At 43.3% G+C, this 72089-nt stretch overlaps 1 long non-coding RNA gene across 1 annotated transcript; it reads right to left on the bottom strand.

Annotated features, from left to right (window-relative positions):
* Window positions 1-16680: 16680 nt before the first annotated feature.
* On the bottom strand, window positions 16681-34605 carry LOC125439711. Its single transcript, XR_007245569.1, has 3 exons — window positions 34592-34605; window positions 30923-30926; window positions 16681-16883 (listed from the first exon to the last, which is right to left on the bottom strand). It is a non-coding gene; the product is annotated as an uncharacterized LOC125439711 (long non-coding RNA).
* Between the last annotated feature and the right edge of the window lie 37484 nt (window positions 34606-72089).

The following is a 72089-nucleotide window of genomic DNA, read 5'->3' as shown; positions in this document are numbered from 1 at the left end:
AAAGATCCCAATCGGAGACCCTGAAGATCCACTTCCTGTCAGAGTTGACCGTCCTGACCTCAATGGATCAATAGATTGATTCAATATAAGGCAGTTTCATGTGTATTCGTGTATGAGGTCTATGAGATCTCTTGCGATGGCTTTTCCAAAATTCTAGGCGAAACTATTTGATGTCTGTTAGGAGGTCACATGAAGGAAGCAGGAAAAGCTCTAAAAACAAATTGTAGGTTGGAACCTTGTAAGGTTCTTGCAAGTATCCCCCAATTTCCTGGCTCTCTCCTCTCCCTGTGAGCCATTTGTGACCTTGGGAAAGTTTATTCCTAGGGCCACATGGCCTGCCCAAATAGGGTCCCCAAGGAAACAAAACTGAAACTGAAAAATGTAAGATGTACTTTTTTTCAGATTATCCCCAGTGCAGCAGTGAGAGCAGCAGTGGTGTAGTGGTTAAAAGCTGGTGCACTCTAATCTGGAGAACTGAGTTTGATTCCCCGCTCTGCCACTTGAGCTGTGGAGGCTTATCTGGGGAACTAAGATTAGCCTGTTGCACTCCCTACACACGCCAGCTGGCCAAGTGACCTTGGGCTAGCTGTCCTGGCACAGATTCTTCTGAGACTCTCCTCAGCCCCACCCACCTCACAGGGTGTTTGTTGTGAGCGGGGAAGGGCAAGGAGATTGTAAACCCCTTTGAGTCTCCTATAGGAGATAAAGGGGGTATAAATCCAACTCTTCTTCTTCTTCTTCTTCATGTGATGGTGTCTACTATTTGCTATATCTGTGACCAGTTTGCATGTTCTAAATGTTATGCTTGGACAACTCACCATGGTGCGAAAAACAGGTAAGGTGACAAATGGATGCTGCTCTAAACTGGAGAGCAGTGTTTCACTTGGGCTGTTTCCGCACGGCCCATTTATGACGGCCTGGGGGCGCCAAAAAAGGCGCCCCCAGGCTGCCGTTCGCACAGGCGCCGCTGCTGCAACGCAGAACGCGGCGCTTTAATTCGCAACTCTTCTTCCCTCCCCAGAGGCGGCGTCAAGCACGCCCTAAACAACAACTCTTTAAAAAGGGTTGTTGTTGGGGAGGGAGCGTCTTCCTGCGGGCGATGTGCGAACCAAGCACCGCCGGGAAGACGCTGTCTCCCGTCTCCGCCCACTCACAGTGTCGCTCCTCGTCGCCTGCGGGCGTCGCCAGCCCACTACACTGTCCCTCCGACCTTGCAGGGGTCGGAGGGGCAGCGTGGGGGCTGCGACGCACCCAGCAAACTGGCGATACCATGAGGACACCGCGGAGGGGCAGGAGGACGCAGAGTGACTCCCGTCGCGGAGCTTCGCCTGCGATCGATCGACCTCCGCTTCTCCCGTTCGCATGCTTGCATGCGAACGGGCTTGCGCCCCCACGCCGCCCGCACTCTTGGCGGCGTGGGGGCGCAAGGAGGCCGTGCGGAAACGGCCTTGGAGAATTGGAGAATGACTTCTGGAACAGGATGGGTATCAGATGAACAGCTACATATTGCTGCTGACCTATTATAATATAATCAAACGTTAATTTGATGAGGCTTTGGAACCTTCTGGACTATCAATCATTTAGTCAATCAACCACACTTATTAGATGCTTTTGCATGAAAGCAAGACTAAACAGAAACCTGATTTAATACTACATAATGCCAACATAGCATAAACCACAAAATGACTGCCGAAGCCAATATAGAAGAACAGAAAACAGCCTCAATGTTTAATAAGCAGAAAAATCTCTTACCTACAGAAATACTTGTATCTGTTGAGAAAGGGGAATGAGCGAGGTGGCCTGGCAGAACTCTCCAGGGCATAAAGTCTGTAGGGCCGTGGTGGCAAACCTTTGGCACTCCAGATGTTATGGACTACAATTCTCATCAGCCCCTGCCAGCATGGCCAATTGTAAGGGCTGATGGGAATTGTAGTCCATAACATCTGGAGTGCCAAAGGTTCGCCACCACTGCTGTAGGGTGAGGATACAGCCTACTCTATATCTGACATTGCACTCCTGAGCAGAGTTGCATCCTTTTAAGGACTAGGGAGCACTGTAGAGAGGAAGTTCCCCCATTTAGGCACCCAGAGACAAATGATATCCAGTACAGGGTTGTGATTAGTATTTTGTACCAGGGTCTGAGAGAGCTGGATTCAAATCCTCTTCAGCCATGATGCTCAGGGGGTAACATTGGTCCACTCACTTTCAGTTTAGCTTACCTTGTAGGATCGATGTAAGGACAAAAGGGTGGGTAGAGGAGTATGGATGCTGTCCTGATCTCCTTCAAGATGGGGAGGATAAAAGTGTGAGAGATTTTAGCCTCCGAGGCATAAAATGTGAATAGTGTTGCCCCTTTGGCGGCAAAAAATATAATAATAAACTCAACGATAGCCTTTGGCCTCTCTGAACATCCTGATGATTTTTGGTAAATTTTATTCTTGCTGATAAGAATGAAACAGTCTTGTACACAGTAGCAAAGTTCAGCTACAGCACTTACAAAATGTGGACGGTCCTGATTGGTAAACCTGATGGTTACTGTCATTATGATGTTGTGCAATGTTATTCTGTCTTGATGTCTTTTCTGAACTGGTCTAAGACTGTATTTTAATAAACTGAACTGGACTGAAACTAAATGATTAAATATTTTTTGCTGTCCAGGGTAGTTTGTTCTTCCTTGTCTAATGGCATTAGCCCTGTCCTTACACCCAAAGGTAAACCCAGGCTGCCATTGAAAACATCCCTTCTAAGCCCAACTATCAGTTGTTTATTTACAATACAATACAATAAACCTTTATTGGCATAACATGTTGAAGTGTGAATAAACACCGTTACTGAATTTGAAGAAAATTATTCTTGCCGTCTATGATAAGTGTACATACCAGCGCCACAGTTCATTTATGAAAAGGATAACGTGAATTAGAAATTGGACAGTTAGTTTGATTATAAAACAAAAAGTTTACAAAACAAAAGGTATAATTCAGTTAAGATTAAAATCCAAGTTTAACAAATTTCTAGCAGATCCCTAGTCTCCGCATGTTTTCTAAGGCAGTGGCGTAGGAGGTTAAGAGCTCGTGTATCTAATCTGGAGGAACCGGGTTTGATTCCCAGCTCTGCCGCCTGAGCTGTGGAGGCTTATCTGGGGAATTCAGATTAGCCTGTGCGCCTAATCCCCACATGCACCAGCTGGGTGACCTTTGGGCAAGTCACAGCTTCTCGGAGCTCTCTCAGCCCCACCCACCTCACAGGGTGTTTGTTGTGAGGGGGGAAGGGCAAGGAGATTGTAAGCCCCTTTGAGTCTCCTGCAGGAGAGAAAGGGGGGATATAAATCCAAACTCTCCTCCTCCTCCTCCTCCTCCTCCTCCTCCTCCTCCTCTTCTTCTTCTTCTTCTTCTTCTTCTTCTTCTTCTTCTTCTTAAAAGGTGTAACTTTCCCCATGATCTGTCTCAGGTGGTATATAATAATTAATAATACAGAGTAATTGCATTTTTATATAGAAATTGCGATGGATAACAGTGAACTCCTTAAATCCACATTCTGCAATGTAACAGGGGTTATTTTAGATGGTTGTCAGTTTTGGTGGTCCTTCCCCATAGTTGCACTGAGGTCTGACGCCCAAACATCAGCCTCAAAAGTCCATGAGACTGACAACAACCGAAGACAATGTATATTTCATGAAGTTTCCCAGGAAATGTTCTCCTGCTTACAAATGTGGATAGTCCTGCACTGCGCTGCACACTCATTTAGCAGCTAGTCACAATGTCAACCAAAGTTTCCAACACAGCTCTGAAAATTGGGGGAAGCTTTTGTGTATTAATAACCTTTGGCTCACACAACATCTAGTGTACAGACAGCACAATTATTACCTGATGGATTTTCGAGGAGGCCACTAAAAGCAAAATTGAGCCATGACCCCCCAGGGCACAGATGAAGCAAACAGGTCCAGCATCTGCCATTTTGCTATCATCTCGGTTTTTGCATTAATAGAGACGGACAGGCACCTTTCCCCCACTGAATTATTAAAAGGGGGAAAAATCCCAACACACACATCAGTTCTTCTCTCGTGGAACAAATGTGAAACTAGAGTGTTCAGAGCAAATGAGCAATTGCCCTATTTTTGGTCACCTGGATTGAGTGAAATCAACTGTCAGTTATTGCTTCCTAAGAAGCTTTGTCTCTAAAAAAATAATTTTGGCTATCATTGCCTTTTGAATTTACAAAGATTGCTTTGAAGACAAAAAAGCCATTACACTGGTGTTTGGGCTGGAGACTGTATAAATTAATAAAAATATAAAGTTCACCAATAAAAATATAATTGCATGCTCCCCCCATAATTAAAATATCAACAAGATAAGCAGTTCTTCACTGCCTCAACATGCCGATAATGTCGTGTCCAAAAGGAGACCACAGAGCATTCGTAAGTCTGCATATATTACATCCGCTGTGTGATTTATCAAACTGCTTTTTCTCCCCACGGGAATGACTAGCTCATTTGTCCTCTACAGGGGATCTAATTCCAGCAGCTACCAAGTCAACTGTGACATTAAAGGAAAAGGGAGATTGGCACATTTACATGGTATTTCAATCAACAAAACAGAACCATTTGCAGTCAGACGGGGGACTAATTAGGGGAATTAAAAACCTGGTTACCAAAGCAGAGTGGCAGCCGTGGCATGAAATCTATATTGCTGGCTGGCTGGCTTAGAGAGCCAGCCAATTATCCCAGTTATTTGAAGAGATTATTATTATTCTATCATCATGACCATCATCCTGGTGCACAGAAGCCTGGAAGGAACATCTGGGAGACAGCTACCATAGAGTCACAGAGTTGGAAAGGGCCATACAGTCCACGGCCACCATAACACCTGTTGACACCTTTCCTGGTCCCCACCAAGGGTTTTTAGAAAGTGGGCAAAGCTATGTGGGGCTTTGGCCTGGTAAGGCTTCTGATTGGCTGTTGGAGATTTGATGTCACTTTGGCAGCCGCTGCCAGCTGCCAGATCTTTGATGTGGCTGAAGGTAAGCTGCAACAGCCATTTTGAGGCTGGCTCTGCCTCCAGCAGTAACCAGTTCGTAGTAGCCACTTTGTGGACATACCCACCATACTACATTAGAATTCCAAAGGTGCCTCCCAAAATTGGGGACTCTTGAAACATAAAATGACAAAAGGCCAGATCTCTATCTGATGTATAAGGACACTGATCAGCAAAGCCACAATGATACCAAAGAATAACCTGCTACAAGATGTGCTCCATCCAAACAACAGAACCCTACTAGTGGGCACATACAGCTATCAGCTCAAATCGGTTCAATGCATCATTAACAACCTATAATCTATGCTAGACATTGATACTGCTCTCTTTAAAAAATCGGGAGGCAAACATTTTTTTTTGCTCACAGACAACTTTCTAACCTTAAACACTTGCTCATCCATAGCAATAGCCTTCCAAAGATGGGCACAGACTCTGGGATCAGCGCCTGCAACAAACCAAGATGACAACTCTGTCCCCATTTCCACTCTGACAACACAATCACTGGACCTCACAACACCAGCCATACCAACTCAGGTTCATTCAATTGTCCATTTTCCAATGTTATATGTGTCATCAAATGTCAGCAATGCCCTTCTGCTATACATGGAATCACAGACTTGAACGGAGCCTTACAGTCCAGGTAACCCAACCACCTGCTCAATGCAGGATCAGCAGGTATCCCTGAGAAGTGCTCATCCAGCTGTTGCTTGAAGATTGCCAGTGGCAGGGGGGAGCTCACCACCTTCCTAGGCAGCTGAACTACTCTCACTGTAAAAAAATGTTTCCTAATGCCCAGCTGGTATAAGAAGAGTTTGGATTTATATCCCCTCTTTCTCTCCTGTAGGAGACTCAAAGGGGCCTACAATCTCCTTGCCCTTCCCCTCCTTGCCCTTCCCCCTGTGAGGTAGGTGGGGCTGAGAGAGCTCCGAGAAGCTGTGACTATTATTATTATTATTATTATTATTATTATTATTATTATTATTATTATTATTATTAATAATAATAATAATAATAATAATAATAATAATAATAATAATAATAATAATAATAATAATAATAATAATAATAATAATTCAATTTATTAGACCGCCCTACCCCCGAAGGGCTCAGGGTGGTTTACAGGCAACCAAACACAATACATTGCAACTAAAACAATAGAACATCCCAATTAAAACAATAAATACAATAAAAACAGTAGCAGGTACTCTCCTAGATGGACCATGAGGGTTCATGGGAAATAAAGATCAGAAAATATCTTATTTTGACTATAAATTTCCCTTGGGGCCAGGCAGAAACAAGAGAGGAGGAAAGGGTCTACCCGTGAACCTCCACTCAGTATTGCTTTCCAAGAAAAGCTGTATTCACTTTTGAAAGAGGAAGCGTGTTCTGTTTCTCTTTGAAAATGCTAATAGCAAAGCAATGAACCAAGAATGTACAGGGAAACTAGCCCAAGGCCACCCAGCTGGCGTGTGTGGGAGTGCACAGGCTAATCTGAATTCCCCAGATAAGCCTCCACAGCTCAGGCAGCAGAGCTGGGAATCAAACCCGGTTCCTCCAGATTAGATACACGGGCTCTTAACCTCCTACGCCACTGCTGCTCCCTTTCTACCTGTAATTTTACCCATTTTAGTGAGTCCTAGCTGTGCTACAAACAGGGACTGTTCCTTGTTCTCTTCTAAATGATAGCCTTTCAAATATTTAAAGAGAATAATCATGTTCCCCCACCACCACCACCACCACCCGCCGAAACTCTTCTTCAGATTAAATTTTCCCCAAGTCCCTTGGTCTTTCTCCTAGAGTTTGGTTTGTTCTCCTCTGCACTTGCTCCATGCTGCCCATCCACTTTTTAAAGTTCTCCAGAACTGCACACAGTACTCTACGAGTGATATACAGTGCAGTGTACAGTGTGGTGCACAGTACTCCAATGTAGTGCACATGTATGACATCTTGCAACTAGTCAAACAGGTCAGTCTATATGCAAAAGAATAAATGGACATAAATCTAGCATTCGAAAATGCAACAGTCAAAAACTTTTTGGTCATTCCACCGCTGACCTAACAGAGGTGATCCTCAAACAAACTCCAAGAGGAAATTATAATGTGAGACTGCTGGATCTGAGTTCATTCACAAGTTTGAAACATCAAATCCCCCATGGTTGAACAGGGACGTAAGAGTCTGATCTACTACAGATGCTAATTTTCTACCCCCAAGCATTACTCTGCTGCTCTAATCAAGCAAATTACAATATGCATTCTACATTTGCATCCTTTACAAGCATTCTTTCCAACACCCTTCCCACCTTCCAATTTGGAAAAAAAGGATCCAAAGATTTCCATGTCTACTGTACTGGTCATCTTGGTGTTTGTGGCAATTTCCACATCATCTGAAACATAGAGTAATGGCATCTTATCTATACACAGAAACATGGTCAGGTGTGCATATGTGAGCAAATGCATGTGCTTATACCATATATATGTGTTAGCCTAAACACAGAATATTTTATGTCCTGTAATATGTTTACACTTTTATAAGTTGGAAATACATAGGAACAGACAAAATGACCTTATAAAGTTCTTGTTTTCTACATTAAGCATGAAAGATAAAGTTGTTTCTTATCTCTTGCCTTTTATGAAAGTTATTCTGCTAAATCTACTTTGATTTTGTCTTCCTTTTAGATTTTGTACACAAAGACTGTTTTCTTTTGAACTTAGCACTTTTTTGGGTTTTGAAGTTTGCGCACAGTCTGAAATCAGCAGTGTCCCCAGAGTCCTAATGCCACTGGTGTTTTCATATTCCTTTCAAATAGTTCTAAATCACTTTATTAAAAGAAGTTTGCAAAGCACTCCCGTTTAAAGCAAATTTTAACAAATTCATTTCAGAAACCTGGATCAGACCTGCTTCCTATAGTAGTGACTCACAGATTCTGGGAAGTCCAGGAGGTTGGCACGAAGATCCTGCCATAATGCTGCCCAGTGTCGGGTGTTCTGATGTTTACTGTGCCTGTATATGGAAAATCATGACTAACAAAAATGTATTATCTTTGAGTTTTAATGACCATCTAAGCTTGTCCTATAGAGAGTGTCTTAACATTCTGCATCTGTGCACAGTTCGCCAGTTGCAGTGACAGATAGGAAGGTGCTCCAAAGGGTGATCACTACTGTCCAGAGGATTATTGGTTGCCTTCTCCCCTCTTTGGAAGAACTGTATAATTCCCGCTGCCAAAAGAAAGTTCAGAATATTCTGAAGGACCTGCCTCATCCAGCATACTTTCTTTTTGAAATGTTACCATCTGGCAGACGATACAGGATTATAAAAACAAGAACAAATATGCTTAGAACTAAGCATATGCTTTTATTCTAACTAATTAACTAACTAACTAACTAACTTAGAACTAACTTCTATTCTAGAGCTGTGGCTATGCTGAACTCCATGGTTTCGTGTTGATGTGGTTGGGGCTGTGTAGGGTTGGGTGGAGGAAGGGGAATGTGAGGATGGGGTGTGAAGTCTGGAATAGTGTGCATCGGGGAATGCCTGTAAATTTCATTGTGCATGCACAATGACAATAAATGTTTCGTATCTTATCTTATCTTGTGCCCATTACTACATCCTATGGTGCAAAAACCAAGTGTGAAGAACTTCATTTTGTTTGCTACATTTCTAAACTTAGCAAATTATCGTAATATATTCCCAGCCAGGACAGTGGTAGCAGTGAAAGTGTCTGACTAGGATTTGAGAAACCCAGGTTTGAATTTTCACTCTGCCATAGAAACTTGCTGGGTGATCTTGGGCCAATCTCACACTCTCGGGCTATTTCTGCACAGGTGGATAACAGTGTCCCAGGGATGCTAAAAACGCTGTGTGAATGGCAGTGGGTGGAAGGAGTCATCCCCCCTGCCTTCCCCAAATGCTTTACCTTTGTTTCCTGGCTTCTGGCACATTGGAGAGGCCAGGGGACACACACCCCTGGCCTGCAACTCCAGAGCCGTCGCTCAGGCCAGGGGTGTGTGTCCCCTGGCCTCTGTGATGTGCCAGAAGCCAGGAGATGGGGGTAAGGCATTCGTGGACAGCACAGCCAGTGCGAAGGCTGTGCCGTCACCTGCACCCCTACCAGGACCATCTGTGCGAACGGTCCCAGGGGGTGCATCGGCATCGTTTATGCCGATGCACCCCCGCTCAGCGCCCATGAGGAAAGAGCCTCAAGTCTCAATACTGACAAGTATTTGGATGGGAGATTTGCAAGGAATACTAAGAACATGACATGAAGAAAGGTAATGGCAAATCACCTCTTAATTTCTCGCCTTGAAAACCCTATGGGACCACTATATGTCAGTTGCTACTTGATGGCAAAAAAATAATTCACAACCAAGCAGCCTGAATATCTGAGCATAGCCCAGGTTTGTTGATGTTTAAGAGCTGAGCAGGGCTGACCATGGTCACTGCTTGGATGAGAGACCACCAAGGAAGTCAGGGGTTGTTACACAGAGGAAAGCAATAGTAAACCACCCCTGCTTGTCTTTTGCCTGGAACATTCTATGGATAGGGTCGCCATCAGCTGGTTGTGACTCAGTGACATGTTCTTCTTTCAAAGACTATTAGGGGAGAAGAGACGAAGGTCATTTCTAAAAGCAAAGTTCTGCTTGACACAAATTTGATGCATAATGCAAGAGCCACTTTACAAAGTCACTTCTCCCATGTCATGAGGTGACATTTAGCCATGGGATCTTGATCTCATGGGGAAATATTAGTGAGAATCGTAAAGGATATTATTCTTGTAAAGGGTACACCAACTGTACAATGACTAAGGATGTCACATACTTCACCATGAATGCATGTAGTAGGCAAAACACCCTGTTTGAAAGTTGCCAGTACTCATGAGGAGGAGTAGTTTGGATTTATATTCCCCCCCTTTCTCTCCTGCAGGAGACTCAAAGGGGCTTACAATCTCCTTGCCCTTCCCCCCTCACAACAAACACCCTGTGAGGTGGGTGGGGCTGAGAGAGCTCCGAAAAGCTGTGACTAGCCCAAGGTCACCCAGCTGGAGTGTGTGAGAGTGCATAGGCTAATCTGAATTCCCCAGATAAGCCTCCACAGCTCAAGCGGCAGAGCTGGGAATCAAACCCAGTTCCTCCAGATCAGAGTGCACCTGCTCTTAGCCACTGCTCTTAGCCACTACGCCACTGCTGCTCCCTATGAGCTAAACATCAGATCTGTTTGGTTTGTGGCTGTGTACATAGAACAGCTATCAAAAAGACTGGTAGCTGCACAGTAGCTGTGATGGTGGAATCTTATTTCCTTTGTTTATCAAATTTCATTTCCTGTTCTTGAGGGCTCCACCCCCAAATCTCCAGGTATTTCCTAGCCGGGAGCTGGCAACCCTATCTTGCACTGGCATGGCAGGTGAAATCAGTTCTGTCCTCAGGGTCAAAGATGCTTGAGTAAGGTAATTAAATGTCACAGGACTGCACCTCCCATAAGGCTTTGCAAAACTGTGCACCTGTAAAGTAGCCTTGATAATACAGAGTTAAGCAAAAACGAAATGTTAAGATTTCTTTTAAAAAAACTCACAGTGCATTTACAACCAGTGGCTGACTGAATGATTCAGTATGTTTTTATATAATATTTTTTTTTGGCAAAGGGTATACAGTGGCGAGAAGGGAGAACTAGAACTCTCAAAAGGCCGTGTGAGAATTTGCATGCATGCACCAGCTGCACAACACTGTAAAGTATGGGGAAAGTAACCAGAATAGGTTTAAGCAACTTGCAAACAGCCAAATGTTCATCACGCAATTGCCTCCCTTTTTTGCAACTGGTGAAGATAATATGAGCTGAACTGGTGAGTGTTTGGACATCCCCAACAATGACTGCTTTCCTTGATTTTTACAGACATTTGTTTCAGTTCCCCAAATCCTAGCTGTGGGATTCTCTGCACCCAACCGAGTTCATAATAACATTTCTCATGTCTTTATGGGCACAAGCAGACTCACAGAGAAGATATATGCATTTGTAAGCTGTATGTATTCTCAGGATTCAGGACCATTTCCATCCCAATCAAAGATATTTTGACAAGGTCAGTTATTTTAGTATTTATGTACGTATATGACACAAGTTTCTCCATTCCTTTCAATGGAATATGCAGATCTGAGTAATGATTTCATTTCAATGGAAGAGCTGCAGAAACCATTCAAGGAATCCCACATGTTCACATGTGAATGAGGGGTGTACCTCCTATGGGGATATGGGGTAACTCATGTACCCAGGTGCACACAGACCTGGAAGCCGGCACCAGCTCCGGGCGGTAGACCTGGATGCCGGCATCGGCTCTGAGCAGTAGACCCGGATGCCAGCATGAGCTCCAGGCAGTAGACCTGAATGCCAGAGTGGGCTCCAGGCAGTAGACCTGGACGCTGGCGCAGGCTCCAGGCACTAGACCTGGGCTCTGGCCGGTAGACCTGGACGTCTGTGGGGTGGGGGGCGGAAAATTCAGATTTTTGCCTCTGGGATCCATTTTTCCCAAATATGCCTCTGATGTAAACACATATGAAGCTGTCTTATACTAAATCAGAACACTGGTCCATCAAAGTCTGACTTTCAGTAATTCTCCATGGTCTCAGGCAAGGATCGTACACATCACCTACTGCCAGATCTTCTAACTGGAGATGTTGGGGATTGAACATGTGACCTTCTGCATGAAAAGCAAAATGCGGTATTATGTCCCATGTGTGTGGAGGTGTGCAAGTTCAAGGCTGCAGATCATACAGACAACCCTCTGGACTGAGCAAGTCCAACACCATGCAAGACTAGTCTTTAAGAATGAGTTTGGGAGGAAACTACCAATTTAGCCCCCAATTTAAATCAAATTGATTAGCATTAGTATATACCATCAGACACAGGCATGGAGCCTTATTTAATCAGGTAACAACTTAATTATCGCTGGCTACGTTCCATGCCAACCTTCAATGTAATTTTTTTTCTTGCAAACTTCAATTTAATTATTCAAATGATAGCAATTAAAATATACCAGTTGCAGGCTCAGTTCATTTGAAAAAGAAAATAATTATGAAAGCTTGCCACAGGTCTATGGATCTATAAATAGGGAACAGAAATGTGCTCTGCATTGCTAATGGGATGAGCCTTAATTGCTCCGTGATGCTATCAGGTGGGTATGGCACTCAGCATGCCAAATAGCATCATAAATAGACTTATGGGAACCTGCATGCAAAAAACAAGCATCCTAAAGAGACTGATGGGAACTTCCTTTTTATTATTCAAAAGACTAACTTGAGAATGGAAGCCCATATTCACTGGAGCATTTTTAAAAGCCTCGCTTAGGAGGGTCTGCATTCAGATGATCTCACCGTCCATAAAGGGCTTGATTTAACTATAGTTGTATTTGGTGGCTGGATTGAGCCATAGTGGGGGGCAGTTCTTGAAGAGACATGTGAAGATGCCTTATCCTGAGACAGGCTGTTAGTCCATCTGGCTTGGTAATTAGTTAAGGACCCTGATGTACCTATCCTAATCTGGGCAAAGGTTTCTGTGTGCAACTCCCGTAATAAGAAAAGTATTTTATCAATGTATTGTTGAAGGTTTTCATGGCCGGAATCACTAGGATGCTGTGAGTTTTCCGGGTTGTATGGCCTTGTTCCAGCAGTATTTTCTCCTGACATTTTACCTGCATCTGTGGTTGGCATCAGATCGTCTGAAGATGCCAGCAACAGATGCAGGCGAAATGTCAGGCGAAAATACTACTGGAACTTGGCCATACAACCCGGAAAACCCACAAAATCCTACTTTATCAATATTTGTTCTAGCTATCTTGGACCACACAAGGTCCCTGTCTATGGAGTCAAATGCAGGGGTCAAATCTACGAATGCTACACAAGTTAGCTTTCCTGGGCCCATTTACATATGAATGGGCTAAATTGTGGAGAGCAGTGATCTATTGTACTAAGCCCTTTTCTAAATCCAGCCTATTGGGGATGCATGACCTGATTCTCATCCACCCAGTCTACTAACTTGTTCAGTAGATATTTGCTATATAATTTTGCTGAGATACTTAGCAGACTAATTGTCTATAATTATGCAGGTCCATTCTATCCTCCTTTGTGTAAATGGGGACAACAATACTCAATTTCCATCCAGAGGGAACCAGACTCAACTAATTTATTTCAGAAAAAAACACCTTGCTAACACAGGAGTCCACCATTTTGGAAAAGCTTTAAAGAATTCTGATACAATCAAGTCTTCAGGAATTTTCCTTGGCTCAGTATTGTCTATTGTGATGACTCTTCAGCATCTCAAATATTGCTAGGTCTCTCTCTCTCTCTTGCTCAATTATTTTATTTATTTAAATTATTTATTTAAATTACTGAACCAACAAAAAATACAGGAAAAGAAGAAAAAATAAAAATATATAAACATAAGCGAGCATTGCAATAATGATAGCACAATTTTAGAAATAGTTATATCAGAGTTAACTACTGAGTGGATCTGCATTTGTAATCTTTCATTTTTTTTCATGTACTACAGATCCAAGTAGGAGGGGAAAAATAAAAACTGAAAAACTGAAAAAAAGAAAACTAACATAAAAGGAGGAGAGAGTAATTTAAAGCACAGGTGTCAAACTCGCGACCCTCCAGATGTTATGGACTACAGTTCCCATCATCCCCTGCCAGAATCATGCTGGCAGTGGATGATGGGAACTGTAGTCCATAACATCTGGAGGGCCGCAAGTTTGACACCTATGATTTAAAGGAAAGAGGGGGGGAGGCTACTTCTGAAAACTCACAGCTTACACAGACTTGCTGATCCTAGGTTTTCTCAGAACAAGGGGGTCTATATCAAGCCCCTTCTAGTCTACCTGTAGAATTTTAGGTCTCCAGTGTCGGGGAGAGAAGAGCCGAGAAAAAACTCGCTCTGCAAGCCAGCAAAATTGCTCCTTTCACGAAAAATGGTTAGAAGGACCCAGAGGCTCCTTCCGCACATGCAGAATAATGCACTTTCAAACTGCTTTCAGTGCTCTTTGTAGCTGTGAGGAATAGCAAAATCCACTTGCAAACAGTTGTGAAAGTGGTTTGAAAACGCATTATTTTGCGTGTGCGGAAGGGGCCAGTGGTTCAACTGAACTGCAACTTCCCCAGAAGTTCCTTCACTAGGTCTTTCTCAATACCTGCTACCTTTCCTGAGATCCTTGAGCAGGCAGTGGCAGGGATTTAACCTGCATGTCAAGACCCCCTTGACCAGACAATGAAGACACTTGTAGGATCACAAAGGTTCCTTTATTGCAGGCATAAGTCAGGGCAGGAACAGTTTCAAGACAGCTCTGCCAATTTGGTATAGCTGTTACCCATATAAGCAATTCTTCCCCTTCCCCCTCCCATCCAGGCAACGAGCAAGAAAGCAATTTTTGAGAAGGTGGCCTTCAAGAGGCCAGTGCCAGGGAATAACTGATAACGCACCTGGTGTTGGCAGGTTGCGAGCTAGCAAGCACAAGAATTCACACAGAGCAGAAGCCCACAGAAATCAGGCCTGACACTGCAAGTGACCCACACATGTGTGTGATTGTGCAGCTAAAATGACCCCAGCCTGTGTATACTTCCCTGAGTAAATTAAAAAAAAATTCCTGAGTAAATGTGTGGAGGATGATTCTGGTTAAGAGTTAGTAACTACAAAATGTCCTTCTTGTAAAGTATGCTGGAGGTTTAAAGTACAATCCTGTAAAGTACATCTGGAGGTTTAAAGTACAATCCCAATTATACCCTTTTTCAAAAGACTTAGGAGAGTGTAACTCTGCTTAGAATGGCACTGAGAGGCTGAACTTGGTGAGGTTTACTTCAATCCTTGACTGCAATCCAGCATATACTTGTGAAGGAGATCTGTTAAATTCAGTGGAATCATGCCTCAGATTGCTAAATCATTGTTGCCACTGATGACAACTACAAAAGTGAGCTAATGAAATGTGTAGAAATAGGACGATGTGATTCCCTTCTAAGTATTACATTTATTTGAAAAAATTTAACCTTGAATAATAAAGGGGTACACACCAGCATGAAATCTAAAGTGCTGGCTGTAGTCCATTCATAAAAGTCCATTCCCCTGGGTGGTCCCTCTGCATGGAGCCAATGTGTAGGTTTGTCTTAAATATTAATTTAGCTAAATGAGACCTGGCATAATTAGAGTGCTGATTCTTAAAAATGCACAGGAGGGGAAAATTCCCAGACTGCTCCTCTATACTAGTGATAATTCCCCAAAAGGCAAGGGTTGCCCTTCACTAGAGCTTCTAGTTGCTAACTGCATAATTCTGAAGGGGGGAAAGGCTGCTAGGCACACAACCATCTAAGTCTTGAAACCCTAATACGTAGGAGCAAAGAAAATCTACCCCTTTGTACAGAGACTCTAATAGAATTCTCAAAATACGGATCAAAATAGCATTCTCAGAATTCTCTGCGGGACTGTCACACCATTTAAGCTGCCATGATATTGTTATGGGTTTCCAGTGCAGATTTCTGAGAAACCAAAACCAGAAACTACTCTGCATCAAAAATTGTTAGCTATAAAGGAGAGTTATGTTACCTCTGCTATATTGTTATGACAGCAAAATGGCATCTGTTAATAGCCACAGCCGGTTTTGGTCCTTGAAGTTCTGTCAATGGCAGGAGAGATACTATTTCCTTCCAAACCTGGGAAGGAGAAAAGGACTACAGATGTCTGAACTCCCTTTGATAACTTGTCATTACACATTATCTCACCATATCAGCTGGTGACAGGAACTCTGCGCTGCTAGAGAAGTTCTTTCTACTTTTATTCATCCGTATCAGTTCATTTGCCTTCAAGATTAAAAAAAGAGAGAGAAACTGCTTTATTGGTCTTTCTGCAATATCTTCTCTAGATCATAATTTTAATCCATTGATCATGGCTCCCTTACCCATCTCTCTCTACAGTGTTTTTTTTAATAACAACATAAAATGAGATATGTCTTTCCTTCTAAATGTAGAAAGACTCCTTACATATCTGTCCTTTAATTTTGAGAAGTGAGTTTTGAATCTGAATTTATATCCCCCCTTTCTCTCCTGCAGGAGACTCAAAGGGGCTTACAATCTCCTTGCCCTTCCCCCCTCACAACAAACACCGTGTGAGGTAGGTGGGGCTGAGAGAGCTCCGAGAAGCTGTGACTAGCCCAAGGTCACCCAGCTGGCATGTGTGGGAGTACACAGGCTAATCTGAATTCCCCAGATAAGCCTCCACAGCTCAGGCAGCAGAGCAGGGAATCAAACCCGGTTCCTCCAGATTAGATACACGAGCTCTTAACCTCCTACGCCACTTCCTTAAAAAAATATAAGTAGGTGTGTCTGCTATATACTGTCTTGGCTATGCCTTTTGTTAAATCTCTCAATCCACTGATTCAAAGACATACCTTCTTGATAAGCCTCCAGAGAACATTTGGATAGAGACCTCAATAGAAAATAAAAGTGTCCATGAAACTGTGGTAAATAAGTATTGCATACTAATCTTCCTATGTCGATTTGAGGGGGGGAGGGTGTCCATGCAGATTTTTTTTTAAATGCTTTATTATATAGCACATGTAACACATAGTAAAAAACATAATAATAAAAAAACAATATACAATTGTTAGTGAAGTGAACATTTCATATATCCTTTAACAAATTCACTAACATATCTACATTTATCTGTTTGATTTAATAATATTTAATAAAATTAACTCTTTCTAAGTTTTCCCTTTCCAGATAATACAGTAGTCATATATCGAGCTTCCCCATCGAGTTAGTTGAATCTGGAGAATTGAAAAGAAAACAATCATACATAGAACAAGCTACAATCTATCATTTAGTAATACTCCTCTAATAGTACACCTTATATTATCACTCTATATATATATTAAAAGTTTTATATATGTATGTATATTAATTTTCTCTATTAACACAAATTTACTGAAAAAATTGAGTTTTTTACTTTCTTTTTTCCAGAAATAATAAATAAGCTTTCCAAGTGTTCTGAAATTTGCTCCATTGTATATTTTTAACCAAAACTGAGAGTTTATCCAACTCCATATAATCTGATAATGTCATCAGCCAGTCTTCAATTGTCAATAGTTGTATACTTTTCCAGTTTTTAGCGATTTTAATTCTGGCCGCAGTCGTCATATAGCAGAAAAGTTCCCAGTACTGTTTAGGGATTTCTTTCAGTCCTATCCCTAAGAGGTATAATTCTGGCGAAAAGTCAATTGAGGTGTTAAGTATCTGGGTCACCTTACTATGTATCCCCTTCCAAAAGTTTTTTATCTGGGGACATGTCCACCACATGTGCAACATTGTCCCTTTTTCTTTATGGCATCGCCAACAGTTAGACTTGTCGTCCTTGGTTATTTGTGCCAGTTGTGAAGGGGTAAGGTACCAGCGATGAAACAATTTTAGAAAATTTTCTCGTAACTCTAGGCTCGCTGAGAACTTATTATATATCTGCCAGGTATCTTCCCATTCTAGGTAGGTGACTACCTTCTTAAAGTCACGTGCCCAATTTATCATCACATCTTTTACATCTTCTTTTTCCAATGTTAAGCTTAACAATAATTTATACGTCTGGCTTAGTTTTTTCTTTTGTTCAGTTAACAATATATTGTCTAATTCATTAGGTTTTTTATTTATGCCCCATTCTTTGATATCCTGATTGTATTGTGCTTTTATTTGTTCATATGTGAACCAATGGGCTTCTTCTTGTCCTATTATAATATTATTTCTTGTCTTAAGTACGGTGTTCTCTTGAGACCATAATAATAACTCTGCGTATGTTAGCCATGGTTTGTTATTGGTGTTCTGAATGTTTAGGCTGCTTTCCGTTCTCGACAGCCAATAAGGCAATTTGTGATATAGAGCAAATTTATATTTGTCCCAGACTGCTAGTAATGCTTTCCTAATTTTATGATTTTTGAATATTAAAGTGTTGCCTTTACTTGAGGGCCACAGATAATCGTGCCACCCCCTATTATTATTAAAACCTTCTATGTCTAGAAGTTCTTCATTCTCTAGCATAATCCAGTCTCTAATCCACAATAATGTCGCTGCATCCGCGTATGATTGAAGATCTGGATAAGCAAAGCCTGCTCTTTTCTTAATTTCGATTAAGGAAGAGTATTTGATCCTATGTCTTTTATTGTTCCACACAAAGCTTAACAGGTCTCTCTTCCATTCAGTTATGATCTTGGATGTACCTATAATGGGTAAGTTTTGAAATAAATAGAGTAGCTTTGGTAGGCACATGGTTTTTATCAACTCTATTTTCCCTGATATAGACATTGGTATATTGGACCATTTTGCCAGGTCCTTTTTTATTTCATTCCATTTTGTCCTGTAATTATTATTAAATAAGTGATTATTGTTGTTTTCTATCTCAATACCAAGATATGTGACTCTTTTTTCAATTTGAAGGTTTGTTTTTTCCATTATACTCTTGTTTTCCTTTGGTGTTAAATTAAATGTTAACAATTTTGTCTTGTTTTTATTCAATGTGAATCCAGTAATTTGTCCATATTCTTCAATAATTTTAAGAGTAGGAATTAAGTTCTGGTTTGGATTATCTATAAACAGTACTGTGTCGTCTGCATACGCTTTCAACTTTGTACCTGATTTTTTAACCTTTATTCCTTTATAACAGGGGTTTTTACGTAATTTATCCAGCAGTATTTCTAATGTCAGGTTGAAAATCAGTGGCGACAGTGGGCAGCCTTGACGGGTACCTTTTTGAATATGTAATTTTTTAGATGTTGTTCCATTAATAATTATATTTGCTGTTTGTGTGTCGTAAATGGAATTTACCGCATTTGCAAAGTTTCCTATTATGCCCATCTGTGTCAAAAGTTGTTTCATATAAAGCCAGCTGACATTATCAAAGGCTTTTTCCGCGTCAATGAATGTTAAAGCTACTTTGATGCTTGGACTCCAATCCAAATACTCAATTATGTCTATTACCGTTCTTATATTGGTAGTTATGCTCCTATTTTTAATGAAGCCGGTTTGGTCTTTTTTGACATAATTCTGTATTATGCTCTGTAATCTTTGTGCTAAGATTGCCGCGAAGATCTTATAATCTGCATTCAGCAATGAGATTGGCCTAAATCCACCTGCTGTTTGTTCTTCTTCTGTCATTTTTGGTATTAAGGTGATATTTGCTTGCTTCCAAGACTCTGGTAGCTTTGACGACACGAGAGTATTATTCATTATAATTAATAATTTAGGACCTAAGATGTCTTGGAATTTTTTATAATATTTAGCTGTATAGCCGTCTGGACCAGGAGCTTTGTTGGGCTTGGCTGCCGTGATGGCATTTATGATTTCTTCCAGCTCAATTGTTTTATTTAGGATTTCTAAATGTTTTTGTTCAATTGTACAATTAAGATTATCCTTAACATATTGTTTAATATCTTCTTCCTTTTGGGATTTTTGCTTATATAAGTCTGAGTAATATTTAACTATTTTATCCATTATATCACTTTGTGATGTTATATAACAGTCTCCTTCTTTTAATTTTGTGACCATTTTTTTCCCTTTCTCCAATTTTGACTATTATCCTGAATACACACGCTCATACATATAGAAAACTGAAGTTTATCCCTTTGAAATCAATCAGAATAGTGATCTTGCAAGATTATAACTCATGCTTACATGAACATATGTGCAGGATTTCATGGTCTACCAAGCTCAGGCTCATTCTGCACATGGAGAATAATGCACTTTCAAACTGCTTTCAGTGCTCTTTGAAGCTGTGCGGAATAGCAAAATCCACTTGCAAACAGTTGTGGAAGTGGTTTGAAAACGCATTATTTTGCGTGTGCAGAAGGGGCCTCAGTGTTGTCTATCAAGTGACTCTTCATGGACTGGGGAACTGGTCTTTCACATCACCTACTACCTAATCTCTCTAACTGGATATACCAAGGACGTCCTTCTACATGCCCAGCTGATGCTTGACCACTGATCCATTAGCTGCCATGCTTTAGCCATTCTAAAAGGTTCTATCATGGATTAGCTCACACAAATGACCACTTGATGGCCTCAAGTGGCAACTTGAATGTGTGAATGAGTTATTCACAGATATAACGTAAAAGAGAGAACTTTTGAGATCATTTTATGCCATTCAAGCATCGTGCATTTCAGTTCATGAATGTCAACCATCAAATGCCCAGGCATAGAGAAGGTCAGATGAGGCAGATACTGGGCCTTTCCCCACTTTTCCCCTCTACTGCTGTCGCTGCGCGCTACTCACTGCAGGCGTCATCTCTGGTGCATGCCCTGGCTTCCCCATGACCCCACGCTCTGCGCAGGGTCATCAAAAGGCGCCGTTTTCTCCAGCGCCAGGAATGAGGGGGTGCGACAGTGGCAGCGTCGGGGCGGGTGCTTTGTCGATGCCCCTGCAGTGTGGAGTGCCCCAGGACCCCGCGGTACTTGAGGAGAGTAGCGTGGGGCTTAAGGTAAGTGGGGAAAGGCCCTATGATGCTTCCGAGGCTGGTACTTCAGAGAAGATTGCACTGCCAATTTTAGATGGGCAACCTACAACTTTGAATGACTGCTAACAGCTTGAGGGACTTTCAGACTTGGTATTGTTGTCTTTCTTGGTATTGTTGTCTACAACCATCTACACTGGCTGTTAAGCTCTTCCCTTCTGCCTTTCACCCCCATCCTAAGCATTACACCCTTCTAACTCCATTGAAATCAGTTGGTTTAGAATGGGTGTCACTCTGCTTCAGCTGGTAGTGTTAACCATACTGATCCATGTTACTGTAACCTTAGGGCAGATTAGTTTAACACATGGAATTGCCCTGAAAGACAATTCCAAAGTAGCATCCCATTCACTAATTGGAACAAACAACTGCACGTATTACACCTGTTTTGAAGCATTTGCATTGACTACTTCCCAGCTTAAGGTTCTGGTTTTGACATACATGACATTATGGCCTTGACACTCTAAAGAACTGTCTTTCTCATTATTTGTCATATCCCAATTCCACTATTTCCAGTAGCTCCTTGTGGTTCCCTTTTCTACAGAAATTCCATCAGCTCACTGCAGGGCACTTTTTACCATCTTGGGAATGCTCTCAAATGGGTATTAATTGGAAGCTAGAAGCAAACCTGCTTTGGCAGATTTTAGAAAAGGATACAATGGAATTTGGTACGAGAGATAGATTCAGGTGTGTTGGTCAGAAGCAGAAGAAAGAGGTTTGGCCCTTTCCGCACGAAGGCGGACCCGACGACGCTGGGACCGTCCGCATGGACGGTCCCAGAAAGAACCGGGACGACGGCGCCACTGGTAAGTAAAGGGAGGGAGTGGGGGGAAAGCGCCGGGAACCGGCTTCCAGCCAGCGTTTCCAGAAAAGTGCACTTCCCAGCGCACTCTGGAAACGCCGGCTCAGCGCTGGGCGGGCAGCACGAGGGTGGCGCGGCTGCGAAGCAGCTGCGCCCCCTGTGCGAATGGCGGCCTGGGGACGGCGTTTTTGCTGTCCCCAGGCCGCCATATTCCGCCAGTGCGGAAACGGCCTTTGAGTCCAGCGGCACCTTGAAGACCAACAAAGTTTTATTCTTGGTTTTATGCCCATAAGCTTTTGTGTGCTTGCACATGAAAGCTCATACCAAGAATACAACTTGGTGGGTTTTGGGAGAAGGAAATAACTTCAGCTACTTCAAAAAGCAGAAACAGGTACTGAGTGACAACCACATAATGCAGATAGCATTTAATCAAGGATAGTATCAGAAAGAATTCAGAAATCAGATACCTTATTGGCATACAAAAATAAATTAAAATCTGTTGAACAGTAAAATCAATGCATTATAAAAGAGGGATTAATAGTAGAACAGCTCAGCCATTTTGTTCCAGTTTTTGACAAGCCTTGGTATTTAATACCAGTGAGAGAAATTTGGCAACACAGCGGGTAAAAACTGGGTCCTTATCTGAAAAGAGTACGGAAAGTCGCTTCTTTTTACTTTGGGCTGTTTTAACTTGTATTGGTGGAATGATGAATGTCTCTCGCAGATCATCATGAAGCTGGCAATTCAACAATATGCGAGAGATGGGATCTGGCATATTTCCCCCACATGCAGAGTTGCTTGGAATATGGAACATGAAATAATCTTCCCAAAAGAAGATGGAAAGGAATTCAATCTGGACATCATAAAAGTGCATTTGTGGGAAGATAGTTCAAGAGCAAATAAATAGGATAAATTGGTGTTGTGGATGAACTGAATACCTTAAAATTGGGGGAACAAATTTTCGGCTCCTGAGGAAATAGTGTTGCTATTTCCAGGTCACAAAGTCTCTGAGTTATTATCCTCAATAGACAAGATTGGTCAGATTGAGGCAAGCAGTCAAGGTCAATGCCAATAGATCTGATCATATGAAGAATTTTCCCATTCCAGTTGGGTAGTATCAGTAGTAGTGAAAACATATATAGCTCAGAAGAGACAGAAAATATGTAGGTAGAGGCAGAGCATGATACTATCTTAGCTGAACATACTGAGGCAACTACCACCCGTGCATTACAAGTTGAAGCACAGGAAAAATTGGATATAGGGAATGATATATTGAAAGGAATACATCCACTGTCAGATGTTTTAAAAACTCAAGCTGCTTACTGAATGCTGGACCCCTTTAGGAAATTATAACGTTAAGAATGACAGTATGGTCCAAGAGCATTTCCCCTTGCATGGCTTTTGAAATACTGTCCATGGTTAGCATACTCTGCTGTTTTGAAAGGGCCTGTATATTGTTATTGTGTTTTATTTCCCCAGCCAGTAGTACAAGGTGTAGAAGCCACATTTATTATCAAAGCATGCACCAGGTACAAAGACTTCAATGAAGCTGCGAGAGAGCACTCAAAAAGGGGATGGCATAGTAGTTCACAAGAGGATGTTTTCTATCAATACAGCACCAGCTCAGTAAGAGATATGCAAGAGCTGGAAAGGAATATCAATAAAAACGGTACTCCATAATTTCCATCGTTATATCTTAGGCCCCTTCTGCACAGCAAATGTATAATGGGTTGCAGTCAGGATAAAGGAACCAGCTTTCCTGTTTTTGCATTCACGAGCATCTGTGCCGGCAGCGATTGGAGCCCACAGAAACAATCCAGGTTGCTGTCACATTCTCACATGGAGATGTGTCTATCTTTTTATTTACTTCCCATCAATGGATAGCCATGCAGGCATGCGTATCCAGTTTTTCCTTCATGCCTTTGCTGATGTCATCAGCCATGCTGATATCTCACGTAACGACCATCTGCACCTGCGTAGCTACACAGATGTAAGCTGTGAAATGTTAAAAAGGAAAGGGAGGCCAATAAAGTACCTACTGCCCAGCCGTTCGCTTATGAGTGACTGCAATTCGAAATTTTTGAAAAGACTTGCTAGCAATTTTTTAAAAAAACGGTTAGGGGAAATAACATGGGGCAGACTTGCTCTAGGGACGGGATCTGTGGGAAGTCCTCTCCCCAAAAGCAGGTTTTTAAGCATTCATTGGCCCATGCAGAACAGGCCTTATGGCTCACATCACGTTGCTCTTCATGGCAAGACCAGTAACTCAGGGAACATGTTACGTGTTAGTTCTGGGATGTGTAATCTCATACAATGCAGTAATTTACTTTCAGGAACAATTCGTTATTATTCTTTTGCTTCTCTTCAGCCCCACATTATAACAATGGCATGAAGACTAAAGTCACTCTGGTCAATAATCCATTGGTAACATTAAAAGACTTTGCCCCTCCATAGAATTAATTTCTGCAGACACCCATGGGAAAACAGGGAGGAACTACATCTGCCTTTGATGGAGTGGTGTGTAGACATGCAAGACAAAATACAAAATCTGCATGAAGTAGGGCTCAGATCGCAGGTGAAAATTAAAAGCTCACTGTAGCCACTGTTAAAATCTGTCCTCTCAATTGCCATTAAAACTTCCATCTTTGCAACTTGAGAAGCAGCCCAAATATAGTCATTCCCATGCCATGCTGTGCCACATGAACTAAGAATGTTACTCCAACTATTCCCTCAAGATCAAAAAAAGGAAGGTTATGGCACGGGCAAAGGAAGTAAATCCGATGACTGAGGGAAGTGAAGGGCGGACTGTTAAAAAATGATACTGTGGCAGTTAAGGATTAGAGGGTCTTGAACACTTGGTTCAAAGACCAAGGGGTCATTTTCAAAGAAGACGTTTGGTATCTGGCTAGAAGAAATTATATTCAAGGGGGCCTTTGGAATGGGTGGCCAATATGAAAAGCAGAGATAGAGGAATTTCAGTTAAAACATCTGTGATGATTTAGGACCCAGCCATTTGATAAGGGATGAAAATTGAGTTTGATAGATTTTAGTCAAAAGCCGTTACAGCCGCACTACCATTTTTCAGAACACTTTCATTTTATGACAGTTCTCTATTCTCCAGCGTGCCGTTTTTCAGCTCCATGGTTCCCTTTACAGACACACCAGAAGCTGGAGAGGGGAGGAAAAACAACAACATGCAAACCTTTTCATCAACAAGAACACAATCCTATCTTGAAAATTGTACCTTTTATTATGAAAATGATCCTATAATTGTTTAATATCTCACTCCTGTAAAGATTCTGCACTCAGTAGGGTACGGACGCTGCATTATATGGAATAAATGTCTCTAATAATGGTATAGATTCCCTCTGAATGGATGATATAGTAGTAAAATATTGATTTCAAGAGGATGTGCTAGAAAACCTGGCAAAAAATGGTTTATTGATTACTAAGAGCCAGATGAGCGTTAAGTCATGCAGAAAACGAAAAACGGCAGGTATATGTGGGGTAATTCAGGAATGTCAGTGTGACCACCAAGGAAAAAAGAGCTGACATTTGAAAGACATTTCTTATAACATAGTGAGGGTTTTCATGGTAGTAATATGCATTTGTAACTTGTGGGGTTGGGGGAGGGTGAGAAACAGCCGTCCCCCAGCTTATTCGCTCAAAGAAAACTAGTAATTGAATTGACAAAAAGTTGTGAGTAGCTCATCCAGAATTCCAATTACAAAGGTGGACTTTGCAGACAAACAGCAAAAAGATCCTTCTTGACACTTGGATGGCACAAATTTAGAGCAAATTCTTTCATAGCATAAAGAGGGAGCCTTTTGTTTCCCAATATCTCCATGGGTCCCCAGCCCCAGCAAATTGTTTGTTAGATTCTATTTGTAGTTTGTTATTTTTGTAAACTGAACTTTCCATATGAATGCAAAGGGGATTTTGTAGACACAAAAACATTTTTTTCAGCGTTTGAAGCTCCCTGTTAAGGGTGCAGGTTCTTTGGATTCCCCAGGCAGAAGGAAATAGATCCACACTCAAGGAGGATTCACAAATCACTTGGTTTATTGCTAACAAAGGCTATCTAAGGCTGTTTAACAATGACTGCTCATGTTCATGTAACCTCTTTCTGTGGGTTCTGTGGGGCAGTACTTGGAAGGAGTTGCAAAGAACTAAATTTAAAACAGAACAGTTTACTTCTCTTAACAAATAACACTTTTAAAACATTTAACATTTACACTTTACAGTCCTGTTAAGTTTGCATTTTCAAGTCCTTATATTTACAGTCTACTGATATTGCCAAGTCCAATTCTTCTTTGCTGGTGGTTGGTTTTTTTGAAGACTTCAGAGGCTTGGTCAACAGGATTCAAGATGATGAAGGTTCCCAGAAAACTCTCCCCATTTACATACACAAAAACCCTGAAACAATAAATTCTAACATTTACAATATAGCAAAAAAATAAACTCCCTTCCCACTAGTTCCCAACAACATTGCAGTTACCTTAAACAAGGTGTTAAGGGCTTAATAAAATCAATCAAGGTTCCAGCCTGGTAGCCTTGCTTCTTCCAACCTCATGAGTTCTGCAGCATTCTGCTTCTTTTAGACTCCACCCCTTTCTGGGTCATCCCATTCTTACACAGGGGTTACATTCACCCACCATTTTCATGCACCAAGAACACTCAGATGACCAGTCTGTCTCATCGATGGCTCAGAGATCCAAGGCACTGTAAGTGTGGTGGCTGTATTTGTTGCCCAACCTGAGTCTTTTGTACAGTGGAAATTTGGTTCATGTTGCCAGAAATGTCATTGTCTCCCACTGTTTTGCACAGTGTTGTTTTCTTTTCAGGAATTTAAGAATCTGCTCAAATAGATTCAGTTTAGATCACAATAGAAATTCAAAACGAAGAGGGGCAGGAAGGGCATTTCTACAAAACTCAGAATGTTATTCTGCAGGTATTCAGGCAGTGTCCCTTGGTAGATCAGCCTGTGGTATTAAAGAGAATCAAAAACAAAGACTGAAGTTGCAAAAGAGTGCATAGAAAAGAGAAATGAAACAGAAATTCCTCTGGCTTCAAACCCTGGAGGAAAATATAGGTGAAGATTTCAAAATTGGCTTCATATGACAGTCTAAGAAACTTTAAGGTTCACCACAGAGATTTGAGAAATCTCTAGAACATTGTGCAATGCCATGATGTCACTTCTGGTTCTGAAAATGGAAATTCCATCATAGCATCAATGACCACAATTTTTGGTCCCTCATTTTGCTCTTGCTGCTCCACAGACTGGGATCTTTGGTTAAATGGTTGCCTACTGCAATGGGTAACCTGTTTGCCCTGAAGCTTCCCTGAACCCTTTGGAAATACCACAGTATGATACATAAATGCCATATTTTCGTATTTGCCTGTACCATAGGAGGTTGTCATTCATCAACAATATAACTCTGGGTAGCATGGAGTTATATGCTGTTGTTACTCCTGCATTTGTGGGTGGTTGATTGTCAGGAGCAAAGCTTGAATGGCATCATGCATCCAAGTGTATTCTATTTGAGATGTATCCTGATTGATACGTACGCTGATTGATATTCACCCTCTCCCCTCCATAGCTTGCTCCTTGATGTTTATAACATTGAGGAGGAGGAGGGGGAGGCTTAGCAGGCGGCATATCTTCATTCTCTTGCGTCCTTGAGGCACCTATGCTTCCTAAACAACTCTTTTCACATTTTCTCTGGGAAAATGGGAGGGGGTTCGAACAGAAATAAAACAACCTAGGAAAGCCAGGTCCCACCGAACTGGCTTTCTCAAGCTAGGAACTTTATGCCTTCAATAAACACTGCTGATCAAGAATGTATAGTCTGTTTATTGGTTTAAGGACTGAGACATAACATTGATCAGCAAGCTTAAAGATCAGCTTTGTGGTGAATGCTACACACCTCTGTTGTTTCTTTGTATCTGTCCTGCATCACAATGGTTTTTTTTTCATTCTGCACATGCACAGGCACCCTGGCACAGATCTTCATTGCCATTTATATCATCAGAGATATCATCAATACACAAACACACACACACACACAAAGGAAAGGAGAAAGGAAGAGGTGGTGGTGGTGGAGGAGGAGGAGGAGGAGGAGGAGGAGGAGACGATGACAATGACAATGACAACAACAACAACAACAACAGAGGGATGGTAGGAGTTTTGGATGCTCATGGTGCATAGAGGGGGACATGGATTTTCAGAGTGAACAAATTCAGAAAAAGAATTGTTCAAGGAGAGTTAAGCTGATTTGCTAATGCTTTAAATGGGAAGTGCTTCGGGAAAACACAAAAAGAGCCCAACTAACCCCCTGGATTGAGTCAGGAAGATGCAGAATGTGGGGGAAAAAACCAACATGGCATGGCAATATAACAAGCAAAAATGTAATGTGCAAAACAGCCTTCTGCCATAGAATTATTGATGGGCAGCCTTAAGTCAGCCATTCTTTCTCAGCCAGACCTATCTCATAGGGTTGTTCTTGCAGGGATAGAATGGAAGACAGGAGAACAGTATTGTAAGCTGCTTTGTGTCCTCATTTGGGGGCCAAGTAAAGTGTGTTTGTGTGTGTGTAGTTGTGTGTATAGTTGGGAGGATGAAACGGAGGAGAGGGAAAAGACATACAGCACCTTGGGTCCCCACTGAAACAAAGGCAAAGAAAGAAAGAAAGAAAGAAAGAAAGAAAGAAAGAAAGAAAGAAAGAAAGAAAGAAAGAAAGAAAGAAAGAAAGAAAGAAAGAAAGAAAGAAAGAAAGAAAGAAAGAAAGAAAGAAAGAAAGAAAGAAAGAAAGAAGGCTATGGAAGGGTCCCTCTTTTGGGAAACTGAAGTATTGACCTGACTTACTGATAATGGAGAGGGGGTGGGTGCAGGAAGTGCAAGTGCAGGCAAAAAATATATATGCCTTATCTGTCTACAGAGATGTTCCTAGCGATGGCAGCAACATTCCTTCCTGGCAAGGGTAGCGGGCAGAATGTTCACAACTGACCCAAGGGTCTTGCTTAGAATTTCTTTCAAACTGACATGAACTAAAATGAAATCAGAAGGCAAAGTATATCCCAAAAATAAAGATGCTTCAGAAAACTTTTTCTGTTTATTGGCAACATATGCACAGCAGCAGGTCTCTTGACACATTGGAGGCCCTGGGATGTCAGATGAGAACATAATTCCTGCTTTCCTTTTGAATGACTCAGTGATTGAACTTGGCAGAATGAGCTTCTGCAGTCATTTCCCCATAACTGCTATATGGTTTGCTAATTGCTCTATTAGCAAGTCCATTTTGTCCAATGTCTATCTATAGCTGGGATGTCCTCTGCTAATGATTAGATTTGCAAGAGGGCATGAACTTGGTGGGCTTCAATATTTAATGGGCGATCCGCCTCTTGGGAATAAAGTGGCACATAAGAAAGGCTTCTTTTGCTGCACTGAGACTTGTATGTCAAGATCCTTGTGCATGTAAGGAGGCGAAGTCATCCTTGAGCCTTTGAGGAACTAGAAAGACATTATTTACTTGAGAAGGCCCCAAAGGGGGATGGACCTGAATGGCTTCCAACCTTCTTCTCATCCAGTTATTTTCTCCCAGAGTTGGCACTTCTAAATTACGTGGCTTCCTTTACAGAGTGGAACTCACTCATTTGGAGCAGTCCAGCTGTCTACAAGGCTTACCAATGGGCTTGAAGAATAATGTCCTGTCCCTTTAATAGAGACCAGACCGCTTAATGTGTGGAAATAATCAGAAGCAACTTTTAATGGGAAGGAAGTAAATAACATCACCTGGTAAATAAAACCCCACTGAGCCTCAGTTAAGGGGCAGGACATCTCTTTCTCCAGGCCTGTGGCAATCCTAGGCAGACTGCCCCCCTCTTGAAAAGATGAAGGCCAATCCTCCGATTACCGGGCCTCTAGTGATTCCTTCTAGAATTCACCAGTAGACCCTTTCAGATGGCACGACTCAAGTTGCCCCAGAGAAAATGGGTTGCTAGAAGTTAATACTTCCTGGCGATATTATAGGGGCTAAGTTGCCAACTACCAGGGGGTGGCTGGAGATCTCCATCATCAGCAATTGATCCCTAGAGGACTGAGATCTGGTCGCATTGAAATACGGCTGCTGGGGTGGCTAGGACTCTGGCCAGTGCAAGGGATTACAGCAGTGGTGGATCCCGTGTAATTTTAGTAAATAGGTCTCCCATGGTGGTGGGATCAACTTGTAATCAGCCATAACGCCATTGGGATTAAGCGGGGGCAATGGCATGGGGTGTGGCCGGGTATTCTGTGGGGTATCTTTGGTTGGCGGTGGTTGCACGTGAAGGTTAGCGCCTATCCTCTGCATGGAAATCCACGCAATACTGGTCAAAGAGGGCTTTCTGCCACCATCGACTTTGCATAATCTCCTCCTTCTATGGATCTGCTTCAAGTGCTCATGTTAATGCTGAGAGAGGAGGGTTGAACTATGGCAAAAATCATGTGGTAAAATCACCACCAATGAACCTCTTCGTAATAATAATGTATAATTAGTAATCCATTTCAAACCTTGTGAGAACTTAAGTGTTGATCCAAATTTCTGGATTAATAATACAATCACAAAACTACAAATGGCTAGAATTAGGCCACTGTTTTAAAGATAATGAAGCTCTGTATCACTTTTGCCATGCCAGTGTTTTGTTATAGAATTAAAGCATCGCCACTCAATTTTTAAATTCTCCAACAAGGCACAATAAGAAAGGAAGCATAATGATAAGAATATAGTATTATACTGCGTAGTCTTCGGTTCGATGAGTGCGAATCCCGAAGTGCAACAGTTTCAACAACATATAAGTGCAAAACTTTGTTAATGGGTCCAACGTCTTCTGTTTATGAGCTGTCCAGATGTAAACGCACAAAATGGGCATGAAGAAATGAAGAGGAAGGTTCCAACTCTTGAGGTTCTCACTGTTGAAAAAGGAATACTTCACACTACTCGTGTGTTTGTGATTTTTAAAAAATATTTATCGTATAAAGTATTTTACCTGTGAAAGTAATGGAGTGATATGTATTGTCGAAGGCTTTCACGTCGATTATAGTGCTGTGAGCTCGAATAGATGGTTAGTCAGAGACGCTTTATGCCAGATTCGGTGGCTGGCATCCTCTTCTGATCCTTCTGAAGATGCCGTTTTCAGATGTATGGCTTAATTGCCAGAGAGAATGTTGCTATGAAGACGGCCATACAGCCTGAAACCGGTTACAGAAACCAAATGGGTTGGTTATATTCTTGGGATTTAATTCTGACTATACATAATTGGGGAGTATGGCTAAAATGTGCAATCCCTTCTTTAAGTCCCCCTCAAGGGGCAAATGGGAGTTGTGGGAATGTTGGCATCATGCCATCGCAGCTGGGGTTACGGCTCTACATCATACCTAATTCAACCTCTGTAGCCGCGGCCACGCGAAACCGCCATGTAGAGCTGGAAGAGACCCCAAAAAAGACCAGCAACCAACCCCTGCAATGCAGGAACACACAATCAAAGCACTCCTGTCAGATGGTGATCCAGCCTCTCTTTAAAAACCTCCGAAGAAGGAGAATCCACCACACTCTGGAGGGAGAGCATTCCACCGTCGTAGCCGAAGCTCTTACTGCCGTGAAAGTTTTTCCTGACGCCATGTGGAATCTCTTTTCCTTCACCCGAACCTATTACTCGTGGTCCCAGTTCCCGGATAAACAGAAAAACATCTCTGCACATTATAACCTTAGGGGATGGCATGTTGCAACGAACAGGTCTCCGGGTGAAGGCTATTTGATCAGCATTTCCAGGGAAGCCTCCAGATGAAACCATTGAACTACAATTCCCATCAGCCCCTACCAGCATGGCCAATTGGAAGTTGGCTCTTTGCACTGGCAGCAGGGAAAATTGGCCATGCTGACAGAGGCTGATGGGAATTGTAGTTCCTGAACATCTGGAGAGCCGCAGGTTCCCTACCCCTGTTCTAACTGGATGATATTTTCAAATTCTGTTATCCCAACTTCTTCGTATTTGAGGAATCTAGCTATCCAATACACCCCTCATTACATTTTAGACTGCCCACTTTATGCAGAGCCCAGGAACTGATTGATTGTTAAAATAATCCCAGACAATCTTGCCTCAGATTTTGAAAAATTGATGTACTCGCTGTCTGATACTGATCCTTATGTGTCCAACAAAGTAGATCTCTTTGCACTGGCAGCAGGGAAAATTTGAGTCAACGCTTCTATAAAGAAAGCATCTAATCTGAGTAGTTGAAATGAACAATTGTATTTTAACCCACATGTTTCAATGTTAAATCTTGGGTTTTTTCTTCCTTCTCTTATTTTCCTTCTTTTCTATATTGTGAGGGCCTTTGGCCAAATACAACAACATTTTACTACTGCTGCTACTACTACAAGGGGACACATGATGCTCCTCCAGGGTCAAAAGAATAAGGGTTACTTCCTGTCACATGGGGTAGAACTTCTGGGACAAAGAAAGGTGGGACTTCTACCCTAGAAGGGGGTGGGATACCTGTCAAAGTTGCTAGTTGAGATTATGTGAGGTACCACCCTATTTCTTCCAAATGTATGCTTAGGTTAGGCTAGCACAGTGGTGGCAAACCTATGGCACGCGTGCCAGTGGTGGCACTCAGAGCCCTCTTGGTGGGCATGCGTGCCGTCACCCCTGTTTGGGCACTCGACAGTGGCATAGCGCCAAGGGGACGAGGGGTGCGCGATGCACTGGGCATGCGCCCCTGTGGGGGCATGGAAAGGGCATTCTGGGGGCATGGCAGCAGTGTTTTGGGGGCATTCCGGGGGCATTCCAGGGCAGGGTGGGAGCAGACAGGGGCATGGCAGGCGCACGGGGCTCCACCCCTTGCTCCACCCCTGGCACTCGGTCCTTAAAAGGTTCGTCATCACTGGGCTAGCATATCACAGACCCCAATGATCTGCAGTTCCATGTTGTACAGTTTGTGACAAATCTGGGTTTGCTGCCATGCTGTATATGTGAAATGGTCTCACAGCTACATAGTATAATGTGTACTGAGAAGGCCCAGATAATTTGTATATGGCACCGTCAACTGTTTAAGCTTTCCTTGTAAATTCTCCTTTCCCTTTTCACCTTGCGTTTTGAAACAATTTGTGCCCTGTACATAGAGTGGGCCAAATTCCCACCATCTGGGGGGTGGGGGTGGGTATCCTTTGGAGGTAACAAGATCATTCCAAACAGAAGGCTTCCCCATCCAAATTTTTTGGGGGAGAGGGACAAAATGCCAGCAGTGAGTTCTGACTCATCAAGATGCCGGTATTCTGTCAGCTTGCTTGTGATTCAATCTCTCATCTCTGTTTTGAATAAGCACATGTTATGTTTCGCCAAGGAGAACTGAATACCTGGGCCTCATCACAATCGCAAACCATATTTTGTTATCCTTAATTAGGCATCATTCTGGAAGGAAAACAACACAAGGGCAATAAACACCAGCAGTCTGGCTGTAAATCCAAAACAATTGCTTTAGTCTCTTGCTGTATCTGCGAATGCCTGAAATCTGGTCTCGGTATAGAAACACACGTTGTCTCTGGGGTACGAGCTCAGTCCCAGGAAGGCTGCTGGCTCATTTGTAGGTAGATACAATCCAACAGCTGCGGTTAATGGTTATCTTAGGATTGTGTGAGTGTTATAATCAAATTTGACATGCTGTATAATTAAGCATAGTCTCTCACACAGGAACCTACGGAAATAATGAATACAGGCAGCGGGGAGGGGGTGTATTTAGAGGCTGGAAACTTGACAGATATCCCTGCATATCACAGAGGATTAACAGATAGAAGCTCACACCCAACCTCTGGGGTTCTCAAAGTCTAACTCTAACACCAAATTCTACATACAACTAATCAACCAGTAACAATCAAGTGTTGTGTTGTTTAAGAAGGAAATGATGAAATTCCTTTGAAAAAATACGTTGGACTGGGCCAAAATGAAGGTGGGGAAGAACTATATATGTTGGCCTAAACTTTTGCAGGGAAAGGTGCACTAAATTGTGAAATACACAGAGTGCTGGGTTCTCTAGAAGAGTTATCTTTTCCCATAAAAAGTCACTGTAGTACAGTGGGTAGGGCAGCAGTATTTGGGTCCATTTCGGTAGTATAGATTGGTAGTACTACCCTCCCAAAGATTACCACATAAGTCCTCTAGAACTTCTTCTCAGTAAGATTAGAATTGTAGCTGGCTAGCCTGGTTCTGTTTACTTAGAAGCAAGGACCACTAAACCCAGATGGAATATCTCCCCAATAAGTACATCATACAACTAACCCAAAGGTGGGATCCAACCAGTTCTCACCACTTCTCTAGAAGTGGTTACTAATTTTTCCTGAGTGCCGAGAAGGGGTTACTAAAGCAACCTCCCTGCCCAATAGGGACGTGTGTGCGGCGGCGCCACTGTTTGAATCCCACCAAAATCGGAACCTGTTATTAAAATTTTTGGATCCCACCACTGAGCTAACCCCTATGCATATTTACTCACGTGTAAGGATTATGATATAAGAATGGGATGTGAGACACATGGGACTGCAGTCTTAAAGTCTGTTGAAGTCCTGGATATAAAACTCTCAATGTGAGTGCAAAATAGCATTTTTACAATTGCATATATTAGACTCAGAGCAACTGCAAATTTGTTATATACTGTGTAACAGGGAAGTGCGACAGAGTGGACGAAAGGATATATTTTTCAATCCATACCAATAAATCTTGTTTCACAGCTAAATTTAACCAGTCCAAACTGAAGTGCTGAATCAATTACCAGAGGCTAAGTAAATAAAGAACTGTGCAAGCAATTCAACACTGTTGAAAAATTCGGCTTGCACTTCTAAACACATTTAGCAATCTATTTCCATTGCTGAGTGTTAACAGCAAACCTTTTTATTACAACTGTAATTCTAATGTTCCTCTTTGCAAGAATCCATCATTGTATAGCTTTCACTTCAAAAGCGATAGGCCAGTATCTAATCATAATAAAGTGTGTTGTGATGATCCAGCTCCCAGATTTCCTAGGCTACCTTGAAAATAATCTATGGTGGGGAAATGAGACTTGGTTAATACCCCTAGACCTCTCAGTGACTTTCACTGTGACTATGTTGTCCTCCTGGAGTGGACTTTGAAAGTATCAAACTTCAAAGCCTTTATTGGCATACTAAAACTAACAAATAAAATCTATATAAAAATACATATAATATAGAAACAAGAGAAAAGGATTACAATTAATACAGTACCCATAAATACATTGCTACTATATCATTAGCTCCATCAGCTCTGTTGAAAATTTTGCAATCACATCACAAAATATAAGATCATAATTCTTCAATTGCCGGTATATCAGCCGAATCTTCCTGAAACAACGGGGTAATTGTGGCATATTTTTCTCTAACTTTGACAAATCTGGGACAATGAAAGAAAATATGAGTTATAGTTTCCACTTGTCCCTGATTACAGGGAGGAATTCTCTCAGTCCTATCCATTTTTTATACCTGCCACGTAGTAAAGCTTAGGGAATTATATTAAAACTTGCTAGTGCTAGTGCCCTTCTCTGTTTGGGATTATACATCTTCAGATAATTGGCCATCTGTCCTTATTCAAATAGGGACTTTGAAAGTATCGTGGCCTGTTGGCTCAGTCTGTTGTTTGAGGTTGCTTCAAGAAGGTGATGCTAGGAGTCCTATAGGATGTTGCTTGGCTCCAACACATTTTTGCATCTACATGAAACCACTGGGAGAAATCATCCAGAGAGCTGGGCCAAGTTGCCTTCAAGAACAACTCTCTTTTTTTCATTTGCCCCCTTTCTCTCCACTAAATCTGCCGAACAAAAAATCAGGTAAGATGGAGCTGCTGTTGGGTTCAGCTGAATCAGCTGTGTGATGAACTGACATTTTTTTCCAAATAAAAATGTAAGAATTTTCTGTTTTGTTTTGTGAATGTTGGCTTTACACTCTGTGAATGAAAACAGTTTTGCTCAAACCACCTTTACAGGCAATCTGGTCAAAAGGAAGAGCCAGCTTGCCTTCTATTCCCCTTTCTCAATTCCTTCTGAATTCCAAGCCACAGAGTTTAATGGCTGCAGCATCATAACCCAATATCATCACATTTCACAAACTAAGCAGGATTGGCCCAGGTTAGTATTTGGATGGGAGGCCACCAAAGAATACCAGAGTTCCTATGCAGGGGAAGGCAATGGCAAACCACCTTCGTTAGTCTCTTGCCTTGAAAACCCCATAAAGGGTCACCATAAGGTGACTGAAATTTGACGGCACTTTGCGCACACACAGAGACACAAAAACCAGGAAGTCCAATTCTATTGGCCCCATTTTTCCTCTATATGGCAACCAATACAATTGGACCCCTGGCCCACTCTTTACCAAAATCCAGAGTTCTTGTAAGGAGAGTCACCAGCAGCTATGCTGCAAATTTGGTGCCTCTATCTGAAAAAGAAGCTCCCCCTAGCCTAGGCCCCAGAAATATTTTCTTAAAGACTGTAATGGAACAAGGAAATTTAAAGTCTCCTATTGAAGCCTAAGGGAAATCCTGAAAAGCCAAAAAAAGGTCAATTTTCAGTAGTTTTTTTTTAGATGGGGGGGGGTTGATTTTGTTAAAGGATTCAGAGGTAGGGACAAAAAGCCAAAAAATGCTAAAAGGTTAATTTCTGGGGTTTTTAGGGGGGTTGTTTTTGGGGTGGGGTTAGGGTTTTGTTGGGGTTTTTTTGTTTGGTTTAGCAAAGCCAAATGCATACCCCTAATTCTCACCATCTCACTTTCCTGTTTAGAAAGAAATATTGGTCTTTGGGCTGTGAAGTTATACAAACAAAGAGGGAGACTGAATGCTGGCTTTGGTTTCTTTTCTATTTTTATTCATGTTATTTATAGTCTTTCTCACTGAGGCTCAAGGCAGATTATACGATGTCAATCTGTGCAATCAATAGGATAATACTTCAAAAGAAGCAATGTAATAGGACTAGGAATTGAAGGAATTTGAAAAAGAGCCATTGTCATCTGAACAAAGCATAAGCTTTAAACTTGACATGTTGGACAGTGCAGAACATGGTAGTACATCAGTAAAAACACAGTGCATTTTTCTGGGCTGATTTATTAGGATGCAGTAGACAGCCTTTCCAAAAGCTGGGAACTGTTTGACTTACTATTTTTGACTTCTGTTTGTCTTTGTTAGAAATGTCTTTGCTAGGGATGCTGGGTTTTTATTGTAAAATATTGACCACGTTTCCGATCTGGCTTCTGCTCTGAAGATAAGAATATTAAGGTTTGCTTTAATGGCTTCGAATTTAATTCTTCAAAAGGGGAAATCTCCTTTGCTGCTTCTGTCAATCAGAGTGATTAACTTCTTTGGAAGAGATAGTCTTTAAATAAGGAAAGTAAAGAACAGGTCTTTTATGATACCTGGCTCTCTTATCACAATTTGTATAATTAACTGAAGTTCTCCTAATGTTAAAAAATGTCAAAAATCCTCTCCCCCACCCCCCACCTTCCCCTCATTTATTGCAAAGGGATATGGGAAATTTGATTGAGACTTCTGAGTTTTGCAAGTTGCCATCTGTTCAAGTCTCTTCAAGTTCTATGGTGGGAAGACTAGAGAGCTGAGAGATTCTGTGCAATGAGGTGGCTCCATTGCAGCCAATGGGACATTTCTCGGGGAGGGCTATGGGGTGTACATTTCTCAAGGTAAAACCACAAAACATTCAGGGTATTTTCAGGAGAGTCTCTTGATGACACCATCCAGGTTTGGTAAACTTTGCTTCTGGGAGTTGAATGTTATGGGCCCCCAAAAGGGTAGAACCCATCTCCCACTGCTTCCTGAAGCAAAGTTTACCAAACCTGGCTGGTGTCATCAAGAGACTCTCCTGAAGATGCTGTGAAAGTTTTGTGGCTTTACCTTAAGAAATGTGCATCCCACAGCCCTCCCCCAGAAATTCCCCATTGGCTGCAATGGAGTGAAGTCACTGCAGAGCACAGAATCTTGGGTTGCCTGTCAGGGGTGCAATTGTTTGAGATAGTGGCACCAGAATTTTGAGGTATCATCTGGAGACTATTCTGATGATACTCCCCAAGTTAGGTGAAGTTTGGTTCAGGGGGTCCAAAGTTATGGACCCTCAAATGTATAGCCCCCATCTCCTGTTAGCTCCCTTTGAAAACAATGGCGGGTGGGGCACCCCCTTTGGGGGTCAATAACTTTGGACCCCCTGAACCAACCTTCACCAAACTTGGGGAGAATCATCAGTGCATTCTCCAGATAAGATCCTGAAACGTTGGTGCTTTTAGCTGTAAAACTGTGCCCCCTGAAGGCCAAAAGGTGTAAAACACCAAAAATACAACAAAATTAAAACAGACATGAATTTTTCGGATTTACCCGAATTTTCGGACATGTCTGAATCGGCTATGAGTCGGATTCAGGCATACAGATCATTTTATGCCCCAAAACATCCAAATCCGAAATTTACCTAATTTTTTTGGTATCGACCAACTCTAACTGGGACAAAGGGACACTTTATTACAGAGGCTCATATCTGTGGGTTTGGCCTCAGAAGGGTTAGTATTGGGGATTCCGCCCCATGCTGTTGACCTGTGGGGTGCCACAGGGCTCTATCTTATCCCCCATGTTATTGAATATTTATAATATATTTATTTTCAAGCAAATATATATATGAACACACATGATGCTGGCTTATACTGAGTCGGACCCTTGGCTTATCAAGATCAGTACTGTCTACTCTGACTGGCAGCAGCTCTTCAAGATCTTAGCTAAAGGTCTTCCACCACACCTACTACCTGATCCTTTTAACAAGAGATGCCGTGACAGAACCTGGGATCTTCTGCTTACCATGCAAATGCTCTATCACTGAGCCACATCCCTTCCCATATGTACCTCTAAGGATGATAAACAGAGCCACGCTGCATGTTAAGGCGTCTGTTACCTACTGGAGTCCAGGCTAATGCCTAGACATTGAAAGAGGCAGCTGGAGCTGGATACTCTCTCATGCTTGACAGCGCAATTGCCACCACCTCAACTTCTCTGTCCTTTCATTGTCTCTTTAATTCACCTCAAACCCAGCCTGAGAAAAATGTATGGGATAAGCGATTAAAGAGAAAGATGAGCAGGAAAGGGGGAAGGACAAACAAATCAGTAGGAAAGAGGGACCGCGAATGGGGATATGAGTGCCCCCTCTGCCAGCCACCCCTGCAGTGTAGGCCACTTTGGCCTTGTAGGAGCTTGGCTGCTTTTTTGGGTCAAACAAAACATGACTCCGGTTTCTGTTCATAAGCTCTTTACTTTTGTTAGGCAGTTAACAGCACTCCTGAGCCCCTGCATTACACCAATCAACCTCTCTCTTTCCTTGTCTCTCTTTTATTCCCCTCAGTGGGTTTCCTCCCTCCTGGGAGCTCCCTGTTCCAACCTTCTATTGGCTGGGAGTTGTCCGTTACATCCTGCAGGCCTGGAACTGGCTCTTTAGCTTTCCTGGCTTTCCTCCTTGATTGCAGCCTGGTTAGGGGTTGTTCCAGACCCACCCCACTCTCTAAGGCTGCAGAGGACTGCTAACTGCAGCTTGGCCAGGGCTGTGCTATCTCCACACTTTTCCTTGGAACTGCTCATGCTTGTTCTTGCTGCTCAGCCAATACCCACCCATCCCCCACCCCCCGCTGCCATTTATTTGCAGTTTCTCCCAGGTTCTGGCTTCCTTGAGATCCTTGCTCCTGCTGGTAAGTCTGAGGGTGAGGCTGCTGATTGTAGGGTGCCTCTGGGTTCCTGGGTGGGCATTTGTGACAAGGAGAGAGATGGAACAGTCTGTCAGGTGCGAGGACATAGTCCCATCCCTGGGCAGGGGAAAAGACAGCAAAGAGAAGAAGGCAACTTGAAAAAGAATAAAGAAGGAATATGGAAGAAGTCCAGAAGTCAGGCAAAAAGTGAGTGCCAGAGAGTAAAATGGCGGCAGTTTTTTCATGGCATCTGAAAGTGCCTTGTTAGTTGATCACTATAAAGTTTTAACTCTACTGCCTGATGCTTTTTATCTGGTGAAGCCACATACTTGGGACTTTCTACTACCGTGTTTCCCCAAAAATAAGACAGTGTCTTATATTAATTTTTGCTCCCAAAGATGCGCTATGTCTTATTTTCAGGGGATGTCTTATTTTTCTGTGTTCTGTTCGTCGGGCATGCTTCCAAACAAAAACTTTGCTACGTCTTACTTTCGGGGGTGCCTTATATTTCGCACTTCAGCAAAACCTCTACTATGTCTTATTTTCAGGGGATGTCTTATATTTGGGGAAACAGGGTAGTTCAGCTGGTGTCTCTCTGCAAGACTCCAGCTGCAGCAGGAGTTTCCTCAGAGGAGCTGGGGGGTGGGGTCAACACCTTATCACAGCCATCTTTCCCAGCATATGTGGATGGTTGTCTCCCTCTAACAAGAATGAACTCACAGGCTTACCACTTCTCATAAAATCATATTCTGCACCAAGGCGGTATATGTAATACCTTGCAATTGTGTATTAGAAAGGAAATGATCCAGTAACTGAGAGACAAAAAAGCATGTCATTAATTTGGAGTTCATAAAGCTGTGGGTGAGTGACTCATCCTGCTCAGGAAATTCAAAGATATGCAGTTTTTGAGGTACGGCTGAAGAGCCTTCTCCGAATTGCCAGCCCCGTTTCAGACAGAATATGAATGAATGATTAAAACTTGTCAGAAAAGCAAAACTGCTGACATAATAAGCCAAGATTGATATGAAAAGGATTTTTTTTCCCTTCCTCTCCGGAGTATTGGAGTGCTTCATCCATTTTCATACACTGCATTTGCAACTTGAAAATATGTAGTTCAAATGACGAGGAAGCTTTTAAAAATCACTGACAACTTATGCAAAGCGGGGGAGGGGGAAAGCACAGTTTAATCTTCCCACCTGCTTCAAAGGGGGATGAGTAGCTCTCCAGCTGTTTTGCCATGTAAGATTTGTATAAATTAAAACTGAAAACGTTCAGCATTCAAAATTGGGCTGACCTCTCTCTCTGCCCAAGCGTATGCATGAACAGACACACAACATAGTTTTTTCCCATCTGAAAATCAGTTACCTTTTCTCATTGATTCAAAGCTGTGTTTTCTATAGTGGGGAGGGGAGGGGAAAGTAAGCATGTTAATTAATGTATGAAAACCAACCACCATATTTACCCTTTTAGAAGAAGAAAAATGAGATGCGTAGGTACACGTTTCTTTTTAAAGCGAGATATTTGAAGTCTGCTACCTGTAGGAGTTAAGAAATATTTCCTTCAAGGTGTCACATGGGGTGATATTGCCTTTGGGGTAAACAGTAAGGAACTCACTTCACAAGTGTTGGATTAAAGATATAAGGGGGGGGAGGGAAGAAACGTTAGGAGAACGGAACCCTAAGGGGGATTTCACTTACTGTTCAAATCTCTCTAGGAAAATAGTTCATTTGAACTTGTAGATACCTGCCAGGACTTTTATACCACTTACCAACAGGGTGAAAGGACTGGTTAAGTTACATGGGGGGGGGGGGTTCGTACATTTTCCCACTGAAATACAGTCAATTTGAAGCTGTGAATTTGCCATAGTTTTCACTTTGATGGCGTTGGACAAAGACAACAACTGCAGGGAAAGTCAATGCTAATTCCCGCCCTCCCCCCCCAACAGTCTTGAGTAACAGAGGTTAGCACATTACAGCAACACAACAAAATTCCAGAGTTACCAACAAACACGCAAACACTGGAGTTATTTAACTGCAAATTTCCCCTGCCACAGGAGCGGGAGTTAATGTTAAATTGTTACTAGAAGTGGAAGCCTGTAAAACCACACCCAATATTCATCCTGGAATACATATTGTGATATCCTACCCTAAGACCAGAGGTGGGATCCAACCAGTTCTCACCGCTTCTCTAGAAGTGGTTACTAATTTTTTCTGTGTGCCGAGAAGGGGTTACTAAAGTAACCTCCCTGCCCAATAGGGACTGGAGGTGCGTGTGTGCGGCGGCCCCACTGTTTGAATCCCACCACCATTGGAACTTGTTATTAAAATTTTTGGATCCCATCACTGCCTAAGACCCATTCTCTTGTTTTACAAGAAATACACTAGACTGTGAGGTGTATGTGTCAAGGATTTTATCAATACTAAACATGGTTCCTACTGACCAGAAGGCTATCTGAGCAACCCAGATATCCCCTAGCCAGGTACAGTTTACCTCTGTGGTGGTGAACCTTTGGCACTCCAGATGTTATGGACTACAATTCCCATCAGTCCCTGCCAGCATGGCCAATTGGCTAATGCTGGCAGGTGCTGATGGGAATTGTAGTCCATAATATCTAGAGTGCCAAAGGTTCGCCACCACTGGTTTACCTTCTTTTTCTGTTTTTTTGAGCTGATGCATTGGTGTAGGCAGGAGCCCAGTAGAGTTCCCAGTTCTGGGTTAGTAAACTCCTGGGGATTTGGGGCTGGACCCTGAGGAAGGTGGAGTTTGAGCAGGGGAGGAAACTCCCTCAAGGTATATAATGTCATAAGGTCCACCCTCCAAAGCAGCCATTTTCTCCAGGAGATCAATTGTAACTCCAGGAGATCTCCATGTCCCACCTTTAGGTTGTGTAAGTTGGACATGTTTTCACAATCTATTATTCAACAAAGCAATTTTTATTCATAGAATGAAATTTGTTAAAGGAGGTGTCAGGATCTGTGCCAGATGTAACCTGACTGTAAATGGAATGTAATCACTCCTGACTACAGCCACTGATATATCTAACCACATATGTAACCTGCCTTATATGTACCAGCCTGATATATGTAACCGCTGCCATCTCAGCATTCTTTCCTTGACCTAATTTTTTTGGCTTTGCACGCTTGGTAGAGAAGTAAACCTCCTCTGGACTGTCATGCCCTTCCCACCCACCACCCACTCCCCACCACCCCCACCCCCATAGCTCCTCTGAGGAAGCTCCTGCTGCAGCTGGAGTCTTGCAGAGAGACACCAGCTGAACTAGTAGAGCCTAACTTACACAGGCTTCTGGGTCAGAACTAATCAGAATGACTAAGGAAGGAAGTGGTGGCGAACCTATGGCACTCCAGATGTTCATGAACTACAATTCCCATCAGCCCCTGCCAGCATGGCCAATTGGTCAATTGTAATTCCAGGAGTGGCCAATTGGTCAATTGGTCAATTGGCCAATTGGTCAATTGGCCATGCTGGCAGGGGCTGATGGGAATTGTAATCCATGAACATCTGGAGTGCCATAGGTTCACCACCACTTGGGTCTCCAGATGCAAGCCTGTGTTGAGACTGGCCTTAAAGGAGATTGAGACTGGCCTTAAAGGAGAGACACCGCTCAGCAAGGCTATAGGCTAGGCATTACCCAGAGTCTTTGCAGGAGCAGTTTCAGACAAGTAGCTCTGAGGAATGAAAGGCCTTTGGGCAGGAATTACAACTGTGGTTGCAACGTGGATTCTACCTGACCTTGTCTGCACACCACTGCTGTCTCCAGACTTGACTGACAACGAACCGGCTCCTGACCTTGATTACTGGATTCTCCTGGTTGCTGCATGTATTCCTGGCATTTGACTCCTGGTCTGATTGACTTCTCTTTGGACTCTCCTGTGGACTTGGTAACCTTAGACTTTATTCTTTGCTGAACTATCAGCAGCCCAGCCCCAGCTCTGAACCTCCTCAGTATTGTGTGTTGCTGTGGCCGCACACCAGCCCCGCCCAGCCTGCACATAGCCTGACTGACCCACGGGGAAAGAGTTACTGGTGTTACCTTGTCACGAGCAGACAGCCAGGTGGCTTTATCGCTGCTGATCTTGGTGCCGGGCACAATTGTAGTGTAGGCACCAGATGGTGGTCTGGGAATTTGGGAGGGGGGAAGCTAAGGGGATATATGGGGCTACCTTTGCCAGTTCAGTAGAACTGGCTTTCTTTCAATCTATAACTGGTCTACTTCTTCAATAAAGGCTGCTGCTTTTCATGAAAGAGTCTGTTTGTTGAGTAAAGACCCAGGGATCTAACAGTAAGCAATACACTTTTACAGTTCTATCAGAATAAACATACATCTAAACATGCTGTGTGTTGTATTAAGAAGACTACTATGTCTCTGCCGAGCTAGTTTCCAGATAAGGTTATATGTTAACAATGTACGGAAATTCCAAATTAAATATCAGATAGCACAGCATTATAAGGATGGATTGCAAACAAGTATTAATCATGATATGTTACTGTGCCCAGATCAACTGTGATTTTCATTTGGAAATATACGTTAGACGAAAATAAGCAGAGATTTTAAAATCCCTTGAATAAACCACTGAGCGAAACAAGAAGAAGCTGGCTTCTGTTGAGACAGAAAACAACCAGAAAGAAGTAATATTTAAAGAAACAGCACATACTTAGTCCTCAGATTTTTGGTTGAATCACAGCCTGGTAGTGCAGGATGTAAGACAAAACAGCATAGTTAATGGGAAACTTGCTTTAATTGAGACCTCACCTTCTCACCTTCTAGTAAACGTATCAATACTCTATTGTTCAAAAGGACATTTAAATTGGGCTTCTTTCTATATTGTGGATATTGAGCACTCTGTTGAACCCCTGCTTGGACCATCTTATCTTGTCTAGATGCGGGTAATCAGTTGACACTAAGGTGAAATGCTTGTGTGGCACCCGGCCTCATCTTCTTGTTCCCCTTTCTTCTTGTTGTTCCCCTTTCTTCTTCTTGTTTCCCTTTCTTCTTCTTGTTCCCTTTTCTTCTTTTTCTTTTTCTTCTTCTTTTTTCTTTTTCTTTTTCTTTTTCTTTTCTTCTTTTTCTTCTTTTCTTCTTTTCTTCTTCTTTTCTTCTTTTTTTCTTTTTCTTTTTCTTTTTTCTTTTTGTTCCCCTTCTTCTTCTTCTTCTTCTTCTTCTTCTTCTTCTTCTTCTTCTTCTTCTTCTTCTTCTTCTTCTTCTTCTTCTTCTTCTTCTTCTTCTTCTTCTTCTTCTTCTTCTTCTTCTTCTTCTTCTTCTTCTTCTTCTTCTTCGACTTTTATACCGCCCCCCCCCCCGGGAGTGCTACTTTTGACATCGAGCACAAACGGGCTGCCCGGAGGGTAGATTACGGGGTCTGTGGAGCCTGGCAAGTCAAGCAGTTGACGTTCCTATTATCTTTGAATGGGTTTAAGTGATGTGAAGGTGGATCCAGAGGGACTATCTGCCTGCGGGACCACGACATCTGTCGGCAGCCCTGCTGGTTACTATCTCGCTCTGCATAAGCAACAACTTCAAAATGAAAGGAACGCCAGCCAAAGATGTCCAGAGATGATATTCTCAGATATTCAGAGTCCTTTACTGGGATCAATCCAAATGTTTAGATGAATCTCTTTTCCTCAAGTAGTGTTTGTATGGGAGCAGGTCACAAAACTTAAGATTTAAAAAAATGTAACAGACCCACCCTTGAGAACCCATTGTTTCTTGCTGTGCAGCTGCACTCAACCAACGAGCAAAAGAGGAACAACATCTTTGCCTTTCTTTTTTTCCAAGGGGAAAGTGTCGTCGTAGCTGCTAGCTGCTGCCAAGATCAAGGATCACAGGCTGCCTTTCTTCCAGACTTGGCACTTTCCGAGGCTCTCATCTCCTTCATCATCTGGGTCATTGTGTTTTAGCCGTGCTTCCAGCAGACTGCAGCTGGTACATCATCTTGTTTTTCAGCTCCAGCCCTACTCCAAGTCTCTCTCGATTAAGCACAGACTCTTGACTTCAGGAAAACCATCAGGAGCCAGCATAGTCACAAGCCTATTGTGACTAATTGGGATCTTGACTGCCAAAAGGATACCAGGTGCATTCTCGGAAGCCTGGAAAGTCGGTAGCTGAAAACCAGGAGCGCAATCTCTGCTCGTTTTCATTTTATTTTGGAAGCTGCTCACGTAAAGTGGCTTTTTAAAGACAAGTTACTTTTCAGATAGACATTTCTGTGGCCAGTTTTCACCATTCTGGAAATATATTTGTTTCTTTCATTAATATCTAGAGCCCTGTGTACCTTCTGAGAACTTACAGGATCAGGATAGTTGGAGCCATTTAGGTAAGGCAAGGAAAAAACAGGAGGCACTTATTCAATATAGTAGCCCTATCAATTCAATTTCACTTTATTACAGTCAAAGACCAGCAATATAGTATCCCTACAGTCAGTGGTGGGATTCAGCCGTTCGCACCACTTTGGCAGAACCGGTTGTTAAAACGGTGCTTGTAAACAACCAGTTGTTAAATTATTTGAATCCCACCACAGGAACCGGTTGTTAAATTATTTGGATCTCACCACTGCCTACAGTAGCACATTGTTCATCATCCTGGCCTTTGTACAGTCCCAAGTGGGGATTGCACTTGTGCAGGGCCAACCATGGAGCATTATGGATAGCACATTAAGAGCTTTAGCCAAATAGCAAGTGCTCCCCTCCCCCAGACATAGGCCTGGGGCTGGATCCTTTCCCCATCCAGGTCATGTGACTAGGGAGGAGGGGTGCACCCATTCCCTCCAGATCTTCCTTTTCTGTTGCAGGGAGCAGAGGTGATTCAGCTTCTCCTGATAGCCAAGCTGGTCGAGGCCTACAGAGGTTGCTCCTGAAAACATTCTAGGCTACTGGGGTGCTGTGTGGTTTCCGGGCTGTATGGCTGTGTTCTAGCAGCATTCTCTCCTGACGTTTCGCCTGCATCTGTGGCTGGCATCAGATGCTCTGAAGATGCCAGATGCCATCAGATCCTCTGAAGATGCCAACCACAGATGCAGGCGAAACATCAGGAGAGAATGCTGCTAGAACATGGCCATATAGCTCGGAAACCACACAGCACCCCAGTGGTTCCGGCCGTGAAAGCCTTCAACAATACATTCTAGGTTACTGTTTTGAGTTTTCTTTCTTTCTTTCTTTCTTTCTTTCTTTCTTTCTTTCTTTCTTTCTTTCTTTCTAGATTCCTACTCAGTTAATGTAGCTTTGTTTTCTGTCGTTTTTCTTTCCCTTGGGTTAGAATTGGTTCTGGTCAGTGCACCTCCTTGTGTTCTGAATGAGACAAGAGGGTGCCCAAAGAGAAATGCCGTGCTCACGTCGCTTCGCTTACTATGAATGACAATCACACCAAGTGTGTGATTTGCCTGGGGGAGAGCCACGGTCCAGCCTCCTGTAAGGCATGCTTGAAATTTTCCACCAAAGTTCACAAGCAATGGGCAAACCAGCTAAAAGCTGCCCTCTGCCACTTCGCTGCATTCAGAAACACAAAGGTTCCTCCTTGCCAAGAGTAACAAGAGTAGCAGTGGCTCTGGAGCTGCCCAAGAAGGCAAGATGGAGTACAGAATCAACTACTGCCATGGAGAGCACATCCCCGCTTCTTGCAGGATGACGTTTCCCGCTGAGGGCCGAGAGCTCTCCCAACAACCGGCCTATTTTGTCAAACCTTCCATTGTCTTCTCACCGGGAGCTGTCTCCCAGGAGAAAGGCTCTCCCAGTGTGCTATAAACCACCCTCCCTGGAGAGGACATGACAAGCACAGGCCAAAATAGGGCGCTTGCCTGGGCAGCGTACCCACTGTACCCCTATTCACAGGGAACGTGAGGTCACCTCTCCTTGGAGGGAAAGTGCCGATGCACATTGCTCTCTGACTCCACTCTAGGGAGTATCTGATGCTCCTCTTCGAAGAATGAACAGATGAATTGGCCCTATCTGAGATTACTCAGCCTTCTGGGGAGCAGGAACTGAGTCCTGTGGCGACATACCCTGCGGCCTTTGGGGAACAGGCCATCCTGGACAACCGCAGAGGGACAACGACACTTCCAGGAATGGGACTGAGCCATGAAGGCTAAAGCCCTGGTGGCAGACCAGAGCAAAAACTGTTCTTCATCTTAGATCACGTCATAATATGTGGACTTGGAAGGAGATTCTGGGGAGGACTCCATTCTGATAATCCAGCTGACTCTAGACTGGAGGCTAATCAATCAGCCCTGCGGTCAAATTAAATTATGAGGGTATCAGAAAAGATAGGTACCAGCATTAAGACAGCATTACAAATAAGCTTGCAATAAATGTCAACATTTTTCCAAACTAAGGAGCACATTTCCATGACCGTTTCCCCACTCACCGTTTGTTGCGCGCTACTTTCCCCAAGTAACGTGGGGTCCAGCGGCCCTCCCCACTACAGGGCGGCGACAACGCAGCTGCCCTGACTCTGCCGCTCTCGCGCTCAGCACGCGTCATTTCTCAGCACGCTTCATTTCTCAGCACGCATCATTTCTCAGCACACGTCATTTCTGGTGCTGTTCGGAACAGCGCTTTTGGGATGACGCGTGGGGCAATGGAATGTTCAGCCTCCAGAGCTCCAGCCAATCAGAACAAAGACCCACCCGTGCCGATCACCAGCAAACGCGCGGATGTGGCGAGTGCTGCTTCTCTGCAGCCGCGGCAGACAGCGAAGCTTTCCTACGGTACAAGCTGAAGTGGGGAGAACGGCTGCACTCTCAAAAGCTGTGATTCATACGAGACCGGTTTGCCTCAGCATTTTTTTTAAGTGGGAAATCGCCCGATGGCATCTCTATAACTGGATGATTTCCTGTCACGCTGCCCATCTTAGTGTGGTACTTTCCTTTAATCCAGGGAGTCTTCTTATGACAGAAGAGGTTTTTCCACTGGAGGAATCCTGATTGGGTTCAAGGATTAGTCATAAAAACTATTGTACTTTTGGACAATAAAGAAAAACAATTGAGGTAAATATGTTGACTTGGACCGTTTCCCCACTTTTAAAATGACGTCGGTTTCGTCTGGTCCAGGACCTTTTTAGCACGAGGGTCATGTTCCCGGGTTTCCCCATTGCCTCGAGTTCTGCGCGGGGTCATCGAAAGGTGCCGTTTTGAGCAGCGCCGGAATGACCCGCGCTGAGGGGGCGCAAGAGCAGCAGAGTCGGGGCGGCTGTGTTGTTGCCGCCCCTGTAGTGGGGAGTGCAGGTGGACCCCGTGCTACTCAGCGAGAGTATCGTGCAGCAAACGGTGAGTGGGGAAAGGACCTTGGTCTTAGAACCAGCTTCTTCAAAACTGTGCAGATGCTCATCCTTTTTTAAACAAAATTGTATGGGTGTCCTGCATAGAAGTTACACAGCACTGCAGAAGGCTTCCGCATCTTTAAATCTCAGGAGCCAGCAGCCAGAGCAAATGTCTCCCACTGATTTGGCATATAGGTAATCAGTCTGATTTTGACCTTTGCTGGCATAATGTTTCAGTAGTCCCACAGTGGTTAGTTTTAGTAACCTGGAGAGAGTGGCCTTAGGGCCTGTGAGCGATTTCTCTGTTGTCTGCCTCCTTCAAGTTTCAGATCTTATTTTGCCGTTCCTGGTATTTCGCTCGTTTTAATTAACATGAGCTCTCCCTGTTGTTTTCTGCTTTGTCCTAAGGCTGAAAGAACCTTGTGAATTTCCACCATGAAATCCCATTCCGAATACAGATCCTCTCTCTGTCCACCAATCTATCCAATTGATGTCCTGTGGGTTTCATCAGCAACACCCACAGAGTAATATATGTCCGTAGCTTGAAGAGTTCCTCATAAAACCTAAGGAAGGTTGAATGATACATTTTTCATTCTAAAAAGAGCAGTTCTCTTCCATTTGCTATTATAAATAAGCCAGTCTTTGAACATTGCATGTAGGTGTTTGGACAGCTTGTCTTTCATTCCTGTACCTTTCAGAGTCCTGCAATTTACTTGTCTAGCTTGATTTTCAAGTTTCATTTCTCCTCTTCTTCATTTTATTATCTTCTCTGGGCTCATTTATTTCCTCACTAGGATTGCACAAGGCAGAAGTTTTCCAAAGCTACTTAACAACTTCAAAGTTTACATTCTGTTATGTCACTAAACCCCACACTTTGGTTCCAGTCCAGAATTTGCACCTTCGTCTTCCATTAAGGATAGAGACTGGCAATTAATTCATATCTCCACCATGTCTCATTTAACAGCCGCCATTGTCATTGAATGCCTAGGTTGCATTCATTCTCTTGCCTATTGCACTATTGTTATGTTGTTGTTGTTTTGCAACTAGATTGTATTGTCCTCACAGAAGGAGAAGAGTTCGGATTTGCACCCATCCTCTCTCTCCTGTAAGGAGACTCAAAGGGGCTTCAAAACTCCTTTCCCTTCCTCTCACCACAACAGACACCTTGTGATGTAAGTAAGGCTGAGAGAGTTCTGAGAGAACTGTGACTCCCCCAAGGTCACCCAGCAGGAATGCAGGAGTGCTGAAGCAAATTTGTTTCACTAGATAAGAGGCTGCAGCTCACGTGAAGGTGTGGGGAATCAAACCTAGTTCTCCAGGTTAGAGTCCACCCACTCTTAACCATGACACCACGCTGGCTCAATCACTGTATAATTTGCGCACTATTATTGGTCATATGTATCACTGTTGTGTCAAAAAACTAACCATCGCAGGATCCAGCAACTGGAGAGCAGCATTCATTAATATGCCCCCTCTTATTATCGGTTTTGATTGATGGTTAGTTTATGGCTTGGACTGCTGACATGACATAGAAGTTATAGAATAGGAGTGATGAGACCCGTTTGCAAAAATCCACAGTCAGGGTTCCTGGGTAACCTCAGGCAATTACATTTTTTTTCACCCCAATTCAATTGACAGGGCTGATCTGAAGGATAAACCCTTTGTGACACCCCGAGCTTCTTGGAGAAAGGATGGGATCAAGATGGCTCTTCAAGAGGGATAAAGGATAAATCTTCTGGGGTTTTTTTCTGCATGTGCAAGAGGTGGTACTATTTGGCCAATTTTCTTCCTCCTAATGTAGATCACCTATAAATAGAGGTGGGATCCAGCAGGTTCTCACAGGTTCCCAAGGGTAGGTTTCTAATTATTTGTGTGTGCCGAGAGGGGGTTACTAATTGGTGATTTTGCCACATGATTTTTGCCTTAATTACGCCCCTCCTCCGATCCTCAGCAGTAGCGCACAGAACTTGAAGCAGTCTAGCAGGAGGTGCACTGGCGTGGCGCGGGCATCCTGCGCCTTTGCATGCATTCAAGCTTTCCCCACCCAAGGACTCAAAGCGCAGCTGCTGGCCCTTGCCACAGCCCCGCCCAGAAATGCCCCACCCCCGGAATGCCCGGCCACGCCCCCGTCGTGCCCCGCTCAGCCCCATTGGCGCTACGCCACTGTTTGAATCCCACCACCATGGGAACCTGTTACTAAAATTTTTGGATCCCACCACTGCCTAGAAACCCTGCACATTGTTTCTGAGGGTCCACTGACCAGTGGGAATAGGATCTTTGGGTGAAGGGCTGATTGTTATGAGCAGGAAAAGGCAATCAAGTTCCACTGAAGACTGCCTAGGATGCAGTTCTTAGGATCCACTCCAGATTGTCTGTGTATTATTATAAAGGATGTATGTTTCATGAAAGAGATTGCCTCTAGACTTGTCCGTGAACAGCCACAATAATGCCTCTCCATAAACTGATTAGTTGTCCCATGTGATTTTTCACTGAGTGGCATGCACACTTACCACATTACTCACAGATACACAACCCCACAACCCCGAGTCTTTTAAAATTTTGACACATTAACCATCTTTGTTCTTGTGTAATTCCTATTTTAAATTCCGTATCAAATTGTAAGAGACCTGGAAGGTAATAACACCGTCAGATATCTGCTGCTGCAAAATCTGGATTCTTTGATGTGGAATTTTCCATTCTCCTGGTTTCCGTGTTGCTGATGATTCCACAAACCTAAATAGCGCTCATAAAATAGATCATGGTCGCGTTTTCACGCTAGAGTTATCACTGAGCCCAGTGAAGCAAGGAAGATAGTTTTGACCTTCGCCTGAAAACTTGCACAAGTCCATCCTAAAAACAAAGACAGTCATTTCAAATGACTCCTACCCCTTAGCTGAAGACCTAAGACTTGAGCCTTCCCATCAAAAGAGGTCTCTTTGCTGCTCAACCAGTGTTTCCTGCATATATCTATTATAATGAATTCGTGAAAACCCTACAGCAACGAACTCTTCCAACTAAATATTGTCATCCAGATGCCTAAAATTGATATTTCAGGTGTCCCTGTGAGGAATAATTTACCGTGTTCTATGGCCTTTCAGAAAACTCTGGATTCCCTCTGCAACATTGCCATGGTAACCAAGATAAAGCTCAAAACTTCATTCAGAGGGGATTGGGGCTTTGCATCCGGCCTTTCGTTTCCCATCAGCTTCCTACCTGCATTCCTTTAGTTATTTCATGTCGGAGGAAAAACGTCTGGTGGCTTTATGTCCCACTCCATGTACCTTATTGACCCAAATGTACCTTTAATTATAACCCTGTTTTATTTGGGAAGGGGGAAAGAGGAGCAAATATCGCTAAGGCTTGGAAATTGCCACTATATTTGGAATATGCTGGCTGCTTGCAAGCTCGTCTCTGAACCAGAAAGAATAATGCTCCATTACTCCAGTTCTACAGTGTGCGAAGGTGAACAACATAAATAAGAAAATAAATGGGGAAAGATGCATATTACAGTGTTGGCTGCTTTTGCTGAAAAGCCGCATTATGAAGGATTTTTGTGCAAGCTGCTTTAGTCCTTGGAGAGAAATTAGTGAGACAGAAACTCAGAATTTCCTCCTGGACTATTTTATGGAGTTGTATTATTCATAAAGAGGGAAGAAGCAAACAGTAGCAAGGGTGCAAAAAGAGTAATCATTTTTAAAAAACCTAGTTTAAGTATAACTTTACTCTGTCCAACCATATACCAGAAAATGTCCCCCTTTTGCAGCACAGATGTTAAGATTCTGTTTGGTATCCTTACTACAGGCTTTATGTGGTTTGATTGTCATGCCCCCTTACCAAGAAAACCCTGTCATGGGCCCCTTCCGCACACGCAGAATAGTGCATTTTCAAACCGCTTTCACAACTGTTTGCAAGTGGATTTTGCTATTCCGCACAGCTTCAAAGAGCATTGAAAGCAGTTTGAAAGTGCATTATTTTGCATGTGCGGAAGGAGCCATGGTTAAAAATTCTGTACTATATATCTGCCACAATGTGATGGTTCAGTTCCCAGCAAGCTTTGAGTGCCAAGCAGGTCATTCAACGATGATGGATCCCAGGAAGTTTTCTACAGTTCTGATTTTCATTTTTAAAAAACCCATCTCAACCTGGCATGGCTGGCCCACCAAGGCACCCCATGTACAAGGTACACAGGCTCTTTGCCCCTCCCCCTTCAACTTCTGGTCCAAGCAGTAGCCTTTTTGGACCAATAGAGAACTGACTACAGGAATTTCCCCACCCAGAGCTGGCAATCCCAACACAGGCAAATATCAGAGGCAGGAGCGAGCTTCTTCCACTGTATGGCATTGCAAAAAAATATACCACAGAGTCAGAAGACCTGGGTTCAGGCAGGGCTATGTGAAGGTGAAGGCATTTTAGAAATGTGATGTGCAAATGCTACAAACATGTGTGTGGTGGGGTGTCTAAAAGAGAGAGATTTTTAGCATTAACTTCTCCAATGTTTTCTCAAGGGAAAACTCCAGCCTGTGTTGCTTTTAGTCTTTCCCCTGGCAAAAAGCAGATGAACCTGTAAGTTTTCTCAAGTCAGGGTAAGAAGAGGACAGGAGTAGCTTTTTTTCAGGAGAAAATGACAGGGGAAGAGGAAGAAAGTTTCCTTCTACATCAGACTACACAGAGAAGCCATTGAAATCCACAAGTACATGGACAATTTCAATAGAAAGGAAGAAACCATGAAAATGAATAGAATTTGGCTGCCAGTTTTGAAAAACACTAGAGTCAAGACAGTGACTAATCAGCTCCACACAGACACAGGATGACTACAGACAATCAAAAGGAACAAAGGCCAGACTACTTCTATTCAGATGCCTCACCTATTGACCTTGCTATCTCCATTGTTACTCACATGCTACACTTCATTGTTACTCACTTGCCAGGCCACTCCTATTCAGATGCCCTCACCTATTGACCTTTACTCACAGGTATATATACTCCACTTGCTTTCCTTTCCTACTATCAGATCCTCTGAAGATGCCAGCCACAGATGCAGGTGAAACGTCAGGAGAAAATGCTGTTAGAACATGGCCATACAGCCCGGAAACCACACAGCACCCCAAAGTTTCCTTCTGTTTGTCTGCTGTGCACTTTATTGATAAGGCAGTCCCAGAGACTGCATTTGCAACAGACAATTACCTAAAACGAACCTAAAAGAAACTGTAATGTGTAGTTTAGCCTGTTTAAAAAAGGGCAAGTAGGGCAGAGTCCTGGGCTTCAAAGCACTTTTCACTTTACAAATTTCTCATTCATGCTGTAGGGGGAAAATCTGTATGTTAAAAAAGCATACCTAAAAGTGCTGCATAGTGGTTAAAGCGTCAGATAGATCTGGGAGAGCAAGGTTTGCATCCTTGCTAGAAAGGTGGGATATAAATTAAGTAAATAAATTACAGATCTCAGAGGCACTGGAGGAGAGGAATCTGAGCTCCGTATCAATTAAATGTGCAGTCCCTTCACCAACTCTCTCTGTCTATCTCTGTCTCTCTCTCTGGCTCATTCCGCACATGCAGGATAATGCACTTTCAAACTGCTTTCAGTGCTCTTTGAAGCTGTGCGGAATAGCAAAATCCACTTGCAAACAGTTGTGAAAGTGGTTTGAAAACGCATTATTTTGCGTGTGCGGAAGGGGCCTCTGTGTGGTCCTTTCTGCACAAATCTTCTAAAACATTTCTAAAATGTTCATAAAACATTTTCAATCTGCTCCCCTTTTGTTCACACTCATCCCCTTGAAAACATTCTAGCCCACCATTGTCTGCTTTTTTGTTTTCCCCCCCAGTGAGTGGAGAAATAGGTTCTTCTGTTCCTCACAGCCTCGTGCTGCAATTCCTTGAGTCTTCTGTAGTCAGTACTGTGAGGATTTAGCCCTCCAAAATCTCAAAATATTCTGAAATGCTTCAAAAACAAGGGCCGTTTCCTCAAGACGTTTCAGATTTGTCACTCTTACGCCGCCAAGAGCGCGGGCGAGCGTATGTAAGCCCGTTCGCATGCAAGCATGCGAACGGGCGAAGTGAGGCCGGCAGACGGCAGGCGGCTCCGCACGGAGCTTTCTTCTTCTTCGGCCGCCTCAGGGTGACGCCAGCCGCTGTTGGTTGCAGAGTCTTCGCAGCCCATCGCTGCCCTCCGACTCCCCCTGGAGGTTGAGGACAGTGTGGGCGTGGGCTGGGCGTGACGCCCAGCAGGCTTACCTAATGCGGTGACACCGCGGAGTGGGGCGAGACGGAGACAGCGGCTGCCCGGGCGGGCGCTGTTCGCTATCTTCACGCTGGAAGTGCTGACGCCTTTTCCCAACAACAACCCTTTAAAGTGCGTTGTTGTTTAGGAGGCCTGACGCCGCCCTGGGGAGAGTGGAAGAGAGCATTTTCCAGGTCGCCGCATGCAGCAGCGGGCGCTTCGTAAATGGCAGCCTGGGGGCGGCGTTTTTACCGCCCCCAGGCCGTCGTATATGGGCCGTGCGGAAGCGGCCAAGTAAAGAAGCTCCTGCAGGCAGGGAGAGAGTTCACAAAGCGGCGTCTTAAAAGGACAGCACATAAATGAACCCTTTTAAAAATGTTTCAGCCAAAAGAATCAGTAGAAAAGAGAATTCATTTAAAATGTTGAGACAGCAAATAAAACATTTGGGGGGGGGGGAGTAATGCAGAAGTCCTTGGAGAAAATGTTTCGTTTCCTGCCCCAAAACATTTTAAAGAGTGCAGAAAGGGCCTCTCTCTTTCTCTCTTTCTCTCTCTCTCTCTCTCTGGTGGATTCTGCACAACATAAATATAACATCTTTAGGATGTTATAAAAAGATCCATTTTGGCATTTTGTGTTCCCACAGCATGAGAGGACACAAGCATTGTCAGCCAAAACAGATCTTTTTTGCCGCCTGTTCCACGGAGCTGTAGTCAGTTTCACAGCGGCGCCTGCCATTTTATGTGCTATAGATTCCATGGAGATTCCCCATGGAGGTTTCCTCTGCCTGCAGCTCATCCATTTGCTATTTCATTGAGAAAAAAGTTGATGAATGAGGTTTGTTTTGCCTAGTGATCCCGTGCACATGCCTTTTTTGCCTTGTTTGTTTGTTTGTTTTGAGGGGGATGTCTGCGAAGCTACGGCAACACAAATGTGCACACATGGCAGCCTCTCAAATCACGTTGCCCAAAGACATGATATTTGTCCTGTGTAAAATCCACCTCTCTCTCATTTTTTTGAATTTTTGAACACCTTCAGAAAAGCTTCTTTGTGAGTCGATTGGAATGTTATTGGAAGGACTCCTTTTAAAAACCTGGAGCTGGTACATTCACTATTACAAAGTTCAGTCAAACAGAAGCAAAATGTCAATGTATTGTCGAAGGCTTTCACGGCCGGAATCACTGGGGTGCTGTGCGGTTTCCGGGCTGTCTGGCCGTGTTCTAGCAGCATTCTCTCCTGACGTTTTGCCTGCATCTGTGGCTGGCATCTTCAGAGGATCTGATGTTGGGAAAGCAAGTGGAGTATATATATCTGTTGGAGTGTCCAGGGTGGGTGGAGAAACATAGTCTGTGAGTAACAAAGAAGGCAACCAGGTCAATAGTTGAGGGCATCTGAATAGAAGTATGAGTAACAATGAAGACTATAGCATGGGAGTGTCAATGGAGATAGCAAGGTCACTGGTGGGAGCATCTGAATAGAAGTATCCTGGCCTTTGTTTCTTTTGTCTATGGTCATCCTGTGTTTGTGTGGAGCTGGTTAGACACAGATGCAGGCGAAACGTCAGGAGAGAATGCTGCTAGAACACGGCCATACAGCCCGGAAACCACACAGCACCCAAAATGTCAATGAGCCTACCCAGAACCCTGCGGCTTTCTCCAGCAATTAGAACGGTTTTATCAGCCTCCTGTCAGCATGGCTAATTGGCCATGCTGGCAGGGGCTGATGGGAATTGTAGTTCCTGAACATCTGGAGAGCCGCAGGTTCCCCACCCCTGGTCTAACCTGACCCTCTCAGATCCACAGTTTTGGGTAATCTGTTAATCAGATGTAAACAAAGAAAGTCCTTGCTGCCTGGCGCTGCTTTCTTCCCAGGCAGCTGTCCTTCCCTAGAGGACTCTCGGTGACTTTCTGCTTTGACAGACAGCATGTCCTTTCCTTGTAAAGAAGAGCCTTGATGGCAAATTGGATGCGTCTGCCAAATGCCAGGCGGGATCCTGCTGTTCTTTTCACAGCCTCCCACAAATGAAGGGTAAACTCCCTCGTGTCCCGACAACTCCCTGAGTTTTCCCGTCATTCATTTTCTGCCTCGGCGACACTCCTTCCCGTTAAATGAGTGCCCTAATCACAAGGGTCCCGTTTCTTTGGCCTTGCTGAGTGAGAAACAACATTTGTTTACCAATGTGCCACGCTATCAGGCCGGGAATGAGATTAGGCAGCAATTGAATGTGGTAGGAAAAGATTAAGTCTGATAGGGTGGCCAACTTTGTCAGTTCCTGACCTGGAAAGAAGTGCTCAGAAACTTCACTCACTGAATTTCTCTGTGTTGAACTGCATTGAATGAAAAAAGGAAACAAGAAGGTACATCAAGAAGACAGTTTGTATCCCCAGGTCTGTCATGGAAACTGGCTAGGTGATCTTGGCCCAGTGACTCTCTCAGCTTAAGAAAAAGAAGAGTTTGGATTTATACCTCACCTTTCTCTCCTACAAGGAGACTCAGAGGAGCTTCCAATCTCCTTTCCCTTCTTCTCCCCACAACAGACACCTTGTGGGCAGTGGTGGGATCCAAAAATTTTAGTAACAGATTCCCATGGTGGTGGGATTCAAACTGTGGCGTAGCGCCAATGGGGCTGGGCGGGGCATGATGGGGACGGGGCACTCCTGGGCGGTGTTGTGGCAAGGACACAGCCACTATGCCGGTCCTTGGGTGGGAAACGAATGCATGCAGGCGCAGGCTGCCTTGCACGCTGGTGCACCTCCTGCTAGACTGCTTCAAGTTCTGCGCGCTACTGCTGAGAGGTGGGGCGTAACTAAGGCAAAAATCACATGGCAAAATCACCAATTAGTAACCCCCTCTTGGCACACACAAATAATTAGTAACCTACTCTCGGGAACCTGTGAGTACCTGCTGGATCCCACCTCTGCTTGTGGGTAGTTGGGACTGGGAGAGGTCTAAACAACTGTGACTAACCTAAGGTTCAGTGAATCCCTCCACCTGGTTTGACGGAGAATGTATGAGCAGCAAGTCCCAACTCCGGAAGTTATTTCATCATTGTGAACTTAGAGGAAAAGTGTCGCTATCAAAAGAGTACCTCGCAGCTAGAAAGTCCTATCATGATCTTTTAAAGACCAAAAAGAAATTACATCTTACAAAGATTTGGAACAATCTCCATCAAGCCTTTAACTCCAGAGACAGCAAAGCTTTACGATAATTAATTCAAGTACCGGCGAGCCCTATACAGCCATCAGTTCTCAGATTTCAGTGGAAGCATACGGAGGACACATTTTACAGCCATTTTCTGCAATCCAGAACTTTGATACCCATGTGCAACTGGAGCAGCAAAGCATTTCTACCTGAATGGCCTCCTGTCAGCTGTGACGAGGTGATCACCCTTATATCTGACTTAAAACAAGGGAAAGCGCCAGGCCCTGATGGCCTGCCACCTGAACTCTTTAGAAGATTCCCGAGTTCTGGGCCCCTATTTTGGCTACCCTGTTTACCAAAATTAACAACAGTGGCTGTATCCCTAAGCATTGGACTGAAGCTATCATTGTACCTCTACATAAAAAAGGCGATCCATCAAATCCATCTAACTATCGCCCCATAAGCTTGCTTTCAGTGGCTAGTAAGCTTTACGCAAGGTACCTTATGATATGTCTCACTGCCTGGTCCTCTTTAGTGCTAGTCCCGGAACAAATAGGATATGCTACAGGTAAATCCACCCTTGACCATTGTCTGGTTTTAAACCATTTGGCGGAGAAATATTGCCACCCCAAGGGTGGGAAACTCCTTGCGGCTTTCCTAGATTTGAAATGATTCTAATTCCTATCCCCAGGAATCAGCTGTGGGAAAAATTGACTGTGTTGGGAATAGACCAGAGATTACTGTTTCTTATTCGCCAGTTGTATTCCTCAACTACCTGTCAAGTTCGTTGTGATCGCGGCGGGCCGCCTAACTTCACCTATAGTTTCTAACAAGGGAGTCAAGCAGGGTTGTATTCTTGCTCCTCTCCTGTTCAATCTTTTATTTAAACGACCTTGCTCCTCATTTATCTCAGACTGAAAGTCACGCACCCATTTTGGGGACAAAGACCCACATGTGCACTTCTCTATGCAGACCTACACTCGTGTTACTGTCTCGGTCCAAGGTGGGCCTGCAAAGACTACTTCAAGCCTTTGCGACGCATCGCACAAACAGTGCCCTGTCGATTAATTATAACAATCCAAAGTGCTGATCTTTCAATTCAAAAAAACTCAGCACGTGGAAAATAAACGGTACATTGATTGAACAGGTCCATTCATACAGATATTTAGGAATCACCTTCCATCATTCCTTAACCTGGACCTCTCATATCCACCAGACTCTCAATACAAGTAAAATCAAAGTGTTGGCAATATCCAGATTTTTTCACACCAGAGGCGGTCAATTTTTTCCTGCCGCAATGGAAGTTTTTCAGTTAAAACTACTGCCACAATTACTTTACGGAGCTCCAATCTGGGGAGCAAAAAACCGCTGAGAAATTAGAGAGTGTTCAATCTTTGTTTCTTCGTCGTTTATTGGGTCTTCCAAACTCAGTCACGTATCAAGTTCTTTGTTTAGAAACCGGAGCCAAGACAATTTTTTCCCGGGTTTGGCTCTCTTTGTTTAAATACTGGCTTCGGGCTTTCATTATAGATTCCTCCCGGGCAGTCTCACATATTTTCTGTTGTTTACCACTTCCACTCCACCTGGCACACCAAAATTATCAAGCAAATAAACAACATAGGTGTATCTTTTGACCAACTCCTACTGATGGATCTAAAAGACAGGCTTTCGGAGTTTTGAAACAACGCACTCTTGACATTGAAGGGCAGCTTCTCACAGCTGGAGCCTGCAGAACTTGTTCTCCCACATTTTATGGCATTTCACCACCATTGCCGGGTTTTATGGCTAAATATATGAGTAATTTAATCAATCCACATCTCCGCAGATATTTTATGCTTGCTCGGCTAAATGTGTTACCGACTGCCCAAACAAGAGGCAGATATCATGGCATCCCACAGGAGAACAGGACTTGTTCCTGTGCAGCGGGCCTACCCGAAACAACTGAACACGTGCTCCTTCATTGCAAAGATTTGGCAGTCTATCGGTTGCTTTTTCTCGAGGCCATCTTGAAGAAATCTTCAGTGAGATCAGACAAGGAAATAGTTTCACACCTGCTTAGTGACCATCATCCCCACACTACTGAATCAGTTGCCAGGTTTTTAACAAAGGCACTTGGATCAAGAGTGAAACCTTTGTGTAAATTTTAGTCAATTGGTTTTAACATAATCTGTATTTTACCACTCTTTATATGCCATTAAAGGTTTTGTATTTGTATTTGTATTTGTATTTGACTAACCTAAGGTCACCCAGCAGGGTTCGTGTGGAGAAGCAGGAAAATACATCCAGTTCACCAGATAAGAGTCCGCCACTCTTGTGGAGGAGTGGGGAATCAAACCTGGTCCGCCTGCTCTTACTTGCTACACCATGCTGGCTGTTTCACAGGGATAAAATGGAGAAGGATAGAAAGGACAAAATGGAGAAGGGATCTTGTAAACTGTTTTGGGTTCCCATTGAAAAGAACAGTGAGTATATCAATGTCTAAGGCCCTTTCTGCACGGGTACTGAGGGGGGGTGCGTCGGCATAGTTTATGTCGGCGCACCCCCGCGGGACCATTCGCATGGACTGTCCCGCTGGAAGCGGCGGCGGTGGCGCAGCCTTCACACAGGCTGTGCCGCTCCCAAATGCTCCTTACCTTCAGTCGCCTTCTTTTGCATTGTGGAGGCCAGGGGACACGCCCCCCCCCCTTGCCAGAGCGACAACGCTGCAGAATGTGGCCAGGGGACATGTCTGCTGGCCTGCACAATGCGACAGAAGGCGACCGGAGGTAAGGATCTTTTGAAAGGGCTGGGAGAGAAACACCGGCTTCCACCCAGTGCCATTCGCATGGCACCGAATGAAAGCCGGCATTTCCAAAATACCTCGCTCCCTGAGCGAGATTCAAAAACACTGTTTTGGTGGGAGCCAGGTGCTTCTGCAGTGATTTGGCAGCGGCACCTGTGCGAGCAGTCCCCGCCAAAACACTGTTTTACCAGCCTGCTGCCGCCGTTTTTGGCCCATGCGGAAAGGGCCTAAATCAGGGGTTCCCACTGTAGCACCCATGGGCATCATGCTGCCCATTTATACCCTTCCTGGAACCCACCAAGTGCTTCAAAAGGTGGGCAGGGCAGGTGGGACTTCCCTCCTTTTGGCCCTTGATTGGTCACAGGAAATCAGTTTGGCTGTGAAGATTTTTTTAATAGGTTGTTTCAGCAGCTACTGCTGCCACAGTACAAGCATTTTCATTTCATGGCTGAAGACAGGCTGTGTGTATGCAGGAAAATATTGAAAACAATGTGTGATTTTAAAAAGCATCCTATTAGTAGAAGTTCTGTCTGAAATCAGGGCTGTCTTAATAGCATTATAGGCCCCCAGTCAAAACAGTGCACTGGATCCTCTGCCTACACAGCCACTTACAGGAATAAAAGGCTGATTATGCACAATGTGTCAGCACAGCAAAATGTATTGTTCATTTGTATATTCTGGAGCCCTGCTTTTACTTTCCATTCTCTCCCTAGCAAGCAGCACAACTTCTAGTATGACTTTAATTTGCTTCATTACCAGAGCGGGATAGATTTGCCAGTGAACACAGCTTTGCCCCAGACATCTTCCCTCCGCCCACAGCCAACCTACCTAGTTTCACCGTGCCATCCATTCTTTCCCCCCTTTCATGTTGCTGGCTCCTTCCTGCTTCTCTAAATGCTTATATCAAGATATCAATTTCTCAATTTAATAATAACAGAAAGGGCTTTTCCAAGGAATACTACAAGCAGGGTCTCTTTTTGGCTCCACCCTGCCTCGCCCACTCTGCTTCTGCCTTCCCCAATGATCGGGAGGGTTTTTTAAAACTTTATTTCAAACAAGCCTTTCTTTTAAAACAAGCCTCTCTCTTCCCTACAGTGGCAGCAGCAGCAGGAAGATGAGAGATAGTGGAGAGGTGAGGGGGAGAAATCTGTGCCTTTAAGGCTGATTTGATGGGTGGAGTTAAGAGAACCAGGAATTGAGAACTGGCAGAGTGTAGCAGACAAACTGTGCTGCAGGCTGTAGGTTGCTCCTCATGTGTAAACAGAGAAATGTAAGGAGACCCCACTATAAGCCCACTGCACAGTGAAGAGCCCCAAGGCAAGCTGGCCATGCACAATAGACCAAAATTTAAATGTTCAATAAAATTAAGCATATATTTATTGGCACTTCCGACAAAATCAGTGTTTAAATATTTTAAAAGCATACTGTACTGCAAAGATTAATCAACACAAATGTTTGAACAATATAACGGGAGCCCTGAAAAACACAAACATTTCAACATATAAATGATACTCAACTGGTAAACCCTACAAACAGAGATGACACACACACACAGTGTGAAATTACTATGGATTATTTATTATTGGTCAAGTGTTCAACACAAACATTTGTTAAATTTCTTTGCAGAGAGTTGCTTTGTAATCAGCTTGAAGTCAACGGTTTTCAGGATGTCCTTTCCCATCCACATGAGTGAAAGCCAGTTCAAACCCATTGTGCTGCGAAGCTGATTTTTTTTTATAAGTTTCAGCCTTGAAAAGGAATGTTCTCCTGCACAGTCAACCACCATCAGGCACGTGAACGCTATGAGTTCAATATCCACTTGTTATCATAAAAATTAACATGAACATTGTTCATTCTCTTTAGTAAAACGCATATTAAACATGCATTTTCCAATAGCAGATATTTATAGTTTAGTATTGTATCGTATAGTATTTATTTATTTGTTGACAGCAAATCACAACGTATATAGATTACCATGGGGCGCCTATGTTTGTGGGGCTCCCGGGCAACTGCTCAGCATCCCTACGTGTTAAGACAGCCCTGCCGGAAATGCTGAAGAACTACTATTAGCATTATGCATGACCTACTTCTATTCCGTTTGTGGTTAGCTTCACCTTCTGGAGCAGCCATGTTATACATGAGCCTACTACATTGTGGCATCGTTCCGAAGGTGGCTGCAGGCTGGAAAACGCTGAGGACTCCTGATCTAAATGAGTAAGTAAAATGTCAGCAGTTAAGATTGTCAAATTCCCATACAAACAGCCCGAAATGACTCTTGAGCTTTTAAGAGGAAATTTGATACGCTGGTAAAGTTTTTTTTCATGAGGATAGAACAAAACTTTCTCAAATGTTAATTGTGCAGAGCAAGCTGCGGTTAATGGAGGAGTGACAATTCCAAATTGGCAACACTCTCAGCCATTCATACTGCATGTTTCTTGGACTGCTGTACAAGATTCAGCAAATTATGACAGTCTTGAAACTGCCTAGAAGAGGCACCATTGGCTGAAGATTGGTATAGAAGCAGATTCTGTGGTTACAGATCTTCAGAACTGATGACCCTTTCTGCACAGCACAAATAAAACATCTTGAGGACATTAAAAGACACATTTTGAGGAGGAACTCTGAACAGTTTTTCTCCCAAAATTTCCTCAGGACGTTTTATTTCAGCTCAACCCAGTTTTTAGCAAAAACACTGAACTAGCAACTTTTTCCTGAAGTCACTTTGAAAACGTCTCCGGCTTGCTATGGGGAAAGCAGGAGATATTTTATTTTTCCCCTCCCCCCTCCCCCCCAGCCCTTAATTCCACTTTCCACTCAGCAGCTCATGCCCACCATTTACTGCCGTTTTCAGGAGGCTCAATGCTGCCACCATTTGTAGAATGTTCCCACAGAGTTTCCTCTGCTTTTAGCTCATCTGCGTGTCATTTCAATGTATTAAATTCATTCATGAAGTTTATTTTTCCCAGCGATCCCATGCACATGTTGTTTTGTTCCTTTTTTTGCTGTTTTAAATCAGATATCTTTGAAGCCACAACGACACACGTGAGAATTGCAGCCAATTCTCATATCGTGTCGTAGCTTTGGAAATATCTCATTTAGAACAACAGAGGCAAAAAACACACGTGCCCAAGATTGCCAGGAAAAAAACTAACTTTATTAATTAACGTAACACACTGAAATGACATGCAGATTAGCTGAAAGCAGAGGAAACTCTGTGGGAACGTGTTGCAAATGGCGGCAGCATGCAGCCTCCTGAACAGAGCAGAAAAAAGCAGGTGCAAGTTGCTCAGTGGAAACCAAAAGTAGAACTGGGGTGGGTGGGGAGGCGTGAAAAAGATCCGCTTTCACTGCCAGCACTTTATTTGTCCACACTGTGTGGACAAAAAAAGCCAAAATGGTTCTTTTAAAAATGTCTGCTAGTTATTCTAGTTGTGGCTACCAATCTTGATCTATGGCTACCAATCTTGATCCTCCTTGATCTCCGATTGCAAATGCCTTAGCAGACCAGGTGCTCAGGAGCAGCAGCAGCAGAAGGCCATTGCTTTCACATCCTGCAAATGAGCTCCCAAAGGCACCTGGTGGGCCACTGCGAGTAGCAGAGTGCGGGACAAGATGGACTCTGGTCTGATCCAGCAGGCAAGTTCTTATGTTCTTATGTGTTGTGCAGAAAGAACCATAATCTCTAGCCTCTCAAGAAGTGCTCTTCATAGATTTATGCATATTCCATTCAGTAGCTGTAAGAGGTTTTGGGGGATTCAGCACCAGCTTCAAGATGAATACGATGATGAAGAAGAGGAGGAGTCGGTTTTTATACCCTGCTTGTCTCAAAGCAGCTTACAATTGCCTTCCCTTCCCCTCCCCACAACAGACACCTTATGAGGTAGGTGGGGCTGAGAAAGTTCAGAGAGAACTATGACTAGCCCAAAGTTACCCATCAGGCCTCAGGTGTAGGAGTGGGGAAAAGGAACCCCTTTCTCCAGATAAGAGTCCGCCACTCATGTGGATGAGTTGGGAATCAAACCTTGTTCTCCAGATTAGAGTCACTCTGTTGTTAACCATGCTTGCTCTCAAGAAAACAGGCATCATCAAAGAAGCATCACAAAGTTCAAAGGGCCCATGAAAATGTTAATTTTGGGGCAGGAAAAAGGTTATAATCACAGATCTGACACACTAACCACTATATTACACTGATACTGGCTGTTTAGGCAGTAGGTGTCTACTGCGTGGTAGGGGCGAATGTCTGTTACAGCAAGATTTCTTATACAGAGACATATTTCCTTAAGCCCCACTTTCACTTTCCAGTTTCTCCATGGCAAGCAAGACCACTTCTAACACAATCTTAATGTGCATCTCTGTCAAAGCAGGACAGATTTGCCAGTGATAATAGGTTTGCCCCAGATATCTTCCCTGCATCCATGGCTAGCGTCACCCTTCCCATTCCCTCGCACTGCATCCACACCTTTTCCCTCATTTCCCCTTCCATGTTGCCAGCTCCTTCAAGTCAAAGAAAAGGGCTTAGTCAAAACATGCTGACCTTTGCATTCTCATATTGATATATTAAGATATCTGTATAATAATAACAGAGAGTGCTTGGGAATAACAAGCCTCTCTGTCCTCCAACGGCAGCAGCAGCAGCAGGAAGTGTCTCTCTGTGTGTGGAATAGAGGGAGGGAGAATATCAGCACTAGCACATAGTTCCCTTCTTTAGCAGCATGTGGTCCAGCATGCGGCTCTGCCTTTCATTTGGGGGGCAGAATATTTTTGGAACAGTATTATCAATATAAGTGAAGTTTAAAGGGCTAAGCCAGCAATCTTCACTAGTGTAATTATATCTGTGCCTTTAATAACTACTTGGTGGGTGGAGTTAAGGGAACCAGGCCTGGGATTGTTCTCTGCAGAAAAACTCGGTGGCAAGGAGTTAGGATGTCCTTGCATGTAGAAACAGGAGGAGACCCCACTACAAGCCCACTGTGCAGAGAAGAGCCCAAGGTAAGCATTCTATTCTATAGTGGGCCACTGACTTCTGCCACCCAAAACAGGTGTGTGGGATGGGGTGGGGTGGGGTATTTGACTACTCTAAGTTGTATCGGGATGTGGCTTGGGTAATTTTTTACACCATTGTCATAGGTTAAATGGCAAACCTAAAATAATAACAGAAACCTCAATCTGTAAAAGCATTTTAAAAAATCTGCTGGATGAGACCAAGAGTCCTTATAGTTCAGTAATTTGTTTCCAGTGGTCAGAAACCAGATGTTTCCCAAAAGTATGCAAAAAGAAAAACAAGGCAAAGGTTTCTCTATTATTTTCTCTCATTATTTAAAGGTATACTGCTTCTGAACATGGACGCTTGAGGTGTTGCTCATGTCTGATGGACCTTGAAAGACTTACAGTCAGCCCAATTGCAAAGCTGATTGATATGGCATCTGATTAAACACTGGCGTTAAACATATTAAGCCAAGCCAATGAAGGACTTGACTTGCATGTCAATGATTAGCTTTATTGTGGAAAGCTCAAGTGACAGTAATAGTTTTTGCCAAGTTTGAATAACTCTGGTTCACAACAGAGGCATGAAAACTTTTAACACCTCTGTAACATGGTTGAAAAGCAACACTTTTCACTATGACAGTGTCAATGGAATGTGACTTTGAACAGTTCCTGTCCTGAACAGCATTTGAAAGGAAATTAGGTTAGATATACTGCCAGTCCCCATATATTTTTGGCTCAGGTTTTCTCTGGGCAGAATGTCTAATGCACAGTGCTTGGTTCGTTTTCAAGTGCATCACACAGGATATCAGCGCAAATCTGGCAGTGCTCTAGAAGGAGGTGCCAAAGCTGTACCAAAGGACATCACTGAAGCAATAACCAGCATTAATTGGAGAAAGGAAAGTAATTAATTTATTATTTCATGTGTAGGCTACATAGGCTAGGTTCCATCAAGGTTAAACAATTTATCACTCAAACATAACCACAAGGGAATGAGGAATACCAGCTGCTGCAGCTGATGACTTCTTATTAACAGCGCGTCAATGAAAGTCGAGGGACTTGTAAAAAATTTTAAATTTCATTGTCAAGAAGAAATGACAGGCTCTGACATTCACCGTGGCACCCCCTAGGTGCTGTTTTTGTGGCATTTGAACCCAAGAGCAGTCTGTGAGGACAGCAAATAAATCATTCCTTTGTAGTTTATGGATCCACTAGTGAAGAAATGGTAGAGGAACCTAATGTTCATTTATACTACACCCTGGTCAATAAGTGGAACCTGGTATGTCTGTGAATCAGAATCAACCGTGGCTCCCTTGTATAGGGAGAATCCTTGTTGTCTGTTCAGAGAGTAATGTATATCAGTAAATGTTTGAAGCCAGAACACATTTCATAGAAAGCTGCAGCAATGGAAATCCAAATCTTGGATGGTGGACAGAAGATGAAAACTAAACCAGCTGGGTGACCTAGGGCTAGTCACAGCTTCTCGGAGCTCTCTCAGCCCCACCCACCTCACAGGGTGTTTGTTGTGAGGGGGGAAGGGCAAGGAGATTGTAAGCCCCTTTGAGTCTCCTATAGGAGAGAAAGGGGGGATATAAATCCAAACTCCTCCTCCTACTCCTCTTCTTCTTCTTCTTCTTCTTCTTCTTCTTCTTCTTCTTCTTCTTCTTCTTCTTCTTCTTCTTCTTCTTCTTCTTCTTCTTAAGAACTGTCCATGACACTTAGGTAGCATGCACACATTCACCTGACACATACTCTACAATATATTATGCTCATTTTCAGCATTGTGCTCCAGATTTGGGAGACTGTGTTAATGTTCCTCTTGGTGGTGCTGGACCCATTCTCCCAAGGGCCATTCCATTCCATTCTGCTGCAGCAGTTTTAAAATTACAATCATGTAGAATAGGGGTTCCCTACATTTCTGAGCCTGCAGGAACATTCGGAATTCTGACAGGGCATGGTGGGTGCAGCAACAAAATGGCTGCCCAAAATGGCTGCCACCGGAGGTGGAGTCAGCCACAACATGATTGCCACAGCTTAACCTCAGAAACACAATGTAGATTCTTGTGCTGTGGTGGCAGCTGCTGCCAAAGCAACATTTTTTTTTAAATCTGCAAAGCCAATCTAATCTCCAATAGAAGGTTTGCTGGGCAAAGGCCCTACCTGGCCCCACCCATTCCCTAAATACACTTGGTAGGTATCAGGAAGCATCTTGGTGAGCACCTTGACACCAACAGATGTAGAATCATGCAGAAGAGGCCAGCAATATGGTTACTAGTATAAGAAAGGTTGATGGAAACCCAACGTGGGAAACAGACTGTATTGTTATTTGTGGTCAAACACAGTGTTGTCAACCCATTCAAACCTGAAAGTACAGTTTTAATTTCAAAGGTGAGGAATGGGTGTAGGCTGGAAGTTTTGACTCAAAGATTGCTAGCAATAGCAAAGTAATGTGTCTTGAAGTAGTCTTTAATCCAGTGTAAGGGGGGAAAGTAGTTTCTTCAGACTCTGGGACTTAACTGCAGACGCTGGAAGAGACTAGATGTTTCCTGGGCATGAGGACAGGAAGGAAATGTCCCAGCAGTTTCAGTATCGAGGCAGGGTGCTTATCTCTTCTTTCAAAGGGAGAGGATCGTTCCTCACAGCAGTGCAATTTAGGCTTGCCAATTTCCTGGTGGCAGCTGGAGATCTCCCAAAAGAACACCTGAGTGCCTGACTAATTGTATTGCTGTTTATTGTTGAAAACATTTATTCTCCTTCTCCTGGAGAAAATGTTTGCTCTGGAAGGTGGACTGCATGACATTATACCCTACCATAGAATCATAGAGTTGGAAGAGACCACAAGGGCCACCAAGGCCATCAAATCCCTACCTGCAATGCTGGAATACACAATCAAAGCACTCCCAATAGATAGCCATCCAGTTTCTGTTCAAAAACCTCCAAAGAAGGAGGCTCCGCCATGCTCTGAGGCGGCGCATTCCACTGTCTAAGAGCCCTTATCACCAGGAAGTTCTTTCTAACGTTTAGGAGGAATCTCTTTTCCTGTACCTTAAACCCATTACTCCTTGTCCTAGTCTCTGGAGCAGCAGAAAACAAGCTTGTTCCATCTTCAGCAAGACATCCCTTCAAACCAAGGTCCCTCATACTCCCTAACTCCCAGTCTTCCAGGATTCTCTCTCTGAATCTTCAAGTATTTCTGACATCTAGTGCAAGTGCTGTTAGAAATGAGGAACAAAAGGGGCCCACAAAGAAAATGTCATTCTTGTGCCAACAAACATCTTAGCCCCCTAAAGAATGCCTTTTCCTCTGGAACAGGGGTAGGGAACCTGCGGCTCTCCAGATGTTCAGGAACTACAATTCCCATCAGCCTCTGTCAGCATGGCCAATTGGCCATGCTGGTAGGGGCTGATGGGAATTGTAGTTCCTGAACATCTGGAGAGCCGCAGGTTCCCTACCCCTGCTCTGGAACAACTACACTTCTCCAGAAGAAATAATAAAACCTCAGAAAAGCTTTCTTCCTCACAAATTCCTTTCCTCCCCAAAGTTACCCTGTCAGGTCATTTTTCTCCTTCGTTGTCAGGCAAACCCTCACAGAGACTCTCCCCCCTGCATTAGACTATTTCTAACTGTGGACTCATTATGCAGTGAAAAACAGTCCATAACTATTTTCAAATAATAATAAATAAAATGCTTCTTAAAGGCTTACACTATAAAGGTAAGCACTGATAATAGGAATTTAGCAGTGAAGTCCTAAGCAGAGTTATACCTTTCTAACTTCTTTGAAGTTAATAGACTTAAAAGGGTGCAACTGTGTTTCAAATGTGGATATATTTCTGCAAATCAATTCTGGAAAGCATCATTTGAGGAACAAGGGGAAATCAGTATTCTGCTGGCAGTTTGTTAGGTATAACCCCTTATGTCCTATATGTATACCAGCATAAATGTTTAAGATTAATATTAGTGCTGGTTTCATGACTATAAGGGCCTTTAATTTTTTTCTATAGAACAAACTATATCATGTATTGTCGAAGGCTTTCACGGCCGGAATCACTTGGGTGCTGTGTGGTTTCCGGGCTGTATGGCCGTGTTCTAGCAGCATTCTCTCCTGACGTTTCGCCTGCATCTGTGGCTGGCATCTTCAGAGGATCTGATGTTGGGAAAGCAAGTGGAGTATATATATCTGTTGGAGTGTCCAGGGTGGGTGGAGAAACCTTGTCTGTGAGTAACAAAGAAGGCAGCCAGGTCAATAGTTGAGGGCATCTGAATAGAAGTATGAGTAACAATGAAGACTATAGCATGGGTGTAACACTGGAGATAGCAAGGTCACTGGTGGGAGCATCTGAATAGAAGTATCCTGGCCTTTGTTTCTTTTGTCTATGGTCATCCTGTGTTTGTGTGGAGCTGGTTAGACACTGTCTTGACTTCTAGTATTTTTTCAATACTGATAAGCGTTGCCGCTCTGTTCATTTTCATAGTTTCTTCCTCTTCCTGTTAAAATTGTCCATGTGCTTATGGATTTCGATTGCTTCTCTGTGTAGTCTGACGTGGTGGATGTCAGAGTAGTCAAGAATTTCTGATTTTTCAAATAATATTCTATGTCCTGGTTGGTTTATCATCGCGTTCTGCTATTGCTGATTTTTTTCTGGCTGAAATAGTCTGCAGTGCCTTTCGTGTTCTTTTGATTACGTGTCTCGTGCGCTGCGTTTGGTGGTTCCTATGTAGACTTGTCCACAGCTGCATGGTATGCGATAGACTCCTGCAGTAGCTAAAGGATCCCTCTTATCCTTTGCTGAACGTAGCATCTGTTGAATTTTCTTAGTGGGTCTGTAGATTGTTTGTAGGTTGTGCTTCTTCATCAGTTTTCCTATGCGATCAGTGGTTCCCTTGATGTATGGTAAGAACACTTTCCCTCTAGATGGCTGTTTATCTTTGTTCATGTGGCTTGTTCTTGGTCTTGCAGCCCTTCTGATTTCTGTATTAGAGTAACCATTAGCCTGTAGAGCCCTGTTTCGGTGATTCAATCCATGAAGGAAAACTGCCATTTTTAGATGTTTTAGTCATCCGCAAACCAAACCAGCAATTGGGACACACAGTATACAGAAAACCTACGCACACAGACAGATATCTACACAAAAACTCCAATCACCGTCCAGGTCAAAAAAGGAGCACCATAAAAACTTTGGTACATCGCGCAAACAGAATCTGTGAACCTCACCTCCTACAAGATGAATTGAATCACCTAAACAGGGCTCTACAGGCTAACGGTTACTCTAATACAGAAATCAGAAGGGCTGCAAGACCAAGAACAAGCCACATGAACAAAGATAAAGAGCCATCTAGAGGGAAAGTGTTTTTACCATACATCAAGGGAACCACTGATCGCATAGGAAAACTGATGAAGAAGCACAACCTACAAACAATCTTCTTTGTTACTCACAGACAAGGTTTCTCCACCCACCCTGGACACTCCAACAGATATATATATACTCCACTTGCTTTCCCAACATCAGATCCTCTGAAGATGCCAGCCACAGATCCAGGCGAAACGTCAGGAGAGAATGCTGCTAGAACACGGCCATACAGCCCGGAAACCACACAGCACCCAAACTATATCATTTTTAAAAGTTGTAACTTGTAAACATTTCCCATATCCTTAAATCAATGAAAATAAACTATATGGGTGGGTAGAGCCATTAAACTTAACAGTCGAATGCTGCACAAACAGAGCTCATCTTTCTAGTAACTTGTCTGAAATGGCCCTTATCAATCACTCTTTTATAAGTCAGCCACGTCAATCCATATTTTCTTAAACCATTCCATTAGAAGCGATGCAGAAAGAGATCCCCCAAAATGTGGAGAAACACCCAAAGAAACGCTTTTGTCTTCGATCAGTGATTGTTCGCCTTTAGTCTATTACTGCTCACTGAGTATACAACATTATGATTGGATTCCACAAGTATTGCAGGTGGTGATTCAATAGGTGATTCAATAGAAAGGATTCAATAGGAAGACCAGATGAATGTAATTATAAGCTTGCAACACAGCATCTTGAAAAGCTTTGACTAATGGCCCATGGTGGCGAACCTTTGGCACTCCAGATGTTATGGACTACAATTCCCATCAGCCCCTTCCAACATGGCCAATTGGCCATGCTGGAAGGGGCTGATGGGAATTGTGGACTATAACATCTGGAGTGCCAACGGTTCGCCACCAGTAACCCAATCAGAAACTAAGCAAGGGTGTTCATAATTACCACAGAAGTCTTGCTATACAGGGGCAGGTATTGGGACACTGCCTCTGATCAACTTGAAAAACTGCCATAAGTCAATAGGATAGCGGGCCCCAACCTTTTGAGCCTACAGCGTGTTTGGAAATCTGTCACAGCATGGGGGTTGCAACAACAAAAGAGCAGCTGCAGGAGGTGGAACCTGGCACAAAATGATTGTCATAGCTTAAATTCAGTAAAATGCTGCAGATCTATATGCTGTGGTGGCAGCTGCTGCCAAAACAATATTTTTAAAAATCTACACAGCCAGTCAAATCTCTAATCAAACAAGAGCTGGGCATTTAACCCAGCTTCTAAGATACATTCCCTTTTTCTGTATGGAACTGGAG

The sequence above is a fragment of the Sphaerodactylus townsendi genome, linkage group LG10 (genome assembly GCF_021028975.2).
Source record: "Sphaerodactylus townsendi isolate TG3544 linkage group LG10, MPM_Stown_v2.3, whole genome shotgun sequence".
In the NCBI taxonomy this organism is placed as follows: Eukaryota; Metazoa; Chordata; class Lepidosauria; order Squamata; family Sphaerodactylidae; genus Sphaerodactylus; species Sphaerodactylus townsendi.
The sequence above is the reverse complement of the archived record's forward strand: the minus strand, read 5'-3'. Positions and strand labels throughout refer to the sequence as shown.